At 38.3% G+C, this 72,089-nt stretch overlaps 1 protein-coding gene and 1 long non-coding RNA gene across 3 annotated transcripts; both read left to right on the top strand.

Moving 5' to 3' along the window:
* The first annotated feature begins 18,920 nt into the window (after nt 1–18,920).
* LOC150075539 (uncharacterized) lies at nt 18,921–56,625 on the top strand. 2 transcript variants are annotated; one of them, XR_016547896.1, is made up of 2 exons: nt 18,921–19,108; nt 56,522–56,625. It is a non-coding gene; the product is annotated as an uncharacterized LOC150075539 (long non-coding RNA). The 2 variants fall into 2 exon arrangements; XR_016547897.1 differs by lacking the exon at nt 18,921–19,108 and adding an exon at nt 45,315–45,389.
* LOC150075540 (uncharacterized) lies at nt 19,163–20,500 on the top strand. Its single transcript, XM_090388995.1, has 2 exons — nt 19,163–19,192; nt 19,249–20,500. The coding sequence occupies exons 1-2, from the start codon at nt 19,163–19,165 to the stop codon at nt 20,443–20,445; spliced, it is 1,227 nt and encodes a 408-aa protein (XP_090245121.1). The 3' UTR covers nt 20,446–20,500.
* Nucleotides 56,626–72,089: the final 15,464 nt, after the last annotated feature.

Below are 72,089 nucleotides of genomic sequence, written 5' to 3'. Positions count from 1 at the left end.
ACTGAGATGAGCAGTAGTTGAGTCAACCGATAACTGAGATTCTGTCAGAAAAAGTACACGGGGTTTGGCAGACTGCATGTGGAAATGGACATCGTGCTTTTGGATTCTCGGATGTAACGATGTTCTCGTGTTGCCTATATCCCGAATCATACGCAATCGCAGTCTGGTGTGTAAGGAATTGCATAAACTACGTTTGTTTGTTATTTGAAATCTTTTTTTTTTTTTTTGTTAGTTGAATTTTTTAAGGTATGCCCATAGTTTCTTGGAGCTGCCAAATGCTAAGTTTACTCCGTAATCTTTGAAAATATATTCAAAGGTTGTTGGTACGTTTCAATATATGGGAGGCATAGCCATTGCTTTTTTAACACTTCTCGTTTTGGTTTTTCTTTACTGTTTCTTTCGGCAATATTTAAGGCACCGTTTATGAGCTATTTTGGGTATCCGCGGTTGGAGAATTAGCTGGTCTCGACTAAACAAGTTGTTTGTCCAACATGTCTAATAAAGTTTCAAGACTAGGATTTCCATAATTTTTTTTACTATGTAATGTTTTTGTAAATACACCATAGTTTACCCTTAAGTTTAATTACATAAGTAGTGTAAAGGCATCGTGTGATTTTATCTCATATTGTGGCTACCTTCACAACGAGGTACCAGGTATTGCACTACTTCGAATAAACAGCGCTTCTCTAATTGAAGAGACTACTGTTATTTATGTATTCTCAGTGGGCACCACTACCCATTCTGCCAACGCCGTTTCGGAGCTTGTTGGCTCGCTCATCGCTGGGCGGGCAGAAACCCAGGTAATATAAACTTGCTATCACGGTTGCGAAGATTATACCCTACGCATTTAGTCTTCAAAATATTATTATTACCTACACCATTTAGCATCTCTCATATTGTGGAATTAACTTGGCAACCGTGATGGCATGTGTGCATTACCAGAGTACCTGCTCGCCCAGCGATGAGTGAACCAACAAGCTCCGAAACGGTGCCGTCTGGGTGGTGGTAGTGCCTACTGAGAATAAATAACAGTAGTCTCCTCTATTAGAGAAGCTCTGCTTGTTCGAAGTAGTGCAATACCTGGTATCTCGTTGTGAAGGTAGCCACAATATGAGATAAAATCAAACGATGCCTTTACACTACTTATGTAATTAAACTATGGTGTATTTACACCAACATTATATAGTTGATTTCAACCCATAATATATTATGCCTTGCTATTATTGTTATTTGGTTTTTGGGAGCATTAGCAACTAAGGCCATATTGCTCCGGGTATATGCGGTAGTCATTCCCTGACCTTTCCGCATTCTCCGTATTTGGTGGTAATGGGCTCGAACCCCGGTTTAATCAAGAAGCATGTGCTACGCACTGCTGCTCCTGCCCACCTGGCTGCGCAGGCGCCATTATGCCTTGCGCATTTAATCTTAGAAATAATTATTTTTTTTACGCAATGAGATTTCCTGTTGTTTGGGCAGACTGGCAGGGGGCGGATTATCTCACACATGTTCAGTACAGAACCATCGAATAATACTACTCTGTGAACAGAGCTATTGTAAATTTTGTTTGAATTTTAGCCAGGGTTTGCATATACAGTATATATATCACCAGAAATTCTGAGAGAAAAAAAAAAATTATATGGTTTGGTTCCAGTTCATGATAACGAGTTGACCATCCTGTTTTGAGAGTATAATCGATTAAGTGATTACTTCCCTTGCATGGTTCGTTATTTTATTCTTCAGTTTTTTCTTTACCAATATTTGTCGTTACGTGTGGCAAGTTAGACGCGAACTTGAATATCGTAAGTTTGTTTCTGTCAGTTTTGCTAAACTAGATATTTCATATAATTGTCTTGTACCTGGATAGTAAAAATGATGGAAGTGCTATGCTCAAGCATAAACCTCTTTCAGACTAATTGTCTTGTAGATGCCACATTGCCTAAAAATTTTTATTGCTTCTCTACTGTCCATAAGTTCAGCGACTCGATGTTAAGTCGTTGCATAAAATTGATACTGGACAATAAATATCCATTGCTTGGTAATAAAATTTTGGAATAATATTCCTTGGTTATTCTTTACAACTACTGGCATCACTTAGCTCAGTGGTGCGCAAACTATGGGCCGAAATTTTTAAATAAGATTAGTTTTTGTGTACATGAAAGCCAAAAAAAAGGATGTGCTGTTAAAATTACTTTTTTCAGTACTATAGGTGTAGAGACCTTACTACTTGAATGAAGTCTGAGATATGAATGAACCCTATTGCCACTTTATTTTTTAGGGTGGTTTCACACATGATGCAGGTGGCTTTTATACTTATTGTCCTTGTGGATAATAGCTTAATTTGCTCACTGACTATGGACACACAGAAACCAGCTGGCTAGTGTGACTTCTCAGTATGTATTAATACTTCTCAGTACTACTCAATTGCTGAACCGTAATCCCTCTAACCCTTAGTTCATGCTTCCTACAGCAAAAATTTCTGAAATTTCCTTAAGGCCAGAGGTGCAAATATGCTGTGGCAGTAGATATCAAGTCTGTTGCACGTATGCTTTGCTTTATTCTGCTTCGTAATTCGGTGCTTTCGAGTCAACTTGGATGCATTTTCATTCTTCTGCTACTTTTTATATTATGGTTGTGTTTTTAAGAAGAAAAAAATATGTATACATTTTTATATACAGGGTGTCTCAAAAATACAAGGCATAACTTCAGGAATGAATTCCTCATATGTAGACAATAAAAATATTTTATATCAACATAGTTCTGGAAATTCTTGGTTCCTGAGTTATTAACCGGAATGTCTTGTCTCCCCCAGGTGATTTCCTTCATCACAAGGTACTGACAGAATCTGATGGTTTTCCATTCCAAGCACGTACTGAAATCAGGAGCAAGCGGATATGCACTTTTATGTACGGTTTGGTGGATGGCAATGCTCTGGAGGCTCGTCGTTTGTACCACGAAAGGTTCCCAGAACGAAGATGTCCAGACAGGGAAACGTTTGAAGGTATCCATTGTCGCCTCTATGAACATGGGACCTTTACACCTTGTACTGCCAACAGAGGGCGACCAAGATCTATGACTCCTGAAGTAGAGAGGTGGACAAACTGCTTGGCCTCCATGCTCACTGATTTAAACCCACTAGATTTCTTCTTGTGGGGCCATTTAAAGTCATTGGTGTATTCAACTCTGGTAGCTGATGTGGAAACCCTCTGAAATTGAATTGTGGCAGTTGAGACAATATGAAACATGCCAGGAATTTGGCATCGTCTTTGTGAGTCCATGAGACATCGATGTGAGGTCTGTTCTCAGGCAGAAGTTGGACATTGTGAACAATTACTATAAGGTGATATGAACAGTTAAGTGTCATAGACAGACCTTCAAAACTCGGAAACCAAGCATTTCCGGAACTATGTTGATATAAAATATTTTTATTGTCTACATGTCAGGAACTCATTCCTGAAGTTGTGCTGTGTATTTTTGAGACACTCTGAATTTTACCATGGACAATTGGGTACTAAGAAAAACAACAGTCGAGGAGACGACAATAATGTTTCTACAAATACACCAGAAGCTGAAAGGCTTTAAATGGTACATCGTTAAGAAATGTATCATGTGAAAATTTGTACACTAATGTTATTCAAGTGTAGTTCAACCACCAATTTCCGGTAGAGAGCCATCATATTCCAAATCAAAAAGAATGAAAAAAAAAAAATAGAAAATATCAAGAATATATGAAGTATAGCTTTACTTAGTGTTGTTGATGATGAGCAAAGTCCTTTGTGCATAATATATTAAGAAAAACTGGCTAACAAAAGCATGAAACCCATTAAATTGAAAGTATACACTTACATAAGAAACATCCAGAGATAATGAAAAATACTGAATCCTTTTCAAAAGACACGCTGATGCCATACAAGGTCTGAAATCTTTCATGAAGAAACATACTGCAGTTTCTTGTAAAACTATAAGAGCATCGTTGGAAGGTTCATGTTTATTACGAAAAAATTTGAAATCACATACTATTGCTGAATCTCTTGTTCTCCCTGTTGCTATAAAAATGATTTCAATTATGCATGGATAAAAGTACAGCAACGATTTAAATGCCATTCATCTATCCAGAGACACTGTCTCGCAGCATATTACAGTTGTCACAGACAAAATAAAATTCAGTTTATTAAATCGACTGAAAAAGTCCAATTTTTGCAATACAGTTAGATTAATTCACAGATATTTAAAACCTTGCTCAAATTATTGTATATGTCAGATTCTGCTGTGAGGGAGATATTTTGCAAAACTTTGGAAGGAAGAATGATGGGCGAGAAGATTTTTGATGTTATATTTTCTTTCAAACAAATATTGCCTAAAGTGGAACAACTGCTTTGCGATTTGTACTGATTGTGTGGCTGCATTAACAGGATAAAATAAAGGTTTAAAAGGCAAAGTAAAGGAAATTGCTCCAAATATAGTTTTGAATCATTGCATTATACAGTACATAAGGAAGCATTTGTAGCAAAGGAAATGCAAACTGATTTGCACAAAGTTTGAAAAATGTGATTAGTGTGATCAACTTTATTTAAAAAGTAGAAGCTTAAATAGCAGACTTTTCACAATGTTTTGTAATAAAATAGGATGAAACACTTCTTTTATATGCGAAATTGAAGTGATTGTCCAGTGGTAAAGTGTTGCGTACATCTTTTTGATGTCAAACATGAAGTTTTGATTTTTATCTGATAAAAATCAGAACCTTGCTCAATTGTTTACAAATCAAAAATGGCGTGGAAAACTTAGTTCCCTTGCAGTTATATTTGAAAAACTTAAATGATTTAAATTTAAGTCTTCAAGGACAGGGAACAAATATATTAATACTCCGTGATAACATAGAGACTTTTAAAGGGAAGCTTAATCTTTGAGAAACTGAATTTGAGCATAATAATACTGAAATGTTCCCATGCTTCTGATTTTGTTATAATAGTGACATTTTACGATTTAGGGATATCATTGCCACCCACCTAGCAATGCTAAAAGTTGTATTGGATTTGTGATCCCTTTACTTTTGATATTTCTTCATGTACCGAAATTACCATGCAACAAAAGAAAGATCTTGTCGTCTGACGAAGCATTATGTGCTCTTTTCAAGACTACTTGTTAAAAAATTTTGGCTTTCTCTTCGAAACAAGTATCCAGAATTATTGAAAATGGCAATACGAACATTGCTACCTTTCGGGTCTACATATTTATGTGAGGTTGGTTTTTCCGAATTAACAGCTATAAAAACAAAAAAAAGCATTCCAGACTTGGTCCAGAAGATGACATGAGATTAGTAATTTCAAATATTACCGGTTATCCAGGCTCATCCTTCTCATTAATGGTTTTGTTTTGTAATTGTTCATTTTTTATTGTTTTGTAATCTTAATTGAAGAATAAGAATTTGATTTGTTGTTTTTGCTGTATTCAATTAAAATACTAAACAATTATTTTAATGTTTAAATTAAAATGGAAACAATTTTTTTATTTCTTTCTCAGTACTCGAATAAAATTTTCTACTACATAATTTATAAAATGCCATTTTTCTTCTCTAAAAATCTGGTCATCCTACCTCGGGATTTACACTGAGGGGTCGCGATTGAAATAAGTTTGCGTGCCACTGACTTAGCTCGTGGCTTCAAGGTGTGCACTTTCTCATTTGATGTGTGTTAAGTGTGCCAATGCAACTATGGCTATGCAGTGTCATAATATTGTGTCAGTAATTTTATGCATTCTTCATTCGGTTTGCTTATCGCTGGACGGAAATTCCGAGCTTCTGATAGAAAAAAAATGACAAAAAACAAAGACAAGTAACAAAAATTAGCACCACGTGCAGCCACTGATTACTAGACAATTTCAAAAGCATTAACTATGATGTTGATGTACATTAGCCGGAGTATATCAACAGAAATGCAACTATGCTGTTGATGTACATTAGCTGGTGTATATCAACAGAAATGCTTCCCCCCCCGTTTGGGGCTGTTGCTTCCAAACCCCTGCTATTGTAGCCATACACTACCCTACGATTTCATGAGAAAATCACTCAGCCTCATCGGTAAAATATCCTCAATCCAATCCCTGTATTGCCGGCTTTTATATTTCTGATATTGCATTCACACGCAACCAGGCTAACCAAAAAGTAAATCACAAGCCGAATTAGTAATCTGCTCAGGAGAGAGGAAGAGCAGTCAAGTCACTTTCATCAGTGACATTTCTTAATTTTTTTCCCCGAGGGCTGCTGCCCCCCACACTCCTGCTATTATTCAGCCATGAACAGGCAAAATCAAACATCTTTTTTTAAATTTTTTTTTTTTAGTTATGCATTCCTAATCAGCCAATGAGATACAAACAAACAAAGAGACACGAAAACAGACATATTAACACCATGTAACATTGCGAACAGAAAAGTTCACATCCTGTGTGTTCTGGAGATCATGTGATCTTCAGAACATACAGGATATGAACAAAGAACTAACTAATCTGCCCATATATAAAATGCCCATAAATTGCATATGTTCTCTATTAGAGTTGGCTGTTTTGTTGGATGAAAAAGGGTTGTCAGAGGGATAACTCCAGGGGCTCACATCAGGTGAGTTGGGCTTGGCACACTCAGGGGCCCCCAAGCTGGATAACGTCATTCTTCTCTTTCTTGGTGATTCCTTTCTACTTCTGACTCTCTGTCTCAGGGTAATCTGAAATTTTTTTTGGTTGGTGCAGCAAAAGCATATGGCTAATTATAATAATAATAAATCTTGCTCTCTGCCTGAGACCAACTAACTTTACAACTGTGCAAAAAAGCTAGCGAAAGGCCCTTGTATCATTAACGAGATTTGAAATCGGACCTTCCCCACCCATTGTGAGGAAGGCCAGTGATTATTATAAATGTGCTACACACTCCGTTGTGAGATGATGGCAAACTGTAATTTCCACTAGCCTTTCTAGATTGCATAACAACTCCCGTATTATTTTTAACAACTAATAAAAAACCAACCATCAGCCCCACCTTGACAGTATGGTAAGTCTGATAACGTGTGTTGAAGGTAATATGACTTACCAGCAATCTTCTAGGCAACTCCCATTCCCACATGACAATAATCACAGATGGCTAACCATTCTGTAGAGTTTCGGTTTATCTAACTAAATATGAACTGCTCACAAAAATATAGATGTTCACATTGTGTCTGTGAGGTGCCACATGAGTATTTGTTTCAATCCATTGGATGAGTGACCTTGAAATTTCTCAAAATTTTGATAAAAACTTACCATCATTACTGGTTTCCCTCATTATTTTCTTTCAGTATTTTTTAATCAAGTTTAGCAAGTTATGATTGTTTTCATTTCAGTAATAGAGCTAAAAATTAACCCACAGACAAGTTCCATTCATTCAGTAACCGCTACTAAAGAAAATGTATTGCTCAATGGTTAACATAGAAATATAATAAAATAAAAATGGCAAGAGATTCCTACAGTGAATTTGAGGGATGACTGAAGCTCAAGAGCCAGAGGGTTGTTATAAATAGTCATTCTTCAGAGTGGGCTCCCTCAAGGTAGCCCACTCTGAATACTAAGTCTACTATTGTTTCTGATTATGAATAAAGTAAATGAGAAAATTAAAGGTATATTGAAATCTGCAGATGATGTGGATTAGAATAGTTAGAGCCAAATCAGGCTCACTCCTATGCAATGATTTTGTATTGCCCTAAAATAATAATATAATTATATTTTGTGATTATTTGTAATAATTTGTACACTTCGCACATTGCAGTGCTACCAATTAACTGACTATTCCGAATTACCTCAACATATCCCTTTTTATTTAAATTTAATGACTATTCAGGCCATTCTGATTATAAATAGCGGGATCAGTAAGTGAAATTAATTGATCTTGTATACCACTATTGCGATCTTCACTTTCCTCTTCATCCGAATTTGCCTCACTTGCGCCTAGTGTTTCTTGCTGAATTGGAATGTCACATCTTGGATAGGTGATAATCGTGAGGCACAGAAATGATGAAGGAAACAACAACAGAAACAAAACGGTACAGAGGGACATTTATTCAAAAATGGCAACATAGCACTGGCTGCCATGATAGATGCATCACTGCCAAAGATGGAACAAAGGGCAAGAGGTGGTCCTCAGTAGGAGATATGGCTACCCCTAATATTATGCAGGCTTTGCACTATGTGTCTATACTTAGAATAATGTTGTTGTTGATAAGTTCTTGCGGTAACATCATCCATTCTTCTGTCAGTGCCATCATCAGCTGGTGAACATTTTCTGGTGGGTATTGACTTGCTGCTGGACGCTCTCCCCAGAGCGTCCCATATGTGTTCGATGGGATTTAGATCGGTGGAATGGGCAGGCCAATCCATAAGAACGATGTCCTCACTTTCCAAAAGCATATCAATAGCTGCAGTGCCATGGGGTGTGCCATTACGATCCATAAACACGAACTCTGGGCCAATGGCACCTTGGAACAGCACTTGGGGGAGGATTACCTCAGTACCGTAGCGTGCACCAGTTGCAGTACCGCTTACCAGTATTTGGAGTTGTGTACGTCCATCCAAGATAATGCCTCCCCTCAACCGCCATGTCGATTCCTTTCAGTGATATTTGTGGAGTGATACCATGTGCCAACCTCTCACCGGATTAGCTGAAGTCCAGAATCGCTGCTGAGTCATTCTACTCTCATCTCATCAGTAAAGAGTAACTTACCCCGTTGTGCTGCTGTCCAGTCCTTATGTTTGATGCACCACTATAAATGGTGTCTCTGATGGGCAGGTATTAAAGGGACACACGTACTGGCCGTCGGGCAAACATTCCACCTTTGTGGAGTCGCCTGACCACAGTAAACCGCGATATCCTGCATCCTGTGCAGCTGGTTTGCAGTGGATCCCGCTGTCTGTTGTTGGTCCCTTTTGGCCTGTAGAAGTATATAGCGGTCACAATTGGGCATTGCTTTTCATGGACGACCATCACTGGTCCTTCGAACAGTTGTACCTGTCATTCTGAAGGCCAACCACGCACGTGAGATGATGCTATGGCCGATATTGAACTCTGCAGCCACACTCCTTGCGCTTCGACTCAAGCTTCACAATTATTCGACCCCAGGTAACATCATCCAGATGTCTACTGGCTTCGTTTTCTGTATGAAAACAATCGAACATCTGTAACAATTGTGCTCACCATTCGGTAATTTGCACATATACTGCTGAAGTGCTGCATTTATCTGTTTATGTAAGCCCTCCCATCACAATTCAAATTTTTGCATGTGCACCAGCTTTATACTGAATGGCAACAGTTGTGCAAATTGTCACAGGTGTTTCGTTTGATTTTGTAGTTGTAACCTTTAGAAGTAGTGTTGGTCCTAAGGTTTTCCACACCAGTGTAGCATATGTGAGATATGTTACAATTCTTTGCTTTTTCAATAAATGAATAATACGCCTTAATTTTTAATCCAAATATTTTGTGGTGGCAAATTTGATTTCGCCTAATGGCGGCACAGAGGGTTGCAGCGGCCCAGTGTGTCTTATACATTAATTGATAACACTGCAATGTGTGATGATATCTGACTTCTTTGTGAAGCAGAAGATACAGTGAGTGCATTCTCAACAAGTCAGAATACGATTCATGACAGGGGGTTGGAGATGCGGTGACTTGCGAGCTGACCATGACTCATGACGCTAATGTGAAGGATTACCAATATATTTTGTATTGCCTGAAAATAATAATATGAGTATATTTTGTGATTATTTGTATATATTTTTAATAATTTGTACACTTCGCACATTGCAATGTTACCAATTAAAAACTGACAGTAAATTTGCAGTTTAGTGTTGCTAATGCTAATAAGGCTATGCAGTCTCAAAATATGGTTTCAGTAATTTTGTGCATTTAGTCGGTTTGTTGATCGCTGGATGGAAATCCCAAGTTTCTGGTAGGAAAAAAAAATTAGCAAAACTTGCCCGATAACGTGAACTCCAACACATGAAGAAAATAATAATAAATAATAAATTTTGGCGTCACTGATGGGAACTGAACTGATGTTTTTCCATATTGTGCAGCAGTGATAACCAGCATGCTATCCAAGACCCATAAAATCTGTGTCCTGTAAGTGTGAGATGTGGACCTGAGTGATGTGTCATATCAGGACCAACTAATCTGCCCATGTGTAATGTGGCCATAAATTGCATGTTTGGTATTTAGTCGAGTTGGATGAAAAAAATCAAGATTTTGGAGGGATAAACTTTGCTGTCAATGAGACCATCTAACTTTGCTGCTGTGGCAAAAAGCCATTGAAAGGCATTTGTATCATTAGAGAGATTTGAAATCAGGCCTTCACCCATTGTGAGGAAGGGCAGTGATTATTACAACTGTGCTACCAGGTTTAGATTAGATTGTATGAAGTTTTCTTCTAGCCAGTGTGTCATTGATTGCTGGAATAAGTTGTCCTTGTGGGAAGTTGAGGCTGACAGTTTAAATAAATTCAAAGGTTAACTGGATATTTACATGTGTGAGGAGGGAAGCATATAATTTGCATTCATTTCCTTATTTGCTTCTTCTTTTTTTTTTTTTTTTTTTTGCCAGTGCAGCAAAGTTGCATTGCCAGGTAATTGTGAAGGTTGATGGGAGTCTCTACATGCAAATTCCATTTGCATGTAGAGACTCACACCAACATCAAATGGATGCACTTCCTTAGATTTTGTGTGTTTCTTAACTAACAGCATGACCCCTCCTCCCTTCCTGTCCTGTCTATCCTTTCTATACACCCCCAAATTCCAATTCTGCACCGCTTATGTCTGTGCGACACAATGTCTCTAATATTCTATGATATCTGCCTTTGATGTCTTGACTAACACTTCAAGCTCATAAAATTTATTAACTATATAATCCTAGCATCATTGTACATGCAAGTATATATGCACCTGTTTTTACTCTTAGTTACCCTAACATAGCCCATGTATTTATTTGTTCCACTATGACTCCCAACAGTGCTGGAAATCTCCATTGCCTTTCTTTCCATGCTGCTGCTCATTCTAATAGAAGCAGTGCAAGAATCACTTTTGCCTCTGCCTGCTGCCACTGTTAACCTTTTAGTCTGTGTATCCCCCAAGCTAGCAGTTTCCTGACCCACCTAACACTGCCTCGATAGCATTAACAAATATTCTTGCAACCTTTCTATTTAAGTGTATCCCATCCCTGTAGAAGCAGTCTCTCCTGTCAACAAGCACAGACTAGGCTGAAAAAATTCAACCTCTTGAGCCTTGCACAATCTCTCCAGGGCCGAATTGATCGACAAGGCTCTCATCATATACTCCCTCCTATCATGTCTAGGTAGAATTGTAGACACTTTCACATTCAGTCCTAACTGGCAACTTTTTTACAGTATTGACCTGTAACCCATCTTTGGACCCTTTCAAGAAGCACATCTTTCTGTAGGTGTGGTGTCCATATTGAACACGGTATTCCAACTGTTGTCTAACAATAGCCTTATATAATGGGATTATGAAGTCTGTATCTCTACTCGCAATTACTTAATAAATCATTGATAGGACACCATGGGCTACCTTGCAGTCTGTCTCCAATGTTCGGAGACCATCATTTCTGACAGTATCATAACTCCCAAGTCCCATTCTTTCATTACTGACTTTAGTTCAACTCCACCAATTGTATAAGTTATTTTGGAGTTGCTGTTCCCCAGGTGTAAGACCTTGCATTCTGCTGAATTAAAGCATAGCCACCACTTTTCTAACCATCCCTGAAGTCTATCTAAGTCACACTGAAGCAGCTCTGCTTGGTGATAATCATTATCTACTCTACCTATCTTTACATCATCTGCAAAGTTAAACACCATGCTCGCTATCCCTTCATCGATGTCATTTAAGAAAATCAAAAACAGCAGTGGTCCCAATACTGGATCCTTGGGGAACACCACTTCTTACATTCACCCAATCTGAAGAATAACCATTTATCAAAACCCTCTGCCTCCTGTCCTGAAGCCATCCAGCTATCCATATAAGGATTTTCCCAGTTATTCCAACCTGTTCCATCTTATAACGTAACGACTCATGTGGGACTGAATCAAATGCTTTGCTGAAATCCAAATAAACAATGTTGAAATTATTCCCTAATTCCAGCTCTTGAGTGACCCTGTCAAAAGAGGTAACCAGATTAGTTAAACATGATTTTCCCTTTACAAAACCAGTATCTATCCAAATGATCCTGAATTCCACCCTTGATCATTGCCTCCATGATCTTCCCTACTACTGAAGTTAGACTGACCAGCCAGTAATTTCCCACTTCACTCTTAGAGCTGCCTTATGTATTGGAGATACATTGCCACTTTTCCAATCCAATGGAATCACTCCAAAGAAAGACAGCAGAGAGTTCTTTACTTATGTAAACTCCAGGAGAAAAGGGATGAATCAGATTGGACCACTTAACACAGATGGGTTGTGACTATTGATGATCATACTAAAGTAGCTGATAAACTGAATGAGTATTTTTCATCTACATTCACACATGAGGATTTATTCAAAACCCTTACAAAATTATTCTGAGAGCTTCCTTGGACTCAGGGGAGGTCCCGATGGACTGGAGATGTGCAAATGTATCACCAATTCACAAAGGGGATTCAAAAGGTGACACAAGTAACTGTAGAACTGTTAGTTTAACTTGTTTTCCAGGGAAAATAATGGAGTCACTGGTTAAAGAAGCATTGCAAGATCATCTGGACAAGACTGCAGTAATAGTTAAGACAGCATGGGTTTGTTAAAGGGAGGTCTTGTCTGACCAATTTGATTGGATGCTATGATGTGGTTGCAAAGGAATTAAATGTCAATAATTTTGATATCATATACTTGGATTTCACTGTTACACATGGAAAGCTACTGTAAAAATTAGAATAGTATGGTATTAAGAGCAAGTTGCTACAATGAATAAAAAGATGGTTGAGTGGGAGAAGACAGAGAGTGGTAATCAGTGGACACTGCTCTTTGTGGACTAATGTTATTAGTGGAGTTCCCCAGGGTTCGGTGTTGGCATATTGTTGTTTTGTATATTTATCAATGATATTGATGAAGGTATATCAGGATTAATGTCCAAGTCTGCAGATGATACAAAGGTTGGCAGGGTTGTTAACGACTGTAAAAATAGTATGCTACTCCAACTGGATCTAGATAGGTTGGGCTAATGTGCTGAGAAGTGCCAACTGAAGTTTAACATTGACAAATGCTATATGGGTAGCAATAATCCAAGAGAAACATACTAACTGTGTGATACTACATTCTGGAAAGTGAAAAAGACCTAGTAGTAATTGTGCAGTCAGATATGAAGTTTTCTTCGCAATGCAGACAGGCTGCAAGAGCAGGTCATGGGGTTTTGTCAATGATATACAGGAATTTTGCTAGCACGGACAGGAAGGTGATTTTCCCGTTGTACAAGGCAATGTTCAGGTCACACCTAGAGTACTGTGTACAGGTCTGAAGGCCTCATTTTAGAAAGGATGTGGAGTTGCTAGAACGAGTACAAAGAAGGGCAACAAGACTGGTGAGGGAACAAAGGGACACTCTTACGAAGAAAGGCTTAAGTTCTGAAAATTGCAGTGCCTGGAGAGTAGGCACCTGGGAGGTGACCTGAGTGAGTTGTATAAGGCCTTGATTGGGTTGAGAAAACTGAGTGCTGATGGGAAACTTCCTCTTTCTCAGATTAAGAACATGAGGGGTCATAGATTCAAATTGAGGAAAGACAATTGTAGAATAGATGTGCAGAAATTTGTCTTTAGCCAGCAGGTAATTGATTGGTGGAACAGACTTGTGTGTTTTGTTGTGGAAGTTGATAGCCTAATAAATTTAAGGCTGTGCTGGACCGGCATTTGGAATGAATGGAAAGGTTTTTTTTTTTTTTTTTTGGCTGATGCTGCATAAGCTTGCTTTTTTGCATTGTATGCCTCTGCTAATGCTAGCTCATGTGGTGAGATTGGCTAAAGGACGTCCATATGATGAAAGACTTCGAATATGTGGGTTGCAGAGCTTAGAAACTAGGCACCTTAGATTAGACTTGAATCATGTGTTTAAAGCTCTGAGAAGCATAAGTAAAATGAATGAGGACAAAATTTTCATGGTTAATAAATGATTCTAGAATACAGGCTATAATTTCAAGATATGTTGGAGATGTTTAGACTTGGTTGCAGGAAGTTTTATTTTAGCCAGCGAGTTATAAATTACTGGAATAAATTACCCACATGGGTGGTAGAGGCTGACAGTTTGTGGAAATTCAAAGGTCAGCTGGATAATTACCCACAGGAGGAGAGAAATGCATAGGTTGTTTATTTACTTTTCTCTTATTAATTATTATTTTTAAATTTTCTCATTATTATTTTATTATTTTTAAATTTTCTCATTATTATTTTATTATTTTTAAATTTTCTCATTATTATTTTATTATTTTTAAAATATATTTAATGTTTTTTTTTCTTGGCTGGTGCAATCATAAGCCATAGGCTTACTTGCGTCATTTGCCCATTGCTAATACTAATATTATATGGTGAATACCATTATTTAGTAAATAAATACTTTATTTATTAATGTTTTATCAGTATATACACTAAAAGAGAAATAATTATTAAAGGTTATATCATACCTTTTACATTTTACTAATATACAATGCTGTTATGGACTTACATGTTATGTATCTGTTCTGGAATAGCTGCGTAATTTAGTTTTTTTGAACTGATGACAGCATTTTTTCAGTACATGTTTTTTAATAGTAGTCAGAGGCCAATAATGCAATTGGGCACTATCACTCTGACATTATAACGATGCTGTCACATAAATAATGTTTTCAAGCACTTTGTTAATTTCTGCTATTTTTTTCTTATGTGCATCCACATCATCTACTAAGTCGCACCCTATGTCATTGGCCTTTTGTTTGTTGATTGTTTCCCCACTATTTGCAAAGGCTGCAATTTCTTCCTCACTCAGATAATGTGCAACTGGAGCTTCCCCATCCATCTCATTCCAACCAACCAGGTCACTTACTCCAAGACTGTCACCAAGTACATATAAGTAGCCTTTGCTTCTTGTTCTAAAAATGCTACTAGCTCAAGGGGATTGTTAGTGATCTTGTATTCTCGAATACATTTTTTCCAGCAGTTTTCAATTCCAGTTCAGCTTATTTTCTCACGCCCTAATCCAATATGTATGCAAATCTTTCATTGTTAATGTTTTCGGAAATTCTGAAAACATTAACAGTGAAAGACACTAAAATTGTAAACTGCAAAAGTCAGAAAAACTCTACTTCCCGAGTTTACAATACCAGCAAGTATCTCACCTTGATAGTAAGTGTTGATGGATCAAATAATGCCCTGATACATGGCTGAATTAGTGCAGTTGTGTTCCTTGGCAGAATCATGACACCGATCTTGCAGTCTTTTGATTTCAGTACATCAACTGAAGGATGAGGTGGGCAGTGATCGAACAATAACAGAGCCTTTTCTTCGAGTTTTTTTAAAATTCAAGTGGCATCTCATCGATGGTACAAATTCACTTTCAAACCAAACTTCCTTCACTCACTGTCCCATACACACCCTGTTTCTACTGCATGCCTTTTATATAGGTACTACCACTGGCATTGTTCTTCTGAATTTGCTTCTATAATTCTCCCTCTCTGCCTTCCATGCCAGTCTGAACACTTGCCACAACCAGTCAGCAGCCTCTTACTGTCCAGCTTAAAACTCAGAGCCAACTTTTCTTCTTTCTCATTTATTTCTTCAACTTCTGTTTTTTGGAAAACGTTCCCTTCACGTATTTCCTGAAAATTGTAATCTAAATTTCGAGTGTAATCCAAAAATTATCTTCTTTCATCTTGTGATCCTTCAACTCCAAAATGGCGCCTCTGTAGCCAGGTGGGCAGGAGCAGCAGTGCATAGCACACACTTCTTGATTAGACTGGGGTTTGAGCCCATGAGCCACCAAATACAGAGGATGCAGAAAGGTCAGGGAAAGACCACAGCATATCCCCGGAGCAATATGGCCTTAGTTGCTAATACTCCTAAAAACCCAATAACAACCACCCCCAAATGGTAGTAAGTGCTATTCTAATATCTTTCGTTTTGGGATTCAAATAAAAAAAAAGAAAGGGAAAAAGTAAAAAGTGTTAAGGAGCAACTGGATAAATACATCCTGGTAGTCGAGAGTGCATAATTAAAATAGATACAAGTTATACAGGAAATTTTTTTTGGCCAATAATAAACATTGGTTTTAACAACTGAATGTGCAACTAAGTTTTTACTTATGTGACAACTAAGAGAAACCAAGCATGCACTCTTAACTGTAATTGCACTAGAATTGTGGTGTGTGTGTTAATTTCTTTATTTTCATGTAAATTCTGAAAAACTCATTAGTGAAAATATATGTCCTCTACTAGAGATCAACTAATTACAGCCTTGAAGGAAGAGGACCTTAAAAATTCCTCCAGTCGTCAACATAAATTGAATTCAGACCTCTCCAAGCGAGTGCAGATGGTGATATATCTTGCCAGTTAGTCTGTCTGTCACAGAGGGCATTTTTGGCTGATAGCAATAGCCTAGTTTCCTTTCATCTTTCATTATGAAAAGAAACCGGACTACTCATACCAGCATGCTAGTATAATTTGAGAATTATCAATTGCAGTTGTCACAAAAACCTGTGTTATGCACTAACCTATACACTACATTTCTTGATAGATACTCCCATGGTCATCTGGAATTAGACAATAACATTTTTCAATTATGCTATTTTATTCATATTAACACTACCTTTGTGCACCGATAATTACTATTCATCAGTTTTCTTGGCTTACCTGACTATGTAGGACAGATGGAAAGACAGATGTAGGATAGATGTGCGGAAATTTGCTTTTAGCCAGCAGGTAGTTGGTTGGTGGAACAGACTTCCTTCCCTTGTTGTGGAAGTTGATAGCCTAAATAAATTTAAGGCTCAGCTGGACAGGTATTTCAAAGGAACGGAGAGGTGAAGTGGAAGTTTTTTTTTTTTTTTTGGCTTATGCTGCATAAGCTTGCTTTCTAGCAACTGCCTGTAGTAATGCTAATGTCTGAGGTTTGCTTCCACATTTTTGCTATATCAGTTATCATTGACTCTGCAGTTATAACATATTTTCTGTTACCTATTATATATTTGAGAGCACCCATTCAGTGTGCCATAATTTTCAGAGCCGAACGGGCTAGATGGGTGGGTAAAGTGCCTGCCTGGCAACCGAAGGTTATGGGTTCGAATCCCGCCTCGGGCTTGGATCATAGTAAATGCAAAAACTGGGAGTGGTTTATGGCCACAGAAGCCAATGCGCCAACAACTAACGAAAAAAAAAAAAAAAAAAACCTAAATAAAATAATTTTCATATAGTTGAGAAAGATAACATTCCAAAAATTTGTAAACAGCGAAAAAGTAAATGTCTGGAATTCATAACTAAAAGTGAACAATAATCAGAAGAAAACTGAAAATTTTATGAAAGGTTATTCTATGTACATAAACTAACCTTAAAACAAGCCAAAAAAAAATTAAAAATGTGTACCAAGCTAGAAACATATTGCTGATGCATATAGTGCAGAATTCAATCAGAGTGCCAAGAGAATCTCTTGGCACTCTGAAAACAGTTAATTTCATTCACGCCACTTATATTTTGATTGATTAGCAATGACCTACGTGTGTGCATGTTGGGTGCTGTCCTTAATGTGTCTATACATTATGGCACTGCACTTTGGGAAGACTAATACATGTTGATGCAGTGAACATATTATACCTGTGCATATGCATAAAGAGATTTCTGATATGGCATGCAATGATTAAGCCACTTTTAAATTCTTTCTGAGCTCCTTGACAGATTATTATTCTTGTTTCTGATATAACTTGTATTGCTTATACACTATTTAAACCTGTTCGTACATTACTTATGTCTTATTTGCAACATTCAGTATATTAGAAGGTTTTTAGGAGGTTTGCATATACCTTTGTTAGAGTAGTGTGTATGTGTGTGTGTGCATATGTGAAAACACACACGAAGAAAGGATTTACAGGAAGAAATCTATATTTCATCCAATGGGCATTTTTCTGTTTGGAGGTGTTATTTATGTTGAGTATGTGCCATTACCGACATGTACTATTCTTTTTTACAACCTCAGAGTTTGAATATGTAAATGTGAACAAGCATATATAGTACGGTTCTTTAATTTCACATTTGATATTGCAACTAAGTTGGAAAGATGTTTTCATTATATAAATTGTGTACATCGTTTTATATTCTCTTAACTTTTTTTTTTTTTTTTTTTTTTAGATTCAACAAGGAGATTAAATTAAATATGCAGTTAAGATAGAAGTGAATGTAGGTGAAGTTATGTCAACAGTGACTGCGAATTTCATCACAGCTCCCAAAAGATGCCATCAAACGCAAGTGATGAGAAAAATGTTTAAAAGAACATAAAATAACAGAAGCAAAGGAATATTCAATATCTCAGTTTAAAAGCAAGCTAAGCTTCGTTACATTAAAAGAAATTGAAAAACAGAATCACGGAACTCATTCCTCCAAAGTTAATTGTATAAAAAGAGATAAATTTCACGGTATCCAGATATTTTTCAAAGGTAGGATTCAAGTTGAGATACATCCAAGTCAGCCAGAAGTAAACTTGTCACTTCATGCTCTGAAGAAATTCTTTCCTTGAATTCATAACTAAAAGTGAACAATAATCAGAAGAAATTTTATGATAAGGCATTTACAAGATCAGGTGCTTTAAAACAACATTTATGTTCACAACCAGGAGAGGAGAAACCGTTCATTTGTGAAATATGTCACAAACTATATTCAAGATCAAAGTACCTACAAAGACATTAATTTATAGTCAAGAAAGAAGTTTTCCTTGTGAAATATGTGGCAAGTCATTTTCCAACATGTTGTATTTGAAACGGCACTTAATAATTCACGATCACGAGAAATCCTTCGCTTGTAAAATATGTGGTATGACATTTTCACACTCAAGTATATTGGATGGACATCTCTTAGTTCACACACAGGAAATGCCATTCTCCTGTGAAACCTGTGGTAAGGGATTCTTGCGGTCAGATATATTGAAAAAGCATCTCCTAATTCACAAACATGAAATACCATTCTCTTGTGAAATATGTGGTAAATCTTTATCAAGTTCAAGTAGTCTTAAAAGACATTTTCTAGTTCACACTCAGGAAAAACCATTCTCTTGTGAAATATGTGGTAAGGCATTTTCACGGTCAGGTCATTTGAAACAACATCTGTTAGTTCACACTCAGGAAAAATCCTTCACTTGTGAAGTATGTGGGAAGGCATTTTCACAGTCAGGTAATTTGAAAGAACATCTCTTAGTTCATGCACAGGAAAAACCATTCCCTTGTGAAATATGTGGTAAGGCATTTTCACGGTCAGGTCATTTGAAACAACATTTGTTAGTTCACACTCAGGAAAAACACTTCACTTGTGAAGTATGTGGGAAGGCATTTTCACAGTTAGGTCATTTGAAGCAGCATCTATTAATTCATGCACAGGCAAAACCATTCTCTTGTGAAATATGTGGTAAGCCGTTTTTACGGTCAGTTCATTTGAAACAACATCTTTTAGTTCATACTCAGGAAAAACCATTCTCTTGTGAAACATGCAGTAAAGCTTTTTCATGTTCAAGTAGTCTTAAAAGACATTTTCTAGTTCACACTCAGGAAAAACCATTCTCCTGTGAGATATGTGGCAAGGCATTTTCACGATCAGGTCACTTGAAACAACATCTGTTAGTTCACAGTCAAAAAAAAACCTTCACTTGTGAAGTATGTGGTGAGGCATTTTCACAGTCAGGTAATTTGAAAGAACATCTCTTAGTTCATGCACAGGAAAAATCATTCTCTTGTGAAATATGTGGTAAGGCATTTTCACGGTCAGGTCATTTGAAACAACATCTGTTAGTTCACACTGAAGAAAAACCCTTCACTTGTGAAGTATGTGGGAAGGCATTTTCACAGTCAGGTCATTTGAAACAGCATCTGTTAGTTCACACTCAGGAAAAACCATTCTCTTGTGAAACATGCGGTAAAGCTTTTTCATGTTCAAGTAATCTTAAAAGACATTTTCTAGTTCATGCACAGGAAAAACCATTCTCTTGTGAAACATGTGGTAAAGATTTTTCGTGTTCAGGTCATCTTAAAAGACATTTTCTACTTCACATTCAGGAAAAACCCTTCACTTGTGAAAAATGTGGGAAGGCATTTTCACAGTCCACTCATTTGAAACAACATCTGTTAGTGCACACTCAAGAAAAACCATTCTCTTGTAAAACATGTGGTAAAACTTTTTCATATTCAAGTAGTCTAAAAAGACATTTTCTAGTTCACATACAGGAAAAAACCATCCTCTTGTGAAATATGTGGAAAGGCATTTTCACAGTCAGGTGATTTGAAACAGCATCTGTTAGTTCATCCAGAGGAAAAAAATAACATTTTGTTTTTCGAATATGAGGTGTTATTTCACACACATTAAAGACCATTCTCTTGTGAAACATGTGGTAAAGCCTTTTCATGTTGAAGTAATCTTAAAAGACATTTTCTAGTTCACAATCAGGGAAAAAAAAAACCCTTCACTTTGTGAAGTATGTGGGAAAGAATTTTCAGAGTCAGGTCATTTAAAAGGACGTGTTATGTCAGACTTGGGAAAAACCCTTGACTTGTGAAGTAAGTGGGAAGGCATTTTTGCAGTCAGGTCATTTGAAAGAATATCTGTTAGTTCACACATAGGTAAAACCATTTTGTTGCGAACATGCAGTAAAGCATTTTATTTTCATGTTCGAGTAATCTTAAAAAACATTTTCTATTTCACACAGGAAAACCCTTCTTGGGACGTATGTGTGTGTAGGCATTTTCGCAGTCAGGTGATTTAAAGAAAAAACCTCTATTAGTTCACTCCAATGGGAAATCATTAATTTATTGTCAGGTATATTGTAAAGGCATCATTTAGTTCATGCACTGGAAAAACCATTCTCTTGTGAAACATGTGGCCAAGCATTTTCATGTTCAGTTAATCTTAAAAGACATTAGCTATTTCACACTCAGGAAAAACCCTTTACTTGCGAATTATGTGAAAATGCCTTTTCACAGTTCACTTGTGAAATGTGTAGGAAGGCATTTTTAAAAATAGGTCATATGAAACAGCATCTGTTAGTTCACACCCAGCAGTAATGGCATCTGTTACGTCATACCCCATTCAATTCTGAGATATGTGGCAAACATGTTATCTTAAAAAAAATTGACTCTCAGGGAAACTCTCATATATGAAATGCAGTATGTGACAAGGCATTTATTTTTAACAATTTAATCGAAAATCAGATTTATTGGTTTATATATATGAGAAATAATTTATGAAATATGTAAAGAGATTCGAAAAGTCATCTATTACTCCACTTGTTATTAACCACATTTTTAAAAAAATGTGAAAATAATGCAAAGTAAATGTGAAAATGGGAAAACCTGGTAATTCGTGTGTTAGCTTCAGGAATATGGCATCCATCCCAAGTGAAACTTGTCATAAGGCACCTTGAATGTACATTAATTTAAATAAATAAACATCTTTGTATTAGCCCATTATTTTAGCATTATATGAGATAATGCAATCAGTCTGACCCATTCATTCACTCATATGTTGTAGAAATGTCTAAGTATATTAATAGTTTTTAAAGGATACTGTTGTAATGAGAAATATGTGCAAAAGCTATTTTGGCATAAAAATATTTGAGGGGAGATTTTCATGATTGGGATACAGTGTAAGAATTAATTAATTTCTTTCAAAAACATATTCTGAATTTTAGTCTATGATGAAATTTAACAATAAAAGGTAATATTGTTGTACACGGAACTAATGACATCAAGAGTAAGAGATTGCAGATTTACTGAAAGAGTACAGGTCAATGTTGAAAAAAAGTTGCAAAGTAGGGTGCAATGTGAAAGTGTTAGTAAATCTGCCCAGGCACAACAGGAGGGAGTACATAATGAGAGTTGTCAATCAGTTTGGCCCTGGAGAGATTGTGCAAGACTCACAGGGTAGAATTTTTTTTCAGCATGGTCTGTGCTGGCTAACAGGAGAGGCTACTTCTACAGGGATGCGAAACAATCAAATAGAAGTGCAAAAATATTGCTGCTGATAATATCGAGGCAGTGTTAGTTGGGTCGGGAAACTGCTAGCTTGGGGAATACACGCGTTAAAAGGTTAACCGTGGCTGCAGGCAGAGGCAAAAGTGATTCTTGCTCTGCTATTAGAATGAGCAGCAGCCTGGAAAAAAAGGTGCTGGAGATATCCAGGACTGCTGGGAGTCATAGTAGAACAAGTCAATACATGGGATGTGTTCGAGTAACTAAGTAGAAACAGGTGCATGTACACCAATGCTAGGAGTATGGTTAATAAATTTGATGAGTTTGGATTGCTGGTCAAGACGTGAAATGTGGATATTTTTGGGATATCAGAGATGTGGTGTCACATAGATATAAGCTGTGCAAAATTGGAATTTGGGGAGTACAGTGTGTACAGAAAGGATGGACAGGACAGGGAGGAGGGGTTATCCTGTTAGATAAGAAACAATATATAAGGAAGTGCAACCAATTGGCGGCAGACAATGTAATGTTGAGTCAGTTTGGCGTGACATAAGCACTGGGAAAGGGAAAATGAGAGTAGGTGTGTGTTATAGGCCTAATGAGTATAATGAGAAATTGTGCAGAGAAATAGTGGGCCAGTAATTCAGAATGTCATAATGTGGGATTTTAACTTTCCAGATATTGACTGGAACTTGTGGGTTTGTCACTAGCAAGACTTTTATGGGTTTGTTGGAGTTGTAAGCTTTCGCTTACTATGGAAGCATGGTATGGGAAGTTATACATGGAACCTACTTCAATAGAAATGCAAGAGGAAGAAAATTGTGAGAAGTAGAGCTGTATTACCTCTCAAAGGGGAAGAAGGGGCAAACGTACCTCTATTGTTACTTCTATTGTTGGAAGCTGAAATTATTAAAGCTCGTAAGATGGTCAAGAGTAGACCAGATTAAACTAGAAAGGGGGGAATGGGAGAATATTTGAGATATAAGGGATGTAGAAGTGGGAAAATAGGGGCAGTTCTGGGTGAATTTGGAGTGGTGTTTTTAGAGGATTGTCGAAGTTGGGGTATGGAGAAATGTAGGAGTAGCTGCAGAGAATTTTAGAGCCATGGTCTTAATGGTGTCGGCTGTAGTTAGGAAGGCAGGATCAACTTTTCAGAATGTGGATGAATGCCAGATTCAAAAGTTTCATAAAGTTATCAGGAACATTCAGGAAACCTAAAGAATCGGAGGAAGGGTTGCAAATCAGGAGATACGAAGGGAAAGAGCATACAAGTTCTAAGAAAATTCGAAATGAAAGAAATCCTGCGCTTAGCAGACTGGCCCATCCTGACATACAAAGGAAAGAAACAGAAATTTTCCTTAAGAACATTCCATTCTAAAATATTGTCCAGAGGAGCAATAATAATTTGCTAAAAAGAAGCCCTTAAGAAGCTGTCAGTGTTCCTAGGAATCCTCGACTTTTGTACAAAGTAGTAACTAATTTAACGAGTCTGAACTCTGGGAAGGAATATCCCTAGACCATATAAGAATAGAAATTTTGATGTGTGATAATAAGAGCTCGGTTTATTGTGCTTAATAGCTTGTGTAATCTTAGAATGATTAATATATACAGGGTGTTTCAGTTAAACGTTTCAGAACTTCTAAGAGGGGTAGGATACATCCTGACAACTCAAAATCATATACCAATGGGCAGAATCGAAAATTCCGAGCTTTAGTGCAGGGAATCTTAATTTCGCACAAGAACGCCAAGTTAGTAGGATGGATGATTACACGAACGCAGAGTTAGCCGATATGCATTTGGCGTACGGGGCTGCCAATTGTAGTGGGCCAGCTGCACAGCGTTTGTACGCGGAACAATATCCAACGAGGCGTATTCCCAGTCATAATTTCTTTGCAAGACTGCACCAGAGGTTAGCTGAGAGAGGTTCATTTGAAAGAGCTGACAGGGACAGGGTAAGAACAGCACGGACTCCAGCCGTCGAACAGAATGTGCTGCAGCATGTACAGGGGAATCCAAGAACGAGTACACAAAGTCTAGCAAACTCAGTCGGGGTTTCCCATTGCAGCGTCTGGAGGATTCTCCGAGAACAAGACATGCATCCATTTCACGTGCAGCGTGTCCAGACAGCAACTGGAGGATTATGCACCTCGTATTGCTTTCGCGCAGTGGTACCTTGGAAAATGTGCTAGAAAAAAACGCCCTTTTCCTGCTGAAGTGTTGTTTTCCGATGAGGCATCCTTCACAAGGGAAGGAATTTTCAACACGCATAACGACCATATCTGGGCGGTCGAGAACCCGCATGCAATACGACGTCGTGCAGCACAGATTCGATTTTCGGTCAATGTATGGGCCGGTATTATGGGAGATCACCTCATCGGACCTTACCTGTTACCGTGTCGTCTAACCGGACCTATCTACTTGATCTTTCTGCAGCAAGTATTGCCACAACTTTTGAGAGATGAACAGATTTCTGCATCGACGCAACAGACAATGTGGTTCCAACACGATGGAGCCCCTGCCCATTATAGCGGAGATGTTCGTAACTACCTGGATGTCACATTTGGTCAACAGTGGATCGGACGTGGTGGTCCCGTGCGTTGGCCTGCTCGGTCACCCGACCTATCATGTCTTGATTTTTATTTCTGGGGTCATATGAAATCGCTAGTTTATGACACCCCTGTTGACAATGTTGAGGAGCTGGTTGCAAGAATCGCAGTAGCTGCCGAAGAAATTCGAAATTCGCCTGGAGTATTCCAGAATGTTCGGATGTCCATGCGTCGGAGATGTGAGGCGTGCATTGTAGCCCGTGGAAGAAACTTCGAACACTTACTTTAATCCATGTACATTTTGCTTCTTTTCATGTATTATTAAAACGATTTCTCACTTACGGTCTCTTTTCTTTATGGTGCTTCTGTGTACAACACCGCTTCAGGAAAGCATTTCCGACCCCACATTGCTATATGATTTCGAGTTGTCAGGATGTACCCTACCCCTCTTAGAAGTTCTGAAACGTTTAACTGAAACACCCTGTATATATATATATATATCGGAATGGTATTTCATTGAAATTATTATTGTGAAAACTCAGGTGTAATTGTAGAATGAACTTATATACATATAGGAATGACAAATTATGGATGTATGGAAATAAGGAGTGATTATTATCTTGTAGAATAATTTAACATTATGGGAGAAGGCATGTATTGATTGTTATTCACTGGTGTGCAAAACGTAAGGACCAATGCAATTTCTAAAGGTTACAATCAAAATCAAACTAAACAGCCTATGGTGATTTGCATAACTGTGGTCGTTCAGTAGAAAGCTTGTGCACATGCAAAAATTTGAATCGTGGTGAGAGTGCTCACATAAACAGATAAAAGCAGCAGTTATCTGAAAATTACCGAATGGTGAGCACGATTGGTACAGACATTTGGTTGGTTTCATACAGTGCTAAAGACAACGAAATGGCCAGTAGGCAACATCTGGATGACTACCCGGGATTGAATAATTGGGAAGGTCGAAGTCTGAGGAATGTGTTATTGCCCATAGCATCGTCTCATGTGCGTTGTTGGCCTTCAGAACGACAGGTACAGCTGTTCGAAGGACCACTGGTGGTCGTCCACGAAAAGCAACACCCAACGATGACTGCTATATAATTGTACAGGCCAATAGGAACTGGGATCCTTTGCAAACCAGCTGCAAATGATGCAAGATATCGCAGTTTACTCTGGCCAGGCACCCACAAAGGTGGACTCTGTCGATGGCCAGTACGCAGTGTCCCTCTTAACACCTGTCCATCGGAAATAACGTTTACAGTGGTGCATTGAACACAAGGACTGGACAGCAGCGCAATGGGGTAACGTATGCTTTACTGATTACAGTACATTCAGTCTTGGCAGCAATTTTGGACGACAGCTAATCTGACGAGAGGGCACACAGTATCTCCCTGCAAACATCACTGAAAGGGATCAATATGGCGGTTGAAGTGTTCTCGTCTGAGGAGGCGTTATCTTGGATCGACATACGCAACTCCAGATACTGGAAGGCAGTACTGTAACCAGTGCACGCTACTATACTGAGGTAATCCTTCCGCATGTGTCTGTTCCGAGGTGCCATGGGCCCTTGGAACATTCTGTTTATGGAGGATAACACCAAACCCCATCGCACTGCAGCTGTCGATATGCTTTTGGAAAGTGACGACATTGTTCATATGGATTGGCCTGCCTGTTCAGATGATCTGAAGCGCTCTGGGGGAGTCGCCTTATCGGCACGTCCACGCCCACCAGAAAATATTCACCAGCAGAAGATGCCACTGACAAAGGAATGGACAATGTTACCCCAAGAACTTATCAATATTAGGGGCTCACATCTGGCCCATACTCACCCGAGGTCCTGAGCTGAATATTGTCAGTCTTTTTTTTTTTGTGATTCTCTTCTACTTTTGACTGGCTCTCTCTCAGGGTAACTCGGGATTTTTTTTTTTTTTTTTTTTGGCTGTTGTAGCATAAGCCTCAGACTTCCTTGTACCATATAGCTAATAATAAATATTGTTCTAATTATGGACGCATTGCAAAGCCTGAATCGACCTTATTGGTGGCCATATCTACTGAGGACCATCTCTTCCCTTTGTTCTGTCTTTGACAGTGATGCATCTGTATCATGGCAGCCAGTGCTTTGTTACCATTTTTCAATAAAGTCCCTCTGTACCATTTTGTTTCCGTTGTGTCGCTGTTGTTTCGTTCATCATTTCTGTACCTCACGAGGTTACTTTAGTATGCTTATCCCATATCCAGACCACTCCTATAAGAAGCTACAGGTAAAAACCTGACTGCTCCTTAAGTTTTTCACACCAGTGTATTAAATTTCTTTAACCGCTACTAGTGTCTGGAGTTTTCTAACCTGATTTGGAACTTCCATTAGTAGTCAGAGGCCCAAAATCAAACACTTATTAAGGTAAGAATTGTTGGCTTTAGTTTACTGTTTTTAGCAGAAAGCTTTAGCCAGAGAGTAAAACAGATTACTGTTTTCTCCGGCAGCACGTTCGAGAGGCAACTAGTAATACTCTTGATGTGATAATCAGCAGTGATTTTTCATGCATTAAGCATTTGCAGATAAAGGAACCACTGCGTGATAGTGATCACAATGTACTGATGTGGGATTAACTTAAAGAAGTAACTGCTGTCAAGAGTAAAGGGAAGGGCTTTTGCTTTCGTAAAGGTGACTACAGCGGTTTCAGACACTGTAAGTTATATGCAGAGGGATCAACTGATGATGTTCCCAGCTTTGAATTCTAGATGGGAAGCCTAAGGGGATTTAATCTTGGAGGCTACTAGGCTTGTCATTCCAACTAGGAAACACTGTTCAAAGTTTATGCCTAAACGGATATCAGCTGAATTAATGAGGCACATGGCAGAAGAAACTTGTATGGGATGCATATAAGTCACGAAGCGACACAGCAGCCCATGTCTGTAATCAAGTCACAAAGGAGGTTAGACAGGAGAAGGCAGATTATGAGAAATCTTTGGCAAAGAATGCAAAGAAAAACACCAAAGAGTTCTTTTCTTATGTAAATTCTATAAGGAAAGGGATGAATCTCACTGGTCCACTTAACATAGAGGGTTTCACTATTGATGATCAGGTAACTGATAAACAGTGAGTATTTCGCATCTTCATTGGCACATGAGTTATTCAAGGAGGGGAATGGCAGATGCTTATCAAACTCTAACAGGGAGATTTTGTAAGAAGTGAGAACAAAGTGGAGGAGAAATTGTTGAAGTTAAACATAAGGAAGGCACCTGGGGTGGATGGGATCTATCTAGTTATATTAAAGGAAGACAGTAAACCTTTAGCCATAATTATGAGAGCTTCCTTGGACTCAGGGGAGGTCCCCATAGACTGGAAGTGTGCAAATGTATCACAAATTCACAAAGGATGTTGAAAAGGTGATAAAAGTTAGTACAGACCTGATAGTTTAAATTGTGGTTCGGAGAAAAGGATTGGTTCGCTGTTTAAGGAAGCATGGCAGGATCATCTAGACAAGACTGCAGAATAGTTAAGACAGCATGGGTTTGTTAAAGGAAAGTCTTGTCTGAGCAATTTGATTGGATACTATGATGTGGTCACAAAGGAATTGAATGCCAAAAATAATTTTGATATCATATACTTGGATTTCAGGAAAGCTTTTAATGCTGTTGCACATGAAAGACTGCCGTACAAACTGGAGAGGTATGGCATTAAGTGCAAGTTGCTACAATAGGTAAAGATGGGATGGTTGAGTGGGAGACGACAGGGTTGTAATCAATGAACATTTTTCTTCGTGGACGAATGTTATTAGTGGAGTTCCACAACGTTCTGTGCTGGGCCCATTGTTGTTTTGTGCATTCATAAACGATATTGATGAAGGTATATCAGGCTTAATGTCCAAGTGTGCAGATGATACAAAGATTGGCAGGGTTTTTAACGACAGTAAAGATATTATGCCTCTCCAACTGAATCTAGATAAGTTGAGCAAATCGGCTGAGAAGTGACATCTGATGTTTAACATCGACAAATTCAAAGTACCAAAGTACTGCATATGAGTCACAATTACCCAAGAGAAAGGCACTGTGTGGTACTACACTCAAGGAAGTTGAAAGAGAAAAAGACGGGGGTGATTGTGCAATCAGATATGAAGTTCACTGAGCAGTGCAGACTGCATTCAGGGCAGGTCATGGACTCATGTAAATGATACATAGGATTTTGCAAGAGGGACAGGTAGGTGTTTATTCCGTTGTACAAGGGAATGTTCAGGTATACACCACACCTTGAGTATGGTGTATACTCAATATATTCAATAGTCAAGGTATGGTTGCCTCATTTTAGGAAGGATCTACAGATGCTAGAACGAGTACAAAGAAGGGCAACAAGATTGGTGAGGGGAAGAAAGGGGTGCTCTAACCAAGAAAGGCTTACGTTCTGCAAATTCCAGCACCTGGAGACTAGGCAAATGCTAGGTGTATAAATGGGTTGAGCAAGCTGAATACTGATAGGATTCTTCCACTTGCTCAGATTAAGAACCAGAGGGGGCATAGATTCAAATTGAGGAAAGCCAGTGGGTAGTTGAGTGGTTGAACAGCCTTCCATCTTTTGTTGTGGAAGTTTTTTTTTTTTTTTCCTTTGACTGATACTGCATAAGCTTGCTTTCTTGCATCGTATGCCTCTACTAATGCTAATATTACCTTCCGTCGGTTTTGCCAACCATTGTAGTTAGCATTCATCATATATTTCGTTTTTAGGTCTTAAATGATTTCCTCAGAACAACCACGCTTACTCTTCTCTCCACCTTTTCAACATATCTTCCTGAAATTTGGTTTCCAAATCTGCATGCAGTCAGATGTATCCTAACCATTCCATTATACAATGAGGTATTCACCTTGTTATTTATAGTTACAATGCCCATATGAACGAGAAATTGCCCACACCTTCAGATCAGCAGCATAGTACTAGCATTAGATATATGATACAGGGGAGGATAACTTATTCACCACTGGACAAATAAATTAAAAAAAAAAAATTAATGTTTATTTCCCTTCCAATAATTTGGAATATTTTTCAAATATTCCTTTAATCTATTCAAACTGTCCACTTTCACAACACTAAGAAGTTTAATCCACAAATTGATTACTCTTTGATCGAATGTGCATTTCTGCACAGCTGTTCAGCAACCATCCTTTTCCAGTTTATATTTATACCTTCTTTAGTGCTTCATCTACGAAAGGGTAAAGAGGCCATCAGTATTTAATTTGCTTAACCCTTTTAAGGTATGAATATTTAAATTAGGTCATGCAAATAACTGGTTTCTAGCAACTGCAACACAGTCTTTCTTGGTCCTGAGCTGAATATCATTCTTTTCTTTCTTGGTAAATCCCTTCTACTTCTGACACTTCTTTCCTTCTCTCTCTCTCTCTCTCTCTCTCTCTCGGTAATTCGAAAAAAAATTTTTTTGACTGGTACAGCATAAGCCTCTGGAGTACTTGCACCATAGAGCTAATAATAACATCTACAAGGAACTCCAGAAATTCGCAATCCTGAACACCTGTAGGATAGTCAGAGAGTTCCTCGACCAACAGTAACATCAGACAACAACACCCACCCTGCTTACTTGGTAGCAATACCCGTCATGAGGTGGAAGCACCAATCAGGTAGAAATAATGTAAGAGTAACATCTGTTCTACCAGTTTCTGCTGCTCGGAGAATTTTGTTGGATTAATGAGTTATCCCCATATTTTTTTGGTACTTCACTACCCTGAGTTTGGTACCACCCAGATGGTATGTTTTTGTGGGAATACTGTTAACCCAATGCAATACCTTTCATTTATCCGTTAAACTTTCACTGATATTTTCCAGCATATCTGTTGAGTTTCAAAAGATCCTCTTGAAGTAGCATATCCTCATTACTGCATCATCAACAAACTTAATGTCAAACTTGATATACCGACATCGGTATCATTAATAAATATCACAAACATTAAACGGCCGAACATCAACCACTGAAGAACCCCACTTATCATATTACTCCGTGAAATGCAGTGACAGTTTACAATTTATCTTTGTTTCTCCCATTTTGTTCTATTAATTTTTTCGAGAGACAATTTTCTGTCTAGAAAAAATTAATAGAACAAAATGTTTTTCATGAATATTTTATCGTGAACACTCGCAGAAGGTAAATATTTGATTTAATAGGAATCCTGGCATGCAAATTCCAAGTATCTAATAGGAACCGATTACCAACCTTAGAGAGAGCCGCACATTATGCTTATTATTCATGCCTATAAAATGATTTGTGACCACAATCGCTTCAATTCTGTTTTTTGGCTTGCTCGGTGGGATAGCCACATCTCCATTACCTAGGATGGCAAGTCATTGTCAATTAGATAATTCTTTCAGATGGCGGTCGGTTGGATTATTTCAAGCCAGGCATTTGCAGTCAGAGTGGCACATTTGTAGGCTTAATGTGTCATCCTGGTACTATTATCAAGGAGAGCCAATATGGCTGCCATTTCGTGGGCACGTGCTAATTCACGCTCAGTTAATTTCAGCATTAATTTGTGATTTCAACGTGCTACAGCTTGTATTTTCTTCTTAACAAGGTTCTTAAGGACGAACAATGTGGTGACTTCTGTTTCTTGATATGGGTCCATTCGTTCGTGTATCTCAATGCATTGATTATTCAACGCCAGCGATAATGTGTCTGCTCACTGCGGCTGGCACGTTATGATCATTGTTGGACATGTCAGTCACCACATCCCATAAAATTACCCTTCTACTCAATTGATGTGACAACAGGGTGATATCAATATTAGAAGACCCATGAATGTTGTCAAAGGTAGGTGGCTTATAAAAAAAGTTCAGTTAAAGTAGTCAAATTATAACTTAGTACAATGGAAGCGACAAACTGCATAAACCTCTCTATATAATGTACTGACATATCTGTACTAATGGAGGGAGGGCAATACAATGATACTACATAAAAAATATCACCCTGGTAGAAACATAAACACAAGTGTACTCGGTATTTAAGCCTGAAATTACAGTAAAAACAAAACATTTGCAGTTTTCTGTTTAACCAATTTAGTATGTATAACTCTTGCAGTAATGGGAAACCCTGCAACTCAACGAATCTGAAAAAGTGCCAACATAGACTCTTGGAGGCACAATATATTATAACCCCACCACAGTCATAGAAACTTTAATTTCATCCAGTACTGACCTCGACCTTTCACCATTTAATTGAACGATAGTATCACTTTATCACTAATATTATTAGTATAATTTTGACTATTTATACCCAATACGCTAACTTGTAACTTCTAATGCCCTGACATATGAAAGACATAAGACATTTGATATATTTTGATATTACAATAAACTTCCTAAATTTGTAAGCAGAGGGTGAAAATAATTAAACCTGAATAATTCATTAATCAGAATGTTATATTAAACATATTATATAATATAGGTGTAAAAACACCATCCTTAAAGGAAAAAACTAAGATAGTAGTGTAAAGGGCATCATATCAATTATGTCATATTGTGCTCATCCTTCACAACGAGTTACCATGTATTGCACTAAATACCTCGAATAAGTACCGCTTCGCTAATACAGAAGACAATTGTTACTTATTCTCAATGGGCACGACCACCCAGAAGGCACCGTTTCAAAGCTTATTGGCCTTTCATGAGCACGATATGAGATACAGTTGAAATGATGCCCTTTACACTACTATCGTAATTTTTTCCTTTAAGAATTGTTTATGGTGTTTTTACACTTACATTATATACACTGTGCTGCCGCTTTATTAGGTACATCCCTGCTGTGCACACAAATGGTTTTTTTCCCCGAATGTTGCTAGTCACAGTTGTGGATATAAATGCAGCAGAGAAACCTTTCCAGTATCAGTTAAGTGTACAAACCATAGTAAGAATGGGGAAAAGGAGTGATCTAACGGACATCGAACGTGGCATGGTAGTAGGTGCAAGATGTGCTGGACAAAGCATCTCTGAAACGGCAGTTCTCCTTAACTTTTCACGCACTGCAATTTCAAGGATTTATCGAGAATGGTACAACGAACAGAAAACGTCCTCTCAATGGCACTCCTGTGGAACAAAATCGCTTGTTGATTAAAGAGGTCAGAGGAGGATGGCAAGAATTGTGGAAGCAAACAGACGGGCCACAATGTCGCACATCAGTCAGAATACAACCTTGGTGCGCATAACAAAATATTGCAACGGACCACTACTCGAACTTTGTCGCGAATGGGCTACTACAGCCGACGGTCACATCGGGTACCTTTGTTTTCAATGAAGAACAAGAGATCACGCCTCCTGTGGGCATAGCAACATTGGACTATCGAGGATTGTAAAACAGTTGCTTGATCTGACGAATCGAAGTTCCTGGTGCATTATGTTGATGGAAGGTTCAGAATTTGGCGAAAACAATATGAATCCATGGACTCTATGTCTGACGACTACTGTGTAAGGTCGTGGGGCGGTGTTACGGTGTGAGAAAATGTTTTATTGGCAGACGTTGGGTGCTTTTGTTGTTATTTGATTTTTAGGAGCATTAGCAACTAAGGCCATATTGCTCCGGGATATGCGGCTGTCATTCCCTGACCTTTCCGCATCCTCCATATTTGGTGGTGACGGGTTCTAACCCCGGTCTAATCAAGAAGCGTATGCTACGCACTGCTGCTCCTTCCCACCTGGCTACGGAGGCGCCCACGTTGGGTGCATTGATACCCATAGATTCACGTGTGAATGCCACATCGTACCTAAGCATCGTTTGCTGACGTGCATCCGTTCATGTTGATAGTTTATCCTCAGTGAGATGGTTACATCCAGCAGGATAATGCGCCGGTGCACAAAGCCCGAATCACTAAGGAATGGTTCCAGGAACATGACAACGACTTTACTTTGCTGCAGTGGCTCGCTCAGTCCGCGGATCTCAATTCTATTGAACATCTTTGGGATAAGCTGGAAAGGGCTGTTGACTGCAGGCCTACACCTCCATCAAATCTCAAGGAACTGCGTGACACACTCATGTCTGCATGGTACTCCATTCCTGCACAACGTTTTCAGCATCTTGTTCAATCCATGTCTAGACGAATTCAGGCTGTTTTGAAGGCTAAAGTAGGCCCAACACGCTACTAGGTCGGTGTACCTAATAAAGTGGCAGCACAGTGTAGATAATTATACTCTTAAAAATGTTATGCCCTGTTGCAATTAATGTTATTTAAACATTATCATGTACACCTTTTAGCATCCCTCATATTGTGGAATTATCTTCACAGCTGGGTTGTCATTGTTATGGGCTTATATGGACTCGAAGGATTTAAATTGAGGGGGCCCATCAAGCTCTCAGCTGCCACATCAATGCCAGAACTTGCACATAAACATCACACAACACAGCGGCCACCCCCAAGGCAGAATCTGCTGGTCCCAAAGGAACTAGTTGTTGTAGGTGACTCTATTGTCAGGGAAGCGGGAAACATATTGTGCAAAAAGGATATATGGAACAGGACCAGGGTATGTCTGCCAAGGACAAAGGTTGATGACGTTGTAGGGCAGATTTCATCCTTTAAGGGCACAAAGGGTGATTTTGTTGTACACGTTGGCACTAACGATATTAAGAGTAGGAGACCAGCAGAATTACTTAAAAAGTACAAGACAATGCCAAAAAAAAAAAGCCTTAGTTAGTGTTGAATTTGAAAGTGTCTGCAATTCTGCCCAGACACGATAGGAAGGAGTATATGATGAGAGCCTTCTCGATCAATTCGGCCCTGGAGAGATTTTGCAAGGCTCAAGGGGGTAGAATTTTTTTCAGCCTGGTCTGTGCTTGTTAACAGGAAAGACTGATTCTACAGGGATGGGATACACTTAAATAGAAACAGTGCATGAATATTTGCTAATGCTATCGAGGCTGAGTTAGGTGGGTCGAAAAACTGCTAGCTTGGGGGAGTACACGGACTAATAGAGTAACAGTAGCTGCTGTCAGAGTAAAAGTGGTTCTTGCACTACTTCTATTGAAATGCAATTGGGCAGCAGCCTCGAAAGCAAGGCAATTGGAATTTCCAGGGTTCCTGAGAGTCATAGTGGAACAAGTAAATACGTGGGCTCTGTTAGGGTAACAAAGAGTAGAAACAGACGCATGTATACTTGCATGTACACCAATGCTAGGAGTATAGTTAATAAATTCGATGAGCTTGAAGTACTAGTCAAGGCATCAAAGGCAGATACTGTTGGGACATCAGAGACATGGTGTCACACAGACATAAGAAAAGCACAACTGGAATTTGGGGAGCACAATGTGTACAGAAAGGATAGACAGGACAGTGGGGATTATGCTGCTAGTTAAGAAACACATAAAATCTAAGGAGATGCAATCCATTGATGTTGGTTGACAATGCAATATTGCGTCTGTTTTGTGTGACATAAGCACTGGGAAAAAAAATGAAAATAGGTGTGTGTTTTGGGGCTAATGAATCTGATGAGAATAATGAGCAATTGTGCAGAGAGATAGAGTGGGCCAGTAAATTAGAGTTTCTTGTAAAGGGAGATTTTAATTTCCCGGATATTGACTGGAATTTGTGGGTTGGTCACACACATTAGCAAGGCTTTTGTGGATTTATTGGATGATTGTTTTCTACAGCAGCATGTTCGGGAGACAACTAGAGGGAGTAATTCTCTTGATCTAATTATCAGCAGTGATTCTTCATGCATCAAGAATCTGCAGATAAAGGAACCACTAGGTGGCAGTGATCACAGTGTGCTGAAGTGGGATTTACTCAAAGAGGTAACTGTCATCAGGGGTAAAGGAAGGGTTTTTGCTTTCATAAAGGCGACTACGATGGTCTGAGACAGTATTTAAATTCTATACAGTGGGACCAACTTATGATGTTACCAACAGCAAATTCAAAATGGGAAGCATTCAACGAATTTATCTTGGAAGCCACTAGGCTTTTCATTCCAACAAAGAAATATTGTTCAAGATTTAGGCCTAAATGAGCCGACCGGGCTAGCCGGGTGGGTAACGTGCCTGCCTGCAAACCCAAAGGTCGCGGGTTCGAATCCCGCCTCGGGCTTGGAACAAAGTACTGAAAAAATAAATGCATGTCAGAAGAACTAATTAGACATTTGACAGAGAAGAAAAATGCATGGGATACATATAAATTAACATGTGCACAGAAGCCTATGATAGACATAAACTGGTCTGTAACCAAGTTAAAAAGGAGTTTAAGCAGGCGAAGGCAGATTACGAGAAATCTTTGTGAAAGGATGCAAAGAAAAACAGCAAAGAGTTCTTACTTATGTAAACTTTAGAAGGAAGGGGCTGAATCAGATTGGTTCGCTTGATATCGATGGTTCAAATATTGATATTCCTGCTCAGGTAGCTAACAAACTGAATGAATATTTTGCATCAACATTCACACATGAGGATTTATTCACAGAGGGGAATGCCAGAGGTGTATTGAACTCTGGCAGTAAGCTGGAGAATATTGTAATAACTGAGAGTAAAGTAGAGGAGAAATTGTTGAAGATAGACACAAGAAAGGCACCTGGTTGGATGAAATCTATTCAGTTATATTAAAGGAGGCGGCAAAGGAAGTAAGCAAACCGTTAGTCATAATTTTGAGAGCTTCCCTGCGCTCACGGGTGGTACCCATAGACTGCAGATGTGCAAATATGCTTTGATCCACAAAGGAGGATCAAAGGGAGACAAATTACAGACCTGTTAGTTTAACTTCTGTTCCGTGGAAATTAATGGAGGCACTCGTTAAAGAAGCATTGCAGCAGCATCTAGACACAGCATGGGTTTGTTAAGGGCAAGTCTTGTCTGACTAATTTGATTGGATACTATGATGTAGTCACAAAGGAACTGGATGCAAAGTATAACTTTGATATTATATAGTTGGATCTTAGAAAGGCTTTTGATACTGTTGCACCTGGAAGACTGCTGCACAAATTGGAGCAGTGTGGCATTTGAGGCAAATTGCTGCTTTGGATAAAGGAATGGTTGAGTGGGTGAAGACAGTGTGGTAAGCAACGGACACTCCTCTTCGTGGACTGAAGTTATTAGTGGAGTTTCTCAGGGTTCAGCGTTGGGTCCATTGTTGTTCTCTCTATTTATAAATTATATTGATTATGGTATATTATGCTTAATATCCAAGTTTGCAGACGATACGGAGGTTGGCAGGGTTGTTAATGACACTTATGACAGTACACTGCTGCAACAGGATATATAAAAGTTGAGCAGGTGGGCTGAGAGGTGGCAAATATACATATGAGAAGTAGTAATCCAAAAGTAACGTATCAACTCTGTGGTACACAGTGGTAGAGAATGAAAAGGATATGGGTGTAATTGTGCAGGTAGAGATGAAGTTTTCTGAGCAATGCAGACGGTATGCAAGAGTAGCTCATGGTGTCTTGTCAATGATATGCAGGAATTTTTCTAGCAGGGATAAGGAGGTGATTTTCCTCTTATATAAGGCAATGGTTAGGCCATACCTTAAGTAATGTATACAGGTCTGGGGGCCTCATTTTAAGAAAGATGTATGGATGCTGGAACAAGTACAGAGAAGGGCAACAAGATGAGTGAAAGGAACAAAGGGTTGCTCTTACAAAGAAAAGCTTAAGTTTTGCAAATTACGGTGTCTGGAGACTAGGCACCGGCGAGGTGATCTGATTGAGGTGTATAAAGCCTTGAATGGTTGGAACATGCCCAATGCTGATGGGATTCTTCCATAAATTCAAATTGAGATAAGATGGTTGTAGGATAGATGTGCCGAATTTTGCTTTAGCCAACGGGTGGTTGATTGATGCAATAAACTTCCTTCTGTTGTTGTAGGAGTTGATAACTTAAATAGATTTAAGGCAGAGCTTGACAAATATTTGGAGCGAGTGAATGGGTTAAATAAGGGTGTTTTTTTGGCTGATGCTATATAAGCTTGCTTTCTTGCATCATGTGCCTTTGCTAATGTTTGCAATACCAGGGTACCCACCCACCGATGACAGGCCACAAACTTTGAACCGGTCACCAGAGGAAGCTTGATATTCACGGAGTTTCCGAGAATAGGTAACAGCATTCTTCTCTACTGGGGAAGCAATGCCTGTTCCAGGAATTTTTGAGTGGTGTGAGTTCTACATCTAATAGTGACAAGTGGAAAGTAAAGTTATTATCCCACACATATACAAACAAACCTTGAGACCGTGCCGTGTGTAGAGGGGGGGGGGTGATAGCCACAGAGTTTCCGAAAATAGGTAACAACAGGCTTCTCTACTGGAGAAGCGTTGCCTATTGAAGGAATTTGAGTTTTTGATGGTGCCGCCAAATGAGAATAAGTAACAATAGTCTTTTCTATTAGTGAAGCGTTACTTATTCGAGGTAGTGCAATACATTGTAACTCGTTGTAAAGGATGAGCACAGTATCAGATATAGTTGAATGATGCCGTTTAAACTACTATCGTATTTTTTTTCCTTTTAGCATTAGCATTAGTAGAGGCATTTGATGCAAGAAAGCAAGCTTATGCAGCATCAGCCAAAAAAAAAAAAAAAAAAAATATACCTGTCCAGCTGAGCCTTAAACTTATTTAGGCAATCAACTTCCACGACAAGAGATGGAAGTCTATTCCACCGACCAACCACCCGCTGGCTAAAGGCAAATTTCCGTACGTCTATCCTACATTTGTCTTATCTCAGTTTGAATTTATGCCCTCTCAGGTGATTATTCTGAGCGAGAGGAAGAATCCCATCAGCATTGAGCATGCTCAAACTATTCAAGGCTTTATACACCTCTATCAGATCACCTCGTTGGTGCCTAGTCTCCAGACACTGTAATTTGCAAAACTTAAGCCTTTCTTCGTAAGAGCACCCCTTTGTTCCATTCACTAATCTTGTTGCCCTTCTCTGTACTCGTTCCAGCAACTCTACATCCTTCTTGAAATGAGGCCTCCAGACCTGTATACAGTACTCTAGGTGTGGCCTGACCATTGCCTTATACAAGGGAATAATCACCTCCTTATCACTGCTAGAAAAAATTCCTATGTATCATTGACAATACACCATGAGCTACACTTGCAGCTCGTCTGCACTGCTCACAGAACTTCATATCTGCCTGCATAACCACCCCCAGGTCCCTTTCACTCTCTACCACTGTCAGTGTAGTACCACAGAGTTGATACGTTGCTCTGGGGTTGCTGTTTCCCATGTGTAGAACTTTACATTTGTCAATGTTAAATTTCATTTGCCACCTCTCAGCCCATCTGCTCAACCTTTCCAGATCCTGTTGCAGCAGCATAGTGTCAGTAGTGTCCTTGACAACCCTGCCTACCTTTGTATCGTCAGCAAACTTCGACATTAACCTTGATATACCCTCATCAATATCATTTATGAATACAGAAAACAATAATGGACCCAACACTGAGCCCTGAGGGACTCCACTAATAACATTAGTCCACGACGAGCAGTGTTCATTGATTACCACTCTGTCTTCTCCCCCTCAGCCACCCCTTTATCCACAGCAGCAATTTGCCTCCAATGTCACACTGCTCCAATTTGTGCAGCAGTCTTCCATGTGCAACAGTATCAAAAGCCTCTCTAAGATCCAAGTATATAATATCAAAGTTATTCCCTGCCTCCAGTTTCTTTGTGACTGCATCATAGTATCCAATCAAATTGGTCAGGCAAGACTTCGCCTTAACAAAGCCATGCTGTGTCCGAGCTATAGCTGAAGTCTTGTCTAAATGATCCTGCAGTGCTTCTTTAACTAGTGCCTCCATTAATTTTCCTGGAACAGAAGTTAAACTCACAGGTCTCTAATTACTTGTGTCAGCCTTTGATCCTCCTTTGTGAATTGGGGTCACATTTGCACATCTCCAGTCTATGGGTACCTCCCCTGAGTCCAAGGAAGCTCTCATAATTATGGCTAAGGGTTTGCTTACTTCCTTTGCTGCCTCCTTTAATATAACTAGATAGATTCCATCCACCCCGGGTGCCTTTCTTGTGTTTATCTTCAACACTTTCTCCTCCACTTTACTCTCAGTTATTACAAGATTCTCTAGCTTACTGCTAGAGTTGAATACACCTCTGACTTTCCCCTCGCTAAATAACTCCTCATGTGTGAATGTCGATGCAAAATATTCATTTAGTTTGTTAGCTACCTGAGCAGGATCATCAACAGTTGACTCAACGATATCAAGTGGACTAATCTGGTTCATCCCCTTCCTTCTAGAGTTTACATAAGTAAAGAACTCTTTGCTGTTTTTCTTTGCATCCCTTGCCAAAGATTTCTCGTAATCTGCCTTCGCCTGCCTAACCTCCTTTGTAACTTGGTTACAGATCAACTTGTATCTATAATAGGCTTCTGTGTCATGTGTTAATTTGTATGTATCCCGTGCATGTTTCTTCTCTGCCATATGCCTCATGAGTTCATCTGACATCCATTTATGCCTAAACCTTGAACAATATTTCTTAGTTGGTATGTAAAGCCTAGTAGCTTCCAAGATTAATTCTTTGAATGCTTCCCATTTTGCATTTGCTGTTGGTAACATCATCAGTTGGTCCCACTGTATAGAATTTAAATACTGTCTCAGTCCATCGTAGTCACCTTTACGAAAGCAATAACCCTTCCCTTTACCCCTAATGGTAGTTACCTCTTTGAGTAAATCCCACTTCAGCACACTGTGATCACTGCCACCTAGTGGTTCATTTATCTGCAGATTCTTAATGCATGAAGAATCACTGCTGATAATCAAATCAAGAATATGCCTCCCTAACATGCTGATGTAGAAAACAATCATCCAATAAATCCACAAAAGCCTTGCTAGTGTGTGAGTGACCAGCCCCCAAATTCCAGTCAATATCTGGGAAATGAAAATCTCCCATTATAAGACTCTCTGATTTACTGGCCCACTCTATTTCCCTGTACAGTTTCTTATTATACTCATCAGAGTCATTAGGCCTATAGCACACTCCTACTCTCAATTTTGATCTCCCAATGCTTATCTCACACCAAACTGACTCGACACTGCACTGTCCAGTGATGTCCACTGGCTTCACATCCTTTGATTTTATGTATTTCTTAACTAATAGCATAACCCCTCCTCCCTTCCTATCCTGTCTATCCTTTCTATAGACGTTGTACTCCCCAAATTCCAGTTCTGCATTCCTTATATCTGTGTGACACCACGTCTCTGATATCCCAACAATATCTGCCTTTGATGTTTTGAGCAATATCTCAAATTCATCAAATTTATTTACTGAACTCCTAGCATTGGTGTACACGCAAGTATACATGCACCTATTTCTATTCTTAGCTACCCTAACACAACCCATGTGTTTACTTGTACCGCAATGAACCCCGGCAGTCTCTGAAATATCCTGCGCCTTGTTTTTCAGGCTTCTGCTCATTCCAATAGAAGCAGTGCAAGAATCTGTGTCACCTCTGCCAGTGGCTACTGTTAATCTATTGGTCTTTGTCTCCCCCCCAAGCTAGCAGTTTTCCGACCCACCAAACACTGCCTCGATAGCATCAGCAAATATTCTTGCACCCTTTCTATTTAAGTGTATCCCATCCCTGTAGAAGCAATCTCTCCTGTTAACAAGTACAGTCCAGTACAAGTACAGTACTTTAAGAGTTATCTATGATGTTTTCATACCTATATTACATAGATAATTATATTCCTAAAAATATTATGCCCTGTTACATTTAATCTTACTTAAAAATTAAACATATTAATATCAATCTGTTTTTAATATTAATCAGTGTCCGGACTCTTGGCGATACGACAATGATTGACAGGACAGATTCCGCCTACTATTCACACCCTACTCCATAGAGTGGTAAGATACAGAGTTGATTCTTGCTCAACTCACCCCAGGGCCCTCACTCTCAGAACACGAAACTAACGCGGTGAACTGTGGCCATCAAAATACACATGAGTAATAACGCGAATGGCCAACAGTGTTACCATTTTAGCGGTTTTCGCGCTAGATTTAGCGGAATTGCTTCAGGTTTAGCGGATAAAAATATGAAATAGCGGATAGCGGATTTTTTAGCGGGAAGAGTATAAATGTTTAGCATTTTATGTAATTTGGCAATGTAACATTTAAATTAAGAAATATTCATTTAAGAAATATTAAATTAATTGTTCAATTGATTATTTAATTAATAATAAAAATAATTCATAATTGAAATAGTAGGGATATCATATTTCATAGTTTTTTTTTTTTTTTATAAAGCGAAGAATCGGTTTTATATTATTCTGGATTTCCCTGAGGAGAACCCCAACAATTTTACGTAGTTACGCTCGCGGTCAAACGACCTGATCATTGAGTCATAGCTTTAAATTGTTGGATCAAATCTAAAAATGTGGAAAAAATTCTAATGACGCCTTTTTTTGAAACCGCGAAGGAATGGCATTGGATAATTTTTCTTCGTCGTATTTGTTTGGCTTCCAAGAAATGCGATCCGAATTACCGACATCTCTTTCAACGTTTCTAATAACCACAGAGCAATAAGTAATAAGTAATAATTATTAACCACAGTGTAATAATATCTTAGTATAGTCAGTCCTCGTATAGCACGATAGTTGTATTCCTAGAAACCCTCGTGCAATATAAACAAGAGGCCCTATGGGAAAAATTGGGTTAGGTGCCGACCACCCAAGATTGAACACATATTTGTAACCAAAACATTACCAAACACAATAAATAATCGTAATAAAATACTTACGTATTTTATTACGATTATTACGTATTTTTTTATTACGTAAAGGATGTAATAAAATACTGCTAATGCTTTTGCTTCTATCGTAAGCAAACTTGTTTTTTGTTTGATTTTCTATCCAAACAGATGACAGCCGTTCCATCTCTTCCAATTCTTTGTGTCTTAATCTAATGGATTTTAATTACACTTTTAGTTGTTCCTGCTATCAAAGTTGTTTTTATTTTCTCCGCATTCTTTGTAATTCTCGGCGTTGCCTCATTTAGGTCTGTAGCACGTGCAATATCACATGGTCTTTCATTTCGCTCAAAGCGTTTCACGATTTCATATTTTTTTCTCTATCGATAGAGGCGGACTGGCCATAAGCCTTACCTTACGGGATGGCGGACAAAAACAAAACGAAATATACCCAAAATTTTCGGAAGGAATGGTTAGCTTTTCCATAATTCAAAGACTGGTTAGTAGAGATTCCAGGACATCCAACTCGAGCAAGATGTAAATAATGCAAGTCTGATTTTACTGCTAAAATTTCGGACATTAAAAGTCATTTAAAAACTTTCAAACCTATTAAGTCAGCAGAACCATTTTCACCTAATAGATCAGGCAACCAATCTAAATTAAATTTTCCCACCAAGAATTTACAAACAGCGGAAGCTGAAGCAAAGTTAAGTTTGTTTGTTTGTGCTCACTCGTCAATACTGGCAATAGACCACTTTGGTGAATTATGTAAGAATGCATTCTAAGATCAAACAGCCAAAACTTTAAAAATTCATCGAACAAAATGCAGCGGCATTATAAAATATATCCTACACCCCCACTTTCAGAAAGATTTATTGAAACTATAGTTTGTTACTAGATGAATCAAACGATATTAGTGTAACAAAACTATTAGGTATTGCAATTGTGTATTATGATGAGCAATTCGATAAAAGAGTTTCTACATTCTTAGCTCTTGTAGAATTAGATAAGTGTAACGCTGAAAATATTTCAAATTCAATTAAAACAACACTGGGAAATTTTAAACTTCCTTTAAATAATCTTGTGGGCATTGGGACAGATAATGCTAGCGTTATGATTGGAGTTAATAACAGCGTTTATACACATTTGAAGTCCGATGTACCCAACTTGATATTAATTAAATGCGTATGTCATTCTTTGCAATTAGCAGTATCTCATGCAACCCGCGAAACATTCCCTAGAAGTCTAGAATTCATGATAGCTGAAACTTATAATTGGTTTAGTAAATCCACCAGCCGACAAAATCAATTCAAATATTTATACAGTGCCATAAACGATGGTGCAGATCCGAAAAAGATAGTTCACTCGTGTCAAACAAGGTGGTTATCCATTGAAGTTGCTATAACAAGAATTTTAGAACAGTATGTTGAATTAAAAGCCCATTTTGGAATAACTCGTTTGACTGACAAATGTTATACTGCAGAACTTCTTTATTCAATGTTTAAAGATGAAAGTAATTTAGCATATCTTTTATTTTAAAAACCTATCTTATCTGAAGTACAAAGAGTAAACAAATCTTTTGAATCAAATACTGCCGATCCTACATTATTACTACATGATTTAAACACGCTATTGTTGATGATTGCCAATAAAATGTTTTTACCAAATACAGATATTGAAAGGATAGAAGAGGACATTAATAATTATTTAGACCCTAAGCCATACCAATTTGAAAGTAAAATAAATGAATTAATAATGAATAAACTTATCACAACAACAGATGAAATGGCAATAAGAGAGAGATGCCGTAATTTCTTGATTGGTTTGTATCAACAATTAAAACAACGCCTTCTAGACAACATAAAAGAATTAGAAAAAATATCATTAATCTCAGTTAACAATATATTAAAGCAAAATTTTCTGTTAAATTTATTACAAAAACTTAAAATTGTCTGAAGTAGAAATTAAAAAAATTGAGCAACGGTATACTGTATAAACATTACTCTCGTTAAATGGGAAAACTTCAACAATATAATGAAGTTTTGGTTAGAAGTTTCGAAATATCGATATGCAAGCGGTGAAAATCCATTTAAAGAAATTAAAATAAATAAATTTTCTGTTTATACTCCGGGACGACCAAACGGTCAGAGGAGTTCACAAGATAGATTGAATACAAGAAACAGCACCATATTCAGCAGTCACGGGCTTGAACCCCGGTCACTCAAGGCACGTGTACTTATGCACCCGCGTGCCTGACCACTAGGCTACGGCGGCCTTCATTAGCGAATTAGCGAATTTGCATTGGGTATTTTAATTTTGCCATTATCCAATGCAGATGTGGAAAGAATATTCAGCAACTTAAATCTAGTAAAAAACAAAACACGCAACAGAATGAGTGTTGGCACGGTTAATGCAATCTTATCAGTACGATACGGGCTCAAAAGAGTTGAAAAGTGTTGTAAAAATTATGTTTTACCTGAAGAAGTGCTTCGCAAAATAGGTACACAAGAAGCATATGATGAGGAGGTATTGAATTTCGAAATTAATTTAGATTTTTAGATATTGATTTTATATTAAAAACAGAAAAATAAATAGCTATTTATATATACTATTTGTTTGTTTGTTTTTATTCACTACAAAGTACAAACAAATGAAAATTTTAAAAATTTGGCGGGTCAAGTGCTAAAAATAGCGGATTTTGAGTATGCGGCTAGCGGGAAATATTATTAAGAGTTGGCAACACTGGTGGTGTGGTTGCTTCTTTGTCTCGATTTCTAGTGTTCGTTGAACGTAGTAGTAGTCTTTTTTTACTATTTTTATAATTATTACTGAATAGCTAATTAATAACTTTTACACTAATTTATATGAATAGTGTATTGATATTAATCGAAGTAATAGTTTATGAAATAAATTATTCCATAAAAAAAAAACTTCATAACATCTTTACTGTTTCTGAAATCAAGTCAAGTCAGCCATAGTCTCACTGACAAATTGAAAGAGTTATCACAGGTATTTGTGAGGATATGGATATTTATGATTAAAATGTATTGGCATATGTCTCAGGTTACCTAGCTAGAAATATTTTAAAGATCATTAATTGTGAAACATGTAAAGATTTACTACAAAGCCCAAAAAATCATGATATGGACAAATTGTTGTATTAATGTTAATGTGTGAGAGAGAGAGAGAGTATGGATTAAAATAGCCATCAAAGGAATTATTGAATACAATGAGAAGTATATCAGATATTTTGCTTTTCTGAAGTGTATTTGTTTTTTCACAAGGAAGAAGTTCTACAAAAACTTTATGCTAAAACAAGTTTTATTGACTTAGATAGGTTTGGGAACCAGGAGTACCAAGCACATGTGCAAAAAGTGCTTATTCAGTCTATCTTGTGAATTATGGAAAAACAAAAAGTGAAAAATATGAATTTAGCTTGTCTGTCCAGTCAAGCATGAAACTTCCTTTAAAAACTATTGAAACATGTTAGACCCGTGTAACTGGGAAATGTTCAGCCTGTGCTATGAAAGATAGAGGTAAAATTGTCATGATTTGATTTTTCCTGGGGAAAACTGTCATGATTTCTCATTTTTAGTTAATCCAGTTATAATCACGTTAATCCAGTTATTCATATCATATCACGTTAATCCAGTATTGATCAATACTGGATTAACTGTCCATTCTGAACTACATATACCTTAATGATAAATAACATATAGCTCCATTATTCAGTTTGAATTCTATTGTCTGATAAATTCCACACTGCTGAAGTATTTGCCAAACATTTGTCAAGAATTGAGACTATTTATATGGAGCCTTTGGTTTCATTTCCTGGTTGAGATCTGTTGATCAATGAGGATGACCAAAACTCGGCATTGAAGAATATGAAAAATGACAATACAAAAGACCCGGGTGACTCACCAACCGTATTTTGGAAATAGTCTGTCACTACTCTTAATCCTATCATGCTTCATATTTGCAACTTATATCTGGGATTGGGCATTTACCCAAAGCTTTTCAATCAGATTAACATACTTCTGGTATTCAAAAAAGGTAACAAGTGGTCTGTATAAGATTTCAGACTATTCCCCAGCAAAAAAAGCTTTTCTAAACTATTTGACACAGTAGTACATAAACAACTTTTCAATTTTTTCAAGCCTTACATATTAAAATCAACATGGCATTGGTCATGGAAAGTCAGCATGTGTATGTAAGTTTTCTCTGGGAGTCCTATTGCTGTTATCTAGGGTCACATTGCTGTTGTGGCTAATGAGCTGTATAATACAATGTTCAACAGTGTCATCATCCACCAAGAGAAGCCTGAACCATTTATCCAACTCTGTAATGTATATGTATGTGTGTTCTCTGTGAACATATTGCTGCTAGGCTCTTGTGTAGGGTCACATTGCTCTTGTGTCTCAGAAGCTATATAATGCAATGTTCCCAGTGTCATTAACAATCAAGTGAAATCAACTTTTTATCCAACTCAGTGTATATGTTTGTGTGTGTTCTCTAGGAGCCCTATTGCTGTTAGGTTGGGTCGCATTACTCTCTGGAGCCTGAGGAGCTATATAATGCAATGTTTCCACATTGTCATTAACAATCAAGTGAAATCTGAACCTTTTATTCAACTCAGTGTATATATGTGTTCTATGGGAGCCCTATTGCTGTAATGAAGGGTCACATTGCTCTTGTGGCTCAGGAGCCATATAATGCAACGTTACCACAGTGTCATTATCAACCAAGTGAAGTCTGAACCATTTATCTAACTCAGTGTATTCATAAGTATCTGTTCTCTGTGTACTTATTGCTGCTAGGCTGTTATGTAGAGTCACATTGCTCTTGAGGCTGAGGCTGTATAATGCAATGTTCCCATAGTGTCATCATCTACAAGTGATTTCTAAACCTTTTATCCCACTCAGTTCAATACTTTACAAAATATGTGATGTCACCTCTACAAATTATGAAATCAATGATGGGATTATGGACTGGGACATGATGCTTTATTAGTAGTAGTATTGTTGTTCTTACATTATTACTGATTGGGTGGATCCACCCTGCGACGGGTATTACTACCAAGTGCACAGGGTGACTGCAATGTGTCGTGTTACTGTAGATCCAGGAACTCTGACTATCCTACAGGTATTCAGGATTGCAACTTTCTGGAATTTGGATTGGATTGGAGTAACAATAAATTATGAAAATTATATACTAATAATCTGGGAATTGATATATTATCCAATGCAATAACAAAACTTTAGAAAATACTCCAGGAACATTGCTAATTTCTTCACAGTGTTCCGGCCTGTTTCTATGTTCTGAAAGTGGGCCCTGCACTGTCTATGTGATTTTAACATGTAGCCGGAATTGCCACTGTCGTCTGTGGGAGTGTCCACTCTGTATGTTACTACTCTCGCTGGAATGGTCATGTGATCTCTAGACCATATGGTGTGTTTTTAACTTCGCTGTGTTCAAATCCAGGTTGTGTGTTTTGAACTTTGCTATGTTCAAATCCAGGTGGTGTGTTTTGAACTTTGCTGTTTGGAATGCTATGTGGTGTTGAATACTGATTGCTGCTTATTTGATTACATGGATGCATAATTAAAAACAAAAAAAGAAAAGGCATTTGGTTTTGGAAAGGGCTGAATAATAACGGGAATGTGGGGGTACTGCAGTTCCTACAGAAGCGGGGGTCTGCAGCCCAAGAAAAAAATTAATTACTGCTGATTAAGAATAAGAAATTTTCCCCATTTACATATTCGGCTAAGATTTAGTTTAGGGTGCATATATCTGCTTGTCTTCATAAAGCCAAATTCAGTATTCTTACCTACACTGATGACATGAAATTGTACAAAGAAATTAATCAGTCTTTGGATTGTAAGGAGCTGCAAAAAGGTATTCAATTAATATACCAATGGATTAAAAGTCATAGACTAGATGTTAATATTGATAAATGTCATATCATTACCATTTCAGATCCTCATAAACAAGTTGTCATCTGTTACAATTACACTTTAGAATCTTTGCATATTAATAGAACTCATGAAATAAAAGATTTAGGAATTTTAAGAACTAGTACTGGCTCTCACACAACTCATATTAAAAAAAAAAGTAACTGCCAGAGCCTCTAAATTATTTGGCTTAATCAAAAGGGCTTCTTTTCACTTTGTTGGCCCTGATATACCAAAACTTGCTTATACATCACATGTTTGCTACACAAGTGTGGACCCCTTTTGGTATAAATATTAATACCCTTGAAAGGGTTCAAAAATCTCTCATCAGATTCTTAGTTTATAAATCAGATTTAGACTATTTTATGTATAAATATAAATATATGTGAAAAATGTATAAATATAAAGATTGGTGTAAAATTTTTAACCTTCCCATGTTAAGTGTTAGAAGGAATATGTTTTACTGCTTCCTTCTACATTCGATTATTTAAGGCAAACTAGATGCTCCATTGCTACTATCATGTATTAACTTCAATTGTGCACCTAGGCCTTTGAGGGAACATAAATTATTTCACATCTCCAAATTTAGGACAAATCATCTTAAATTTGAATTTTTTAATAGAATAGCTGCTAACAAAGTAGCTATTCTGTTGAATTCTGTTACAAAAATGAAAATAAAATTGATATTTTTAGTTAATAAAACTAGTGTTAAAAATGAATATCACAAACTGTTGTTTTAGTCCATTCATGTTTTGTATTAATTCTTTATATTTTAACTTTACTGAAATTTATTTGTTTTACTTTTATATTTATATGTCATGTTATTATTATATTTCAAACTGTTTTTGCTGTTTTCGGAGGTTTGCTCGCAGACGCCGGCCTAGTTGAATGTTCAATATTAGCAGTACCAAAGTTGGACCGGCCAAAAAAGGTTGCAGCTGCCTAAACTCATTCAGTCGAATCAATTTAGGCTATTATGAATTTATTAATTCATTACTGAATGAATTTGTATATTAGAAATAAAAATACCACAAGGTGTTATTTATTTATTATTATTATTTTTTGTACGAAAGTGATGTTTCTAGTCTCCTCCTGTCCTAAATTAACTGATTGTTACTGCTCGCGAAGTCGTCTTGTAATGTTCGAGAGAGAAGATTCAGTGGCTGCAGGTGGTGGCAACCCAAAGGTCGCGGGTTCGATTCCCGCCTCGGGCTTGGATCAAAGTACTGCAAAAACCTTGGGAGGTGCAATATGGCCACAGAAGCCGATGCGCCAACAACTACCAAATCAAAAAAAAAAAAAAAAAAAATCAGGTGGTGGGATGGTGGGAATTTCTGTTCTTCGGTTGTGAAACGAAAATAACCGAAAAGTGTTCGGTTATTATCGTGCTAGGCTACGACTGATGAGATGAGTTTTCTATCAATGTTTTTCCAGTTATTGTATCCATAAAAAAAGAGAGAAAAAAAAGGCATTTTTGTGCACATGTGCATGAGTCAAGTCTCATTGGCAATGCACGTGAAATCGTCCGGTCACGAAAGCCGGGGTTAGTTTGTGCATTAAATCGGTTATTATCCTGCTAGGCCATGGCTGTTGAGGTGAGTTTTGTGCATTAACAATGACCAAATCCATTGTTAATGCACGTGAAATCATCCAATCATGTACGACCATAAAAGCGGATTTAGGGGGGCGCAGTCCTCACCAAAATTTGAATTTTTTTCAATTGGTTCATTAACAAACAGCAATTTAATTGATAACGCACGTGCAATCGTATAGTAATGTACAGGCGAGAAGAATCGCGATTTGTTAAATTTATATTTCTTCTTTAAAAATTAAAAAAAAAAAAAAATGCCCGTTTTGCTGTTTCGTTTTCTTCATTTTAGCTCCGTCGTATTGTGATGTCACATGACATTTCGTCGTCCGTCCCCAAATAACGTGCATTTTTGTTTCTTGATTTTTTAAAAAAATTGCCATTTGCACGTTCCTTTTGTTCCCTTATTTTCAGCTCTGATGTCACGTGACATCCGCGACATGCGGCCGAGGAGAAGAAAGGGAACGCAATGAGTTGGCGGAGTCACAACCCCTTAATCACTGCTTTTCCCCTCTTCTCGCCGCCGACTAAAGGATTAGATCTGCAAGGAGAACGGGAAAATATTGAAGTGGTCGTGGTCTACACCCGTAAATCACTACCTTGTCAGCGAGTGTAGAGATGGTGCTCCCTAAACTGAATACAGTACAGTACTGGGTCGATATTCAGTATCGGGTACAGCCAATGAGAACGAAGTAAAAGAAGGCAGCCGGCTCCACCCAGTGGGCGGGGTTAATGACGTCAGACGATCACAACTGACACGCAGTGCGTGTCATCTTGTGCCGCACGTGGTTGCGGTATAATAATCGGTCTTAATTTCATTCGTGGTAAAGTTAAAAAATTCGGGGGTGTGGGGGCAAGAGCCCCCACATAGACGGGGGTCTGGGGGCAGAGCCCCCAGAAAAAAAAAATTACTTTATTTTTCAGAAAAAAAAAATTAATTTAATTTCGAAATGTCGACTGAGGAAAGTGACGTAGCCACTTTCCTCCTCTTCTCAGCCTTCTCATTGGCTGATTAGTAATTCCTAATTACATTCGTAATTTAAAAAAATCACTTATCCGAATTTCAATGTGCAATAAAAAATAAAAGTAGCGTGAGAGCGACCCGAAAATCCGCTCAAATGGGGGTCTGCCCCCAGAAAAAAAAATTAAATTAATTTTTAAATGTCACTGATGAAAGTGACATGGCCACTTTCCTCCTCTTCTGAGCCTTCTCATTACTAATCACTGATTAGTAATTCCTAAGTGCTTCTGCCGTATTCCTTTGTTTTAGGTATGTATTCTAATTTTTTTGTTCTGTGTTTAACCTATTTTTATTGCGCAATTTTCAATTTCTTGGTGTTTCTTCGTGGTTAATTGATGTTTGCGAAATAGTCTTTTTTGCAATTCCGGTCGAATTTTACGTTGTGCTGTATTACCTGCGGTCGAGAAAAGGGTTAGTTTTTTAAATTGTTCAGTTTATTTGCCTTTACTTTTAGCGAAATATCGGTTTAAATTACCTTTTTCCCATTCCTTTTTCATTTACCCCCAGGGGCTCACATCTGGTGAGTATGGGCTTGGCAAACCCAGGATCCTGAGCTGGATATCATCATTCTTCCCTTCTTGCTTTCTTGGTGATTCCCTTCTACTTCTGACTCTCTCCCTCTCTCTCAGAGTAATGTGGGAATTTTTTTTTTTTTTTGGCTGGTGGTAGCATAAGCCTCAGGCTTCCTTGCACCATATTAGCATTAGCATTAGTAGAGGCATTTGATGCAAGAAAGCAAGCTTATGCAGCATCAGCCAAAAAAAAAAAAAAAAAAAAAACCACTTCCACTTCACCCCTCTGTTCGTTCAAAATACCTGTCCAGCTGAGCCTTAAACTTATTTAGGCTATCAACCTCCACCACAAGGGATGGGAGTCTGTTCCACCAACCAACCACCCGCTGGCTAAAGGCAAATTTCCGCACGTCTATCCTACATCTGCCTTTCCTCAATTTGAATTTATGCCCTCTCAGGTGATTTTTCTGAGCTAGAGGAAGAATCCCATCAGCATTGAGCATGCTCAAACCATTCAAGGCTTTATACACCTCTATCAGATCACCTCGCTGGTGCCTAGTCTCCAGACACTGTAATTTGCAAAACTTAAGCCTTTCTTCGTAAGAGCACCCCTTTGTTCCATTCACTAATCTTGTTGCCCTTCTCTGTACTCGTTCCATCAGCTCTACATCCTACTTGAAATGAGGCCTCCAGACCTGTATACAGTACTCTAGGTGTGGCCTGACCATTGCCTTATACAATGGAATAATCACCTCCTTATCCCTGCTGGAAAAATTCCTGTATATCATTGACAATACTCTTGCAGCCCGTCTGCACTGCCCATGGACTAGAGTTCTGCAAATGTATCACCATTTCACAAAGGGGTTCAAAAGGTGACACAAGTAACGGTAGAATTGTTAGTTTAACTTGTCTTCAAGGGAAAATAATGGAGTCACTGGTTAAAGCATTGCACGATCATCAAAACAAGACTGCAGTAATAGTTAAGACAGCATGGGTTTGTTAAAGGGAGGTCTTGTCTGACCAGTTTGATTGGATGCTATGATGTGGTTGCAAAGGAATTAAAGGTCAAAAATAATTTTGATATCATATACTTGGATTTCAGGAAAGCTTTTGATACTGTTGAACATGGAAGGCTACTATACAAATTGGAATAGTATAGTATTAAGGGCAAGTTGCTACAATGGATAAAAGGATGGTTGAGTGGGAGAAGACAGAGAGTGGTAATCAAGGGACACTGCTCTTCGTGGACTATTGTTATTAGTGGAGTTCCCCAGGGTTCGGTGTTGTGCCCATTCTTCTTTTGTATATTTATCAATGATATTGATGAAGGTATATCAGGATTAATATCCAAGTTTTCAGATTATACAAAGGTTGGCAGGGTTGTTAATGACAGTAAAGATAGTATGTTACTCCAACTGGATCTAGATAAGTTGAGCTAATGGGCTGAGAAATGCCAACTGAAGTTTAACATTGACAAATGCTGTATGGGTAGCAATAACCCAAGAGATATGTACCACCTGTGGTACTTCACTCTGGAAAGTGAAAAAGACCTGGGAGTAATTGTGCAACCAGATATGAAGTTTTCTGATCAATGCAGACAGGCTGCAAGAGCTGGTCATGGGGTTTTGTCAATGATATACAGGAATTTTGCCATCAGGGACAAAAAGGTGATTATCCCATTGTACAAGGCAATGGTCAGGTCACACACCTAGAGTACTGTGTACAGGTCTGAAGGCCTCATATTAGGAAGGATGTAGAGTTGCTAGAACGAATACAAAGAAGGGTAACAAGACTGGTGAGGGGAACAAAGAGGCATTCTTACCAAGAAAGGCTTAAGTTCTGTGAATTGCAGTGTCTGGAGAGTAGGCACCTGTGAGGTGATCTGATTGAGTTGTATAAGGCATTGAATGGGTTGAGAAAACTGAGTGCTGATGGGAAACTTCCTCTTTCTCAGATTAAGAACCTGTGGGGACATAGATTCAAATTGAGGAAAGACAGTTGTAGATGTGCAGAAATTTGCCTTTAGCCAGCAGTTAATTGATTGGTGGAACAGACTTCTATCTTTTGTTGTGGAAGTTGATAGCCTAAATGAATTTAAGGCTTTTCTGGGCCAGCATTTGGAATGAATGGAGGGATAAAATGTTTTTTTTTTTTTTTTGGCTGATGCTGCAAAAGCTCCTACACTTGCTTTCTTGCATCATGTGCCACTACTACTACTACTACTAGGGTGTGTGTGTATATATATAAATACACAGACATACACAAAGGAATACCATTAGCATTAGTCGAGGCATTTGATGCAAGAAAGCAAGCTTATGCAGCATCAGCCGAAAAAGAAAAAAAAAAAAAAAAACCCACTTCCACTTCACCCCTCTGTTCGTTCAAAATACCTGTCCAGCTGAGCCTTAAACTTATTTAGGCTATCAACCTCCACCACAAGGGATGGGAGTCTGTTCCACCAACCAACCACCCGCTGGCTAAAGACAAATTTCCGCACGTCTATCCTACATCTGTCTTTCCTCAATTTGAATTTATGCCCTCTCAGGTGATTATTCTGAGCTAGAGGAAGAATCCCATCAGCATTGAGCATGCTCAAACCATTCAAGTCTTTATACACCTCTATCAGATCACCTCGCTGGTGCCTAGTCTCCAGACACTGTAATTTGCAAAACTTAAGCCTTTCTTCGTAAGAGCACCCCTTTGTTCCATTCACTAATCTTGTTGCCCTTCTCTGTACTTGTTCCAGCAGCTCTACATCCTTCTTGAAATGAAGCCTCCAGACCTGTATACAGTACTGTAGGTGTGGCCTGACCATTGCCTTATACACGGGAATAATCACCTCCTTATCCCTGCTGGAAAAATTCCTGTATATCATTGACAATACTCCATGAGCTACTCTTGCAGCCCGTCTGCACTGTTCAGAGAACTTCATATCTGCCTGCACAACCACCCCCCAAGTCCCTTTCATTCTCTACCACTGTCAGTGTAGTACCACAGAGTTGATACGTTGTTCTGGGGTTGCTGTTTCCCATGTGTAGTACTTTACATTTGCCACTCTCAGCCCATCTGCTCAACCTTTCCAGATCCTGTTGCAGCAGCATAGTGTCAGTAGTGTCCTTGCAACCCTGCCAACCTTTGTATCGTCTGCAAACTTGGACATTAAGCTTGATATACCATCATCAATATCATTTATAAATACAGAAAACAATAATGGACCCAACACTGAGCCCTCAGGGACTCCACTAATAACATTAGTCCACGATGAGCAGTATCCATTGATTACCACTCTCTGTCTTCTCCCCCTCAACCACCCCTTTATCCATAGCAGCAATTTGCCTCCAATGTCACAGTGCTCCAATTTGGTTAGCAGTCTTCCATGTGCAACAGTATCAAAAGCCTTTCTAAGATCCAAATATATAATATCAAAGCTATTCCCTGCATCCAGTTCTTTTGTGACTGCATCATAGTATCCAATCAAATTGGTCAGGCAAGACTTCCCGTTACCAAAACCATGCTGTGTCCGAGCTATAACTGAAGTCTTGTCTAAATGATCCTGCAGTGCTTCTTTAACCAGTGCCTCCATTAATTTTCCTGGAACAGAAGTTAAGCTCACAGGTCTATAATTACTTGTGTCAGCCTTTGATCCTCCTTTGTGAATTGGGGTCACATTTGCAGATTTCCAGTCTATGGGTACCTCCCCTGAGTCCAAGGAAGCTCTCATAATTATGGCTAATGGTTTGCTTACTTCCTTTGCTGCCTCCTTTAATATAACTGGATAGATCCCATCCACCCCGGGTGCCTTTCTTGTGTTTATCTTCAACAATTTCTCCTCCACTTTACTCCAAGTTATTTCAAGATTCTGTAGCTTACTGCTAGAGTTGAATACACCTCTGGCATTTCCCTCGCTGAATAACTCCTCATGTGTGAATGTCGATGCAAAATATTCATTTAGTTTGTTAGCTACCTGAACAGGATCATCAACAGTTGACCTCAACCACCCCTTTATCCATAGCATAGTTTTTGTGAATGTCGATGCAAAATATTCATTTAGTTTGTTAGCTACCTGAACAGGATCATCAACAGTTGACCCATCAATATCAAGTGGACCAATCTGATTCATCCCCTTCCTTCTAGAGTTTACATAAGTAAAGAAATCTTTGCTGTTTTTCTTTGCATCCCTTGCCAAGAATTTCTCGTAATCTGCCTTCGCCTGCCTAACCTCCTTTGTAACTTGGTTGCATATCAACTTGTATCTGTCATAGGCTTCTGTGTCATGTGTTAATTTGTAAGTATCCCATGCATTTTTCTTCTCTGCCATATGCCTCATTAGTTCATCTGACATCCATTTTGGCCTAAACCTTGAACAATATTTCTTAGTTGGTATGTAAAGCCTAGTAGCTTCCAAGATAAGTTCTTTGAATGCTTCCCATTTTGAATTTGCTGTTGGTAACATCATCAGTTAGTCCCACTGTATAGAATTTAAATACCGTCTCAGTCCATCGTAGTCGCCTTTACGAAAGCAATAACCCTTCCCTTTACCTCTAATGGTAGTTACCTCTTTGAGTAAATCCCACTTCAGCACACTGTGATCACTGCCACCGAGTGGTTCATTTATGTGCAGATTCTTAATGCATGAAGAATCACTGCTGATAATCAAATCAAGAGTATTACTCCCTCTAGTTGCCTCCTGAACATGCTGATGTAGAAAACAATCATCCAATAAATCCAATAAACAATCATCCAATAAATCCACAAACGCCCTGCTAGTGTGTGAGTGACCAGTCCCCAAATTAGTTTACAGCAAGAAATCTATATTTGATCCACTGGCCATTTTTCTGTTTGGAGGTGTTATTCATGATGTGTATGTGCCATTGCAGTCATTTACTATTCTTTTTACAACCCCTATCAGAGTTTGCATATGTAAATGTGAACAAGCATATATTTTAATAAATATAGTACAGCTCCTTAATTTCACATTTGATATTGCAATTAAGATGGAAAGATGTTTTCATTATATGAATTGTGTATATTGTTTTATATTCTCTTAACTTTTTTTTTTTTTTTTTCAGTTTCATCAAGGAGATTAAATTAAATATGCAGCTAAGATAGAAGTGAATGTAGGTAAAGTTGTGTCACCAGTGACTACTAATTTAATCACAGCTCCACAGCCAAAGGATGCCATCAAATGCAAGATGTTTAAAAGAACATAAAATAACAGAAGCACAAGAATATTCAATATCTCAGTTTAAAAGCAAGCAAAGTTTCATTACCTTAAAAGATATTGAAAAACAGAATCACGGAATTCATTCCTCCAAAGTTAACTGTATAAAAATAGATAAATTTCGCAGTATCCAGATACTTTTCAAAGGTAGGATTCAAGTTGAGATATATCCAAGTCAGCCAGAAGTAAACTTGTCACTTCATACTCTGAATAAATCCTTTTCTTGTGGATTTTATGATAAGGCATTTACAAGATCAGGTGCTTTAAAACAACATATTTATGTTCACAAACAGGAGAGGAGAAACCGTTCATTTGTGAAATATGCCGCAAACTATTTTCAAGATCAAAGTACCTATTAGGCAAGAAAGAAATTTACCTTGTGAAATCAGTGGCAAGTCATTTTCCAACATGTTTTATTTGAAACGGCACTTAATAATTCACAAGCACAAGAAATCCTTCGCTTGTAAAATATGTGGCAAGGCATTTTCACACTCAAGTATATTGAAAGGACATCTCTTCGTTCACACAAAGGAAAACCTATTTTCTAAAGAAATATGTGATAAAGCACTTTCACAGTCGGGTATATTGAAAAAACATCTGTCAGTTCACACACAGGAAATACCATTCCCCTGTGAAATATGTGGTAAGGGATTCTCACGGTCAGATATATTGAAAAAGCATCTGTTAACTCACACACAGAAAACACCATTGTCTTGTGAAGTTTGTGGTAAAGCTCTATCAAGTTCAAGTAGTCTTAAAAGACATTTTCTAGTTCACAATCAGGAAAAACCATTCTCATGTGAAATATGTGGTAAGGCATTTTCACGGTTAGGTAATTTGAAACAACATCTGTTAGTTCACACTCAGGAAAAACCCTTCACTTGTGAAGTATGTGGTAAGGCATTTTCACAGTCAAGTAATTTGAAACAACATTTGTTAGTTCACACTCAGGAAAAACCCTTCACTTGTGAAATATGTGGTAAAGCATTTTCACGGTTAGGTAGTTTGAAAGAACATCTCTTAGTTCATGCACAGGAAAAATCATTCTCTTGTGAAATATGTGGTAAGGCATTTTCACTGTCACGTAATTTGAAACAACATTTGTTAGTTCACACTCAGGAAAAACACTTCACTTGTGAAGTATGTGGGAAGGCATTTTCACAATCAGGTCATTTAAAAGAACATCTCTTAATTCATGCACAGGAAAAACCATTGTGTTGTGAAATATGTGGTAAGCCATTTTTACGGTCAGATAAATTGAAACAACATCTACTAGTTCACACTCAGGAAAAACCATTCACTTGTAAAACATGCGGTAAAGCTTTTTCATGTTTAAGTAGTCTTAAAAGACATTTTCTAATTCACACTCAGGAAAAACCATTCCCTTGTGAAAGATGCGGTAAAGCTTTTTCACGTTCGAGTAGTCTTAAAATTCATTTTCTAGTTCACACTCAAGAAAAACCATTCTCTTGTGAGATATGTGGTAAGCCATTTTTTCAGTCAGTTCATTTGAAACGACATCTGCTAGTTCACACTCAGGAAAAACCATTCTCTTGTGAAACATGCGGTAAAGCTTTTTCACGTTCATGTAGTCTTAAAAGACATTTTCTAGTTCACACTCAAGAAAAACCATTCTCTTGTGAGATATGTGGCAAGGCATTTTTCCTGTTAGGTCCTTTGAAACAGCATCTGTTAGTTCACAATCAGAAAAAACTATTCTTTTGTGAAACATGCGGTAAAGCTTTTTCACGTTCAAGTAGTCTTAAAAGACATTTTGTACTTCACACTCAACAAAAACCCTTCTCTTGTGAGATATGTGGCAAGGCATTTTCACACTCATGGAATTTGAAAAAACATCTCTTAGTTCACACTCAGGAAAAACCATTCTCTTGTGAGATATGTGGCAAGGCATTTTCACAGTCATGTCAATTGAAAAAACATCTGTTAGTTCACACTCAGGAAAAACCATTCTCTTGTAAAACGTTTTAAAGCCTTTTCATATTCATGTAGTCTAAAAGGGCATTTTCTAGTTCGTGTTCAGGAAAAAACCATTCTCTTGTGAAATATGTGGAAAGGCATTTGCATAGGTGATTTGAAAAGCATCTTAGATCATGCCCAGGAAAAAACCATTCTGTTGTGAAATATGTGGAAAGGCATTTGCATAGGTGATTTGAAAAGCATCTTAGATCATGCCCAGGAAAAAACCATTCTGTTGTGAAATATGTGGTGTCATTTTCACAGTCAGATATATTGTAAAAGCATCTGTTATCTCACACAATAAGACCATTCTCTCGCGAAACATGTAGTAAAGCTTTTTCATGTTCAAGTAATCAAGTAAAATGACATCTGCTAGTTCACATCTGGAAAAAACCACTTGTGAAGTGTGTATTTTTTTTTTTTTTTTTTTTTTTTTTGTTATTTGTGCCACATTGGCTTCTGTGGCCATATTGCAACGCCCAAGGTTTTTGCATTTTGTACTCTGATCCAAGCCCGAGGCGGGATTCGAACCCACGACCTTTGGTTTGCCAGGCAGACACTTTACCCACCCGGCTAGCCCGGTAGGCGTGTAGTGTATAGGAAGGCAATTTTACAAATAGGTCCTATGAAACAGAATCTGTTAATTCACATGCAGCAGTAATGGCATCTGTTATGTGACACTCCATTCACTTTTGAGATATGTGGCAAACATGTTGCTAATCTTAAAAAAAACATTAACTCTCATATGTGAAATGCAGTATGCGACAAGGCATTAATTTTTAAGAATTTAATCTAAAATAAGATTTATTAGTTTATATTCATTAGAAATAATTTGTTAAATATGTAAAGAGATTGAAAAGTCATCTCTTACTCCGCTTGTTATTAACCACATTTAAAAAAAAAAAAAAAAAAGTGAAAATAAGGCAAAATAAATTTGAAAATTGGCAAACCTGGTAATGCATGGGTTAGCTTCAGGAATATGGCATCCATCCCAAGTGACACTTATCATAAGGCACCTTGAATGTACATTCATTTAAATAAACATCTTTCTATTAGTCCATTTTTTAGTGATATATGAGATAATGCAATCAGTCTGACCCATACATTCACTCATATGTTGTAGAAATATCTAAGTATATTAATAGTTTTTAAAGGATATTGTTGTAATGAGAAATATGTGCAAAAGCTATTTGTGCATAAAAATACAGTATTTGAGTGGAGATTTTCGTAATTGGGATATGCTGTAAGAATTAATTCATTTCTTTCAAAAACATATTCTGAATTTTAGTCTGGTGAAATTTAACAATAAAAGATAATATTGTTATACACAGAACTAGTGACATTAAGAGTAAGAGACTGCAGATTTATTGAATACGTACAGGTCAATGTTGAAAAAAAAGTTGCGAATTAGGGTTGAATGTGGAAATTTTAACAATTCTGCCCAGGCACAACAGGAGGGAGTACATGATGAGAGCCTTGTCGACCAATTTGGCTCCTGAGAGATTGTGCAAAGCTCACAGGGTAGAATTTTTTTTTCAGCATGGTCTGAGCTTGCTAACAGGAGAGACTGCTTCAACAGGGAGGGGATACACTTAAATAGAAAGAGTACCAGAAAATATTGCTGATGCTATTGAGGCAGTGATAGGTGGGTAGGGAAACTGCTAGTTTAGGTAATACACAGATTGAAAGGTTAACAGTGGCTGCAGGCAGAGGCAAAAGTGATTGTTGCACTGCTTCTATTAGAACGAGCAGTAGCCTGGAAAGAAAGGTGCTGGAGATATTCAGGACTGCTGGGAGTCATAGAAGAAGTAAATACATGGGCTGTGTTAGAGTAATTAAGAGTAGAAACAGGGGCATGTGCACTTGCATGTACACCAAGGCTAGGAGTATGGTTAATGAATTTGATGAGTTAGAAGTGCTGGACAAGACATCGAATGTGGATATTTTTGTGATATCAGATCTGTCACATATAAGCTCTGTGCTCTGCAGAATTGGAATTTGGGGAGTAAAATGTGTAGACAAAAGATAGACAGGAAGGGAGGATGGTTATGCTGTTAGTTAAGAAACAATAACTAGGGAAGTGCAACCAATTGACGGTGGACCATGCAATGTTGAGTCACTTTGGTGTGAGAAACACTGGAAAAGGGAAAATGAGAGTAGGTGTATGTTATAGGCCTAATTAGTATAATGAGCAATTGTGCAGAGAAATAGAGGGCCAGTAAATCAATATGTCATAATGTGGGATTTTAACTTTCCAGATATTGACTGGAACTTGTGGATTTGTCACTAGCAAGACTTTTATGGGTTTATTGGTGTAATATTTCACTTACTATGAAAGCATGGTATGTGAAGTTATACGTGGAACCTACTTCAATAGAAATGCAAGAGAGAAAATTGTGAGAACTTGAGCTGTATTAGCTCTCAAAAGGGGAAATGGAAGGGGCAAACATGTACCTCTGTTGTAGGAAACAAATTAGTAAAGCTTGGCAGATGGTCAAGGGCAGACCAGATTAAACAAGAAAGAGGGCAGAGGAAATGTGAGAATATTTTAGATATAAAGGATGTAGAGATGGGAAAATAGAGGCAGTTGGTGAATTTGGAGTGGTGTTTTTAGAGGGTTGTGAAAGTTGAATAGCGTGTTGAGAAGTGTAGGTGCAGCTGCTGAAAATTTTGGTGCCATGGTTTTAGTGGCGTGGGCTGTAGTTGAGTTAGAGAGGAAGGCAGGATAAACTTTTCTGAATGTGGATGAACATTGGGTCCAAAAGTTTCATAAAGCTATGAGGAAGATGGAGGAAGCCTAAGGAATCAGAAACGGTTGGAGATCTGGAGGTAATGGAAAAACATACAAGGTCCAAGAAAATTCGAAATGAAAGAAATCCTGTGCTTAGCAGACTGGCCCATCCTGACTAAGAAAAGAAATTAGGTAGAAATTTTCTTTTAAGAACCTTCCTCTAAAACACTGTCTATAGGAGCAATAATAATTTGCTAAAAAGAACCCCTTAAGAGGCAATCAGTGTTCCTAGGAATCGACTAGTAACTAGTTGAACGGGTCCGAACTCGAAGGAATGTACACAATCGTGATTTGTAAGGACTGTCCCTAGACCATGTATGAATAGAAATTTTGATGTGTGATAATAAGAGCTCTGATTTATTGTGTTTAATAGCTTGTGTAATCTTAGAATGATTAATATATATATATATATATATATATATATATAGGAATGGTATTTCATTGAAATTATTATTGTGAAAACCCATAGGTGTAATTGTAGAATGAACTTGTATACATATAGGAATGACCAATTATGGATGTGTGGAAATAAGGAGTGACTGTTATGGAAATTTAAGTGTTTTTTGTTGAATAATTTAATATTATGGGAGAAGATATGTGTATGTTATGTATTGATTGTTATTCAATACATAAAATACACATTTCTAAAGGTTACAATCACAAAATCAAACGAAACAGCCTGTGGCGATTTGTGTAACTGGCCAATCAGCAGAAAGCTGGTGCACATGCAAAAATTTGAATCGTGATTAGAGGGCTCACATAAGCAGATAAAAGCAGCTGTTATGTGCAAATTACCGAATAGTGAGCCCGATTGTTAGAGACATTCGATTGGTTTCATACATTGCTACAGACAAAGAAATGGCCAATAGACAACATCCAGATGATTACCCAGGGTCAAATAATTGGGAAGGTCGAAGTGTGGCTTCAGAGGTCAGTATCGCCCATAGCATCGTCTCACGTGCGTGATAGTCCTTCAGAACGACAAGTACAACTGTTCGAAGGACCAGTGGTGGTCGTCAACGAAAAGCAACCCTGCAAACATCACTGAAAGGAATCGATATGGCATCGAGGTGTTCTTGTCTGAGGAGGCATTATCTTGCATGGGCCTACAAAACTCCAGATACTGGAAGGCGGTACTGTAACTGGTGCAATCTACTGTACTGAGGTAATCCTTCCGCATGTGCATCTGGTCCGAGGTGCCGCCGGCCCGAAGTTCATGTTTGTGGATGACAACGCCACATCCTATCGCACTGCAGCTGTTCATATGCTTTTGGAAAGTGACGACATTGTTCGTATGAATTGGCCTGCCTGTTCAGACGATCTAAATCCCATCGACCACAGATGCTCTGGGGAGTCACCAAGTGGCACGTCCAAACTCAAATGTTCACCAGGTGAAGATGCCACTGACGAAGGAATTGACGATGTTACCTCAAGAACTTTTCAACAAAATTGTTCTAATTATGAACAGGCTGTACCATGTTTGCATCGACATTAGTGGTGGTCATATCACCTACTGAGGACCAACACTTCCTTTTGTTCCATCTCTGACAGTGATGCATCTGTATCATGGCAGCCAGTGCTTAGGTGCCATTTTTCAATAAGGTCCCTCTGTACTGGTTTATTTTCCTAGTGTCGGTGTTGCTTCCTTCATTTCAGTACCTCACGAGGTTCCTTTGGTATGCTTTTCAGATATACCGGCCACTCCTATGAGAAGCTACAGTTGAAACCCTGACTGGTCCTTAAGTTTTGCACACCAGTGTATTAAATTTCTTTAACCGCTACTAGTGTCTGGAGTTTTCTACCGGATTTGTAACTTTCATTAGTAGTTAGAGGCCCGAAATCAAACACTGATTAAGGTAGTAATTATTGGCTTTAGTTTGCTGTTTTTAGCAGAAGGCTTTAGCCAGAGTAAAACATTACTATTTTCTACAGCAACTTGTTCGAGCGGGAACTAAGAAGACTCTTGATCTGACAATCAGCAGTGATTATTCATGCATTAAGCATTTGCAGGTAAATGAACCACTGGGTGACTGATCACAACGTACTGATGTGGGATTAACTTAAAGACGTAAATGCCATCCATCAAGGGTAAAGAGAAGGGCTTTTGCTTCTGTAAAGGTGACTACATGGGTTTCAGACAGTTTATAAATTCTATTCAGTGGGATCAACTGATGATGTTACTAACTTTGAATTTAAGCCTTAAGGGACTTAATCTTGAAGGCTACTAGGCTTGTCATTCCAACTAGGAAATAATGTTCATGGTTTAGGCCTAAATGGGTGTCAGCTGAATTAATGAGGCTCGTAGCGAATAAAATTGTATGGGATGCATATAAGTCATGAGGCAACGCAGCAGCCTGTGTCACATAAAATAGTGTGTAATCAGGTCACAAAGGACAGGTGAGGTCAGATAAGGAGAGATCTTTGTCAAAGGTTGCAAAGAAAAACAGAAAAGAGTTCTTTATTTATGTTAACTCTAGAAGCAAAGGGATGAATCACATTGGACCACTTAACATAGATGGTTGCACATTTGATGATCATGCTCACGTAGCTGATAAACTGAATGAGAATTTTGCATCTACATTCACACATGAGTTATTCAAAGAGCGGGCAGAAGCTTATCAAACTCTAACAGGGAGTTAAGTAATTTTGTAATAACAGAGCAAATTCGAATATAGATTGTTACAGTTAAACATAAGGAAGGCACCTAGGGTGGACGGGATCTATCTAGTTATATTAAAGGAAATAAAAAAACCCTTAGCCATAATTATGAGAGCTTTCTTGGATCAGGGGAGGTCCCCATGGAGTGGAGATGTGCAAAAGTATCACATTCACAAAGAGGTTCAAAGGGTGATACGAGTTAGTATAGACCTAATAGCTTAAATTGTGTTCCGGAGACAATAATTGGTTCACTGGTTAAAAAGCATTGCAGGATCATATAGAAAAAGTCTGCAGTAACAGTTAAGGCACAACATTGGATTGTGAAAGGCAAGTCTTGTCTGACCAAATTGATTGGATACTGATGTGGTCACCAAGTAACTGAATTCAAAAATAATTTTGATATCATATACTTGGATTTCAGTAAAGCTTTTTGATACTGTTGCACCTGGAAGACTGCTGTACAAACTGGATAGGTACGGCATTAAGGTAACTTGCTACAATGGGTAAAGGGATGGTTGAGTGGGAGAAAACAGTGGTGATCAATGGTCGCTGCTTTTCGTGGACTAATGTTATTAGTGGAGTCCCAGAAGTTTCAGTGCTGGGCCCATTGTTTTCATATTTTGTGTATTCATAAACAATATTGATGAAGGTATATCAGGCTTAATGTCCAAGTAAGCAGATGATAAAAAGGTTGGTGGGGTTGATAACGTCAGTAAAGAGAGTATGCTTCTTCAACTGCATCCAGATAAGTTGGACAAATGGGCTTAGAAGTGGAAAGCGAAGTTTAACCTTGACAAATTCAAAGTACTGTGTATGGGTCGCAATTAGCCAATTAGAAAGGTATCAACTGGAATTTGGAGAGTACAACGTCTACAAGGGGACAAGGTATTCTTGTATTGATTGCGGCCTCCAGGGTTACCCCTATATACCGCTGTAGCATCTGTAGGTTATTTATAGCCGGTAAGTGTGTGTGTGTAAGTATATATGTGTGTTGTGATGGTTGTTGTTTGCCGGCCCTGGAGTCTTAGCAGCCGGGAGGCAGGGAGCAAGCTACCTGCATCCCGACTCCCGTCCCTAGCCACGTGGAGGCGCTCCAGGAACTATCTAAATTACACTTAGTGGGATTCCAACAAGTGGAATCCCGGTTATAATAAATAAGGAATAGGGAGGATAAAGTAGGAGAAAAGAGAGCAAAACACTCTCTCAGGAAAAAGAAGAAATAGGAAAGAGGGAAACACTAGTTGGAAAATCTAACAAGCGAGAGAGCTTGAAGAGGTAAAATTTTGAAGCCTGAAGGCTTGTAATTTTGAAAGAAAGATTCCCCTAGCCGGGAAGGAAGCCCAACTTGCACCGACAAGGGGAAAAAGAAAAGTCTCAAGGAAAGAACATAGGTAATGTACAAGTGGCTATTAGATAGCCACTTAAAAGAAAAAATTAAGATAAATAATAAATACTTATGTCACCGATATGAAACATAGCAGTAAACATATTAACAAATTACACTGCATAAGCAGAGAGTAAAATATACAATATTTACAAAATAAGTAATTAAAATCTTGGCTGAAAAATTAGTCAACCAGAAGAAATGCAGAAACATATATACAAAACACAAAGAGACAAACAGAACTCACCCAAGGCAAAGATATGCCAAAGGCAAAACCAATAAATACTGTACAAATAAATTAGTTAACCGAATCAAAAGCAACTCTAAATTTAAATCTAAGTATAACAAAACAAAATAATAAGTTAAGTATTAAACAATAATTAATGAATATGCAGAGAAAATGTCTGCACAAGTAATCTAATCTATAAACATATGTACATAACCAGCAAGTGCAAAGCTGCTACCACAAGCTGCGAAAAACAAAACTTGTTTCAAATAACAAGACACGTAGAATTAACAATAATGCATAGGTAAGCATTAAAAAAAAAAAAAAAAATGGATGGCAATTGCCAACAAAGCAATTGGATCTGAGAGGGCGGGGAGAGGTCCATCCCACCCCTCAGAACCAAAACCCATTTACAACTAAAAATGCTAGACCAAGAACTATACGGTACTAGCAAAAACCCAACTGATTGCAGCTGCAATCAGGCAGGAAAGAAAAATACAACAAATAATCAGCCCCGTGGGAAAACAAAATTAAATTAAAACACAAGCAGCCAGCAGTAAGACAGGCTAGAGAGGAAAATCATCTCACTCAACCAGAACAGCCAACTGAAGGTTGGATCTGAGGGAGCAGGGAGAAGTCCATCCCACTCCTCAGAGCCAAACAGACAACGCAAGAAGAGAAAAACTGTCTCTTCAACATAATAATGAGCTAACTACACAAGTAATATACAATATAAACATTTAAGATTAACTGCTGATTCAAAAACACAATAAAATCAGTTACTCTCAATTCTGAGAGCAAACAGCAAATCAAACAAAAGCACCATAATATTAACAAGATAATTACAGTATTTACAAAATACATACAATTTAATACAGAAAATCATTTCAGGCAACCCGGACAGAGTTCGAAGTGGGAGAGGGGTGGTCCATCTCTCCCACTCGGCCAGGCAAAACCTGAAACAAGTCTCCAGAAAAAGACGCAAAAACTCTGCGTCCAAAACACAAGACAATTTAGGCAAGGAAGAAACTCCTCTCAAAAAAAAAAAAAAAAAATCAATACAGTAATATATATAAATATTAAGAACAAATAACGAAATCAAGGGTTATTCCTTGATAAAGCCGCTCTTCTCCGGAAGACACTATTAGCAAAAGAAGAGAAGGCAGAAAGAGAGTCCGCCGACCCAACCAGGCGCCAAAAATCATCTAAATTATATACATTTGTACAGATAGACAATTGTTGTCTTAAATCCACATATAACTTACAATGTAGGACAATATGTTCAACCATCTCCTCAGAGCCACAAGAGGAGAGGGGACGAGTCCAAATCTATACAAACGAGAATTAATTCCATGTCCCGTGATTAAGAAAGTGGGAAATAACCCAAGTTGAAGCCAGTTAAAATTTTTATCTTTAATAAAAACACGAGGAAAGAAAGCGTATGTGATTCTGCCGAGAGAGGAATCATCCCAAGAGTGCTGCCACTCTTCCAAAGCAAGATTGGAAAGTCTGGCCAGATCAACATTTGTAGAGTTCTCATAATTATTAGCAAAATCTCCCACCGAGGCAGGAGAGAGAGATTTCCTATGGTAAGACAAGAAATGCAATATAATTTCCAGGTAGATAGGGAGACGACCATTAATAACAAGCAGGGCATCAGTAGAAACAGTTCTACATGCCCTGCAAGTATAGAGAAGGAAGGACCGCTGCGCCTGCAGAAGGTATTTTTGGACCAGTGAATTAAGAATTCTGAAGCCCCAAGCTCCGGCACCATAGCAGACGATGGGGATGAAGATACACTTGTAGTAAAGACCAAGAGAAGACGACTTAAGATTCCAGAGGGAACGGGCAAGACGCAACAGCCAGCCGGTAAGAGAACGGATTTTCTGCCGAAGGTACTTACAATGGGGAATGAAAGATAAGCGATCATCAATCACCACCCCAAGGTATTTATATTCACTTTCCAATTTAACAGCCTGGTCAAGAATTTTAACCACAGGGGGACGATTACGATTCAGTAGGCCTTTCAGAAGAACCAGTTTAGTTTTAGGGACTGAAATGGAGAGTTTATGGAGGGAACACCACATGTGAAGATCATCCAAGATGCGGTTTGCTTTAATTTCCAATTCAAGACGAGAATTCCCAGGTACAAGCAAGGCAAGATCGTCGGCGTAGGCAATGTTGACAATATCATCATGAGGGGCATTTAGCCATCCATCAAAGACCACGTTCCAGCAAACAGGGCCAAGAACGGATCCCTGAGGACAACCCCTAGAAACCGGCCTCGTAACCGAGCAAAAACCGGAGACCACAACGCTTCTATTATCGAAATAACTAGAAATTAGTTTGTAGATAGGACAGGAGACCTCGGCCTCCCGAAACCTCGCCAGGACACTCTTCCACCATAAGGTGTCAAAGGCCCCTTTGAAGTCTACAAAGAGACCGAGAACGTATTTAGAAGGAGATGCTCGAACAGTGCTCAGGAGAAGATTAATTGCATCTGTAGTTGATTTACCTTGCGTGAAACCAAACTGGGAAGAAGAACAAAGATTTTTTGAGTTATAGTAACCCTTGAAACGTGAAACCAGAAGTTTTTCAACAACTTGCCAAGAAAAGGAAGAAGGGAAATTGGACGATAAGAAGAAGGAGAGTCAACTGGATTGCCAGGACTCTTGAGAAGGATTTTTAAGTTGGCAATTTTCCAGCGATCAGGGAAAACACCAAACCGAAGGCAAGAATTCATAAGGATAGGTTTGATTTTCCAGATTCTTTTAATCACAGAAACCTCCATGAAGTCCAGACCTGGACTTTTGCCAATAGTAAGGGTATTAATGGCAGAATCAATTTCTATATTAGTGAAGGGATCCTCAGAAGAAGAGCCTTCAAACACAAGATGCTGTAATCTAAAAAGAGTTTGTTCATTGCTCTCAGGAACAGAGATGTCCCTGAGAAGCAATTCATCCAAGATGGCATCAACAGATGCCGACCAAGTTAATGTTTCAGTGGAATTTGGAACATGGATCGAGGTCTGAGGAATATGTGGGTGGAGTTTAGAGGCAATGACTTTATAGGGTAAACCCCAAGGATCTGATTTAATAGTTCTTTCCACGAGACGAGCCCAAGCCTGGGCCTTCTCCTCTCTAATACTGTTAAAATATCTGTTGCGAGCTGCCTTATACAAGTCAGCAAGCCTATTTACTTCAATTGGTGGCCTGTTATTCCTTCTAGCTCTATTAAGGTTTCGCCTGGTGGTCCTAAGATCTCTTCTAAGAGAGGAAAGACCATCAGACCACCAAGGAACAGAATTGATTCGACGAGATTTTTTAACAAAACTAAGGTCAGAGACCTCAGTAATAATTCCAGTTATCTTTTCTTCCAGGGAATTTGGATCCAATTCAGAAAGATTAGAGATGAAATCCTCATTAACCAAACTCAAAAGATTAGAGTCGAAAATGCTCCAGTCAGAACCCTTACTTTTATAGCGAGGGAAATCATGATTAACTCGAGAGGAAGAAGGCCTAACAGTGGTGACCAGGTCAAAAGTGATAGGGTGATGGTCACTGCTCGACCAAGAAGTACGAACCGACCAATTATTTATACCGAAAGAAAAAGCACAATTTGAAAGTGTGATGTCAATGTAAGATTGACCCTGCGAACTGGAAAAAGTTGGGGGATGACCCTCGACATTATGGACAATTAAGTTTTTTGCAACGATGAAATCCTCAAGGAGATCACCCTTGGGGTTAGAAGTAGGGCTTCCCCAAAGGGGAGAAGAAGCATTAGAATCCGCCATAATGATTAACGGAAGACCAGAAAGTCTGGTTAACAACAGTTCCAGGTAATTTAAGAACGGCTCAATAGGCTGTGCATACTGCGAACATCGCATGTACAAAGAGACGGCATAAATCCTACCGAAGGAACCCTCAAGACAGGCACAAGCAGCAAACTTGGAGCAGAGACTATTGATCTTAGTAACCGTGATCAGAGGGTCCACGATAACCAGAGCAGCCCAAACCCTAGTCACCGCGTTGCCTCCAACCCCAGAAGTATCAGGGATAGATTGAACTAACTGAGATTGACAGGGCAAGCCCTTAATCACACCTTTATAGGAGTATGGCTCCTGGAGAGCCAAAACAGAAAATTTATGTAAAGAAATTAAACTAGATACATCATTAATAACAGATAAACTTCGCTGACAATTTAATTGAAGGAATTTTACACTCATATTTACAACTGTAGTATGGGTACTATTCATAAGATGTCCTGAACCTCACCTGGTCTTGGGCCCTGAGATATTCGGGACAGGAAATGTCCTTGTAAGAATGGCCAGCTTTGCGTTTCCTAATTTTACAGTTGGGACAAACTATGGGGGAAGATTTACTGGGGCAATCAGAAATTTGATACCCCTGACAACCGCAGTGCCCACAGGTGTGTTCAGGTGACCTACAATTTTTAGATTAGGGCCATAGCCCAGGCATTTGAAACATCTAGAAGATATTATGAAATCCTTAATACTGTGGACTGACCACCCAATATAAATTCTATTATTATTTTGTAACAAAATATGCCTGATAGGGCCAGGGACCTCAATCACCCAGTGCTGGCAGTCCTTCTGCTTGGAATTCATCTTAAATCGAAATTTAACTAATTTCTTAAGATCCTCAAGGGAATAATCAGTGCCAATGAAGTTCTTATCATGAAGATCCTGGATGAAATCATCTTCAGAAGTGTCTTTACCAATGTCGTAGATAACTACCGTAGAATTTAATTTCTTTGGAGTGTCAAGAGAAAATTTTAAGTCTTTGAACTTCTGACACGATTGCGGGGAAACAAGGTCGGTTTTAGAAACTGTTTCGATCACAATACCACGGTCCCGGACCTTGCGGACCGCCTTAATTTTAATCTTTCTAAATTCGTCCCTGAATTGAGTAGTAATTTCTTTCTTTACTTCCTCACTAGTTTTTAAATCCGAAGATTCAGAAGCTCGAACGATGATTATGTGTTGCGGCTGAATTGGACGCTGAGAAGATTGGGCCGGTACCCTAGATGCCATGCTGGCATAGGTATTGGAAGGCAATGGAAGAGAAGCCAAAGGTGCACTGACAGAAGGAGCTGACCTTAAGGCACAAACATCCAGGTACTTGTGTTCCAAAACTTTAAAGATCTTAGTAACTTCAATCACAGTGGTTGCAGAAATATTAGGATCTGACTCCAAGACGCGAGTCAGCAGGTCCCGCAAACCAAAAACCGTGTCCACAGAAGCCTTCACAGTAGGGTGAGAGGGAGTAGAAGAATTAGAACCCCTCTCATTAGAAAACATATCAGGGAAATCTTTACCAATGTCACTAACCATAAGTATGGGATTCATATCAGCACTCAATTCCACAGGGCCAATAGACAGGTTAGGAGGAGAGGACAAAGTATAGGTAGAGTCAAATTCTTGTGCACTTGAAGAGTCCATTTTAATAACTCAATGACGAACAACACTATAATAACCAAAGCTGGCACACTGAAAGATATGGTAGAGAACAGTCCTCACACCAAAATCAGTCAGAAACGCCCAATAGAACAGGTATTATGGACAACTCAAAACGTTACCACTAGAGGGCGCTGTAAAAATTCCAGAAATTAAGTAATTGAATTTTAAGTATTCTCCCAAAGAATGAGCTTTATCCGCCTAAAATGGACGGCGATATGGGCGTTTAAAGCCAGAAAAATTTCAGCCCAAACCAGCCCACAAAGGAAATGGAAGGGCAGTTTAAGTTCCACAAGAAAAAATGGCTTTAACTCAGTCGCTAAAGCACCAAACCCCACCAAATTTCTTGGAGGAGAACATTGGGGCAAGAGGACACTATATACCAATGGGCAAATAATAGGACCACCATTTGTCCTGCAAGTGTAAGCTTCTTCTTTGGCAGGAAACCCCCAATTATGTGAAACAATTGTGAGCGGTCCTTTCTGGATTTGTGAGCGACACAAATGTGCACTTACTTCCGTTACTCGAACTTTTACACTCTGATGTATACACTGAGACCAATGGCGACAACCAGTTACCATAGAAACAATTTTTTATAACCTATATACACAAATAATAACCGTTTAGGCACAAGAAAGTTACCCAGACACCTCTGTTACACAAACAAAATGGCAGCCCACACCGTAGGTTGCCATTAAAATATAAGATGGCAGCGCCCAAATTTACTTAGTCCGCCAAAATTTGCCGCCGAGATACCTGATTGGTTGGTATACTGGAGAAGACAGTATGGCGTGTCCGGCAAAAGCAAAGTTAATATTTGAGGGCAAAGCCAAACCTAAACATATTTTTTGCAATGGCTGGGTATTGACACACAAAAGCATATATACAAGAACCCCAGTGTCAC

The sequence above is a fragment of the Mastigoproctus giganteus genome, chromosome 14, assembly GCF_048544385.1.
Source record: "Mastigoproctus giganteus isolate SK-2022 chromosome 14, ASM4854438v1, whole genome shotgun sequence".
In the NCBI taxonomy this organism is placed as follows: domain Eukaryota; kingdom Metazoa; phylum Arthropoda; class Arachnida; order Uropygi; family Thelyphonidae; genus Mastigoproctus; species Mastigoproctus giganteus.
The sequence above is the reverse complement of the archived record's forward strand: the minus strand, read 5'-3'. Positions and strand labels throughout refer to the sequence as shown.

Excerpts from the sequence above, each read along its gene's own strand:
- LOC150075540 (XM_090388995.1), top strand. The coding sequence starts at position 19,163 with ATGAAATACCATTCTCTTGTGAAATATGTG. Across the intron at positions 19,193-19,248 it reads ATTCTCTTGTGAAATATGTG|GAAAAACCATTCTCTTGTGA; the intron begins GTAAATCTTTAT and ends GTTCACACTCAG.